Raw genomic sequence first — 59,873 nt, 5'->3', positions numbered from 1 at the left:
CCATGTTTGAAGATACAATTGCTGCCAACGGCATTTTGCCTTTGGCTAGCACACCTTGCAAACTGCCAAATGCAATGCTTCATTGTCACCTTCTGAAAACACTTGCTGAACCACTTCCCTGCTGGGGGCAGCAGGGGCAAAGAGCAGAGCCCAGGCCCAGGCGGGGTGACCAGCCGCAATTCTAGTTGAGAGGGGACCTTGGCATGCTTTGGGTTCAAATCCTTGTTTTACAGGTGAGGACACTATGGCCTGGAGATTTGAAGGGCTGGGTTCTGGCTGCTCTCCAGCCCCTTGGCAGCTCTCCGGGTTTTACATGCACGGTGCCATCTGCCCAGACTTGACCGTTCTCTCTTTGCCCCTCTCCACCTACCGTCTTCCCTTCAGCTTTCTCCGAACCCTGGATGGCTGACGGGGGGTGCCCTATGGCCTGGATTCCCTTACCCTGTGGCTTCTGGTTTGTTTCAGCCACGGGGAGTACTGGTGGGAAACTGGAGGGAGGAGGAGAGAGGCAAGGGTTGTTCCTCTGATGCTTTCCCTTCCAGGCCTTTGTTCCTCTTCTGAAGTGTCTCTGCCTGTTGGGGGCACAATAATGAAACACCATAGACCAGAAATTTGTTGCTCATAGTCCTGGAGGCTGGAAAGTCCAAGATCAAGGCACCAGAAGATCCAGTGTCTAGTGAGGGCCTACGTTCTGATTCATGGATGGTGCCTCCTCACTGTGTCCTAGGAACTCCCTTGGGCCTCATTTACAAAGGGCACTAATGCCATTCCTGAGGGCTCCACCCTTACATCATCTCACCCTGCAAAGGCCCACTTCCTAGTACCATTGCACTGGGGATTAGGTTTTGCTATGATTTGAAAGTGTCCTCTCCAAAATCCAGGTGTTGAAACTCTTTCTTTCAGAGACAGGGTCTCAGTCTGTTCAGACTGAAGTGCAGTGGCATGAACATGGATCACTATAGCTTCAACCTCCTGGGCTCAAGTGATCCTCCCGACCCAGTCTCTGGAGTAGCTGAGACAACAGGCATGCCACCATGCCTGGCTAATTTTTAAATTTTTATTTTGTAGAGATGGGGTCTTGCTATGTTAATAGGACTAAGCCTTATAAAAGAGGTGTCGGGGGGAGGTGGGGAGGGATAGCCTGGGGAGAAATGCCAAATATGGGTGAAGGGGAGAAGCAAAGCAAAGCACACTGCCATGTACGTACCTACACAACTGTCTTGCATGCTCTGCTCATGTACCCCAAAACCTAAAATCCAATAAAAAAAAAAAAGAAAAAAAAGAGGTGTCAGGCAGCGCAGCATTCAGCTGGCTCAGCCTTCCTTCTGCCACTTTAGGACACGGCGTTCCTCCCCTTTGGACAAGGCAGCCCTTAGGAGACAATTGAAACCGTGGCACCTTGAGCTTGGATTTTTCTAGCCTCCAGAACTGTGAGAGAAGTTTCTATTCTTTACAAATCACTCAGACTCGGGTATTTTGTGATAGCAGCACAAATCCACTAAGACAGCTTTCAACATTTGTTTTTAATTTAATTTATTTATTTATTTTGAGATGGAGTCTGGCTCTGTTGCCCAGGCTAGAGTGCAGTGGCTCAATCTCTGCTCACTGCGACCTCCACCTCCTGGGTTCAAGCGATTCTCCTGCCTCAGCCTCCCCAACTAGCTGGGATTACAGGCACCACCACCAGGCCCAGCTCATTTTTGTATTTTTAGTAGAGATGCGGTTTCACCATGTTGGCCTGGCTGGTCTCGAACTCCTGACCTCAGGTGATCCACCTGCCTCAGTCTCCAAAAATGCTGGGATTACAGGTGTAAGCCACTGTCCCCAGACTAGGTTTCAAGATTTGAATTTTGCCGAGGTGGGGGTAACGAACATTCAGCCCACATTAGATCACCGCTCCTATGCGGTGGCTGTCTCCTGCAGGCCTCACTGGATTCTGGCGGTGACTCCTTCTCCTTGCCCTTTCAGATCTGTGACAACTAACAGCTTTCTGATGGTGCCAGAGCCGGGGTACATCACCACACCTTGGTGGTTCCCTGAACTGTGCCCACGCCTCCATACAGAAATCCCCTCCAACCACATGTCTGAGTGGGCCTTCTCTGGGTGTACTAACACTCTGTGCTAAGTACCTTCCATCCTGGTGGTGGCCTGTGCTGCTATTTTCTTTGAAGCAGTGATCCCTGTTGGAAACGAACTTGTGTGCTTCCTTTCTCCGTGCCTGTCTCTCCGCTGGCCTGTGTGCTCCATGAGGTCAGGGACCCTGTCTGTCAGGCTCAGTACTCCATCTCCTTCACCAAATGCTGACCTCATAGGAGGAGCTCAATTTGTAGGGAGTAGAAAACCGAGAAAATAAATGGCAAAATCAGAACTTGAACCTGGGTCTTCTGACTCCAATTCAGTGCTCTTTCACCTTTTTACATTCTAGAAGAAAATGAATAGAAGGGCTGGGCGTGGTGGCTCACGCTTGTAATCCTAGCACTTTGGGAGGCCAGGGCTGGTGGATCACCTGAGGTCAGGAGTTCAAGACCAGCCTGGCCAACATGGTGAAACCCTGTCTCTACTAAAAATACAAAAATGAGCTGAGTAGGGTGGTAGATGCCTGTAATCTCAGCTACTTGGGAGGCTGAGGCAGGAGAATTGCTTGAACCCAGGAGGCGGAGGTTGCAGTGAGCCAAGATGGCACCATTGCACTCCAGCCTGGGTAACAAGAGCGAAACTGTCTCAAAAGAAAGAAAGAAAATGAAGAGTCTAGTCTTCTGCCCTGTCCTGAAGAAGGCTATATGCTGGTACAATGTAATGATTATACAATAACAAGAATACTGATACCATAACTACCGTTTACCAGATGCTTATCTAATTCCAGGTGCTGAATGAAGCCCCCTGCCTCTGTTACCTTCTAGGGACCCTCATGACCACATGGGTGACAGAGACTGTTGTGACCCTACTGACAGATGAGAGACAGAGCCTGAGGATAAGGGACTTGTTTTCTGGTTCTAGCCAGGCAGGCTGCAGGGCCGAGGGCATGGAAAGCCACAGGAGGGAAAGGAGCCCCAGGAAGGATCGCCTGGCCTGTACATTCCATATCCCAGAGCAAAGCCTTGTACACACAATCTGCTTCTCAGTTGCTATGATCTGGGCGAGTGAGCGTGAAGGGTCTGCCCTCAACACAGCAGGGAATCACTGGGATGGAGCAGGGGAGCCCTGAGGGTTGGTGTAACTATTTCTGGGCCACACTCATAAAGTGTCAGGAGCCCAGGCTCTGGATGCCGTTGAGCAGGAGAATTTCTCCCTCCCTCCCAAGTTGGGCTTGTGCTCCAGACTCTGGACATGTCTCCCTAAGAAAGGTGTGAAGTCTGGTCCACGAACCTGCTCTCTTGGCACCACTCTGAGCTAGTCCAGAGACGGGGTCTGCTCAGGGGGCATGGGTGCTAGTCAGGGGGGATGGGTGCTGGTCAGAGAAATGGGTGCTAGTCAGAAGGGATGGGGTCTGATCAGAGGAATAGGTGCTGGTCAGGGGGATGTGGTCTGGTCAGGGGGATGGGTACTGAACAGAAGCAATGGGTATAGGTCAAGGGGGATGGGAGCTGGTCAGGAGGATGTGTGCAGGTCAAGGGGAATGGATGCTGGTCAGGAGGATGGGTGCTGATCAGGAGAGATAGGTGCTGACCGGAGGGTGGGTGCTAGTCAGGAGGGATTGGAGGTCAGGAGGGATGGGTGCTAATCAGGGGGATGAGTCCTGGTCAGGAGGGATGGGTGCTGGTCAAGAGGGATGGGTACTGATTGGGAGTAATAGGTGCTGATTGGGGAATGGATGCTGGTCAGAAGGGATGGGTGCTGATCAGGGGATGGGTCCTGGTCAGGAGGGATGGGTGCTGATCAGGGGATGGGTCCTGGTCAGGAGGGATGGGTACTGATTGGGGGAATGGGTACTGATCAGGGGGATGGGTGCTGATCAGGGGGATGGGTCCTGGTCAGGAGGGATGGGTAATGATTGGGGTGAATGGGTGCCGATTGGGAGGAATAGGTGGTGATCAGGGGGACAGGTCCTGGCCAGGAGGGGTGGGTGCTGATCAGGGGGTTGGGTGCTGGTCAGGGGATGGCTGCTGTCCAGGGGAATGGGTGCTGATTGGGTTGATGAGTGCTGGTTGCTGTATGGGTGCTGGAATGGACTGAAAGCAGCAGTGAGGGTGAGCTGCGTGCCAGCCCCAGTTTTGCTTGCCTGGCTCACTTGCCTGAGGTCATGAGACCTGACCTATACCATGGAAGAACAGGACCTGGGCCAGGGCTGATTGTGGAGCTCTGACCTTTAGTCACCCTTACTTCAGAATAGATGGCCTGGGCTTCTAGACAGCACAGTTATAGGAACTGCCATTTATTTGTAATCTCACACTGACAGCCTGTTGGGAGGGAACCCACTCAGACTCACCCTCTCTCGGCCATGTGACTCTGGAAGCCCAGGGAATCCTGGGAGTGGGGCTGGGGGATGAGGGTGTTCTCTGTTCTTAGGCCAAATGGAGAAAGGCAGGAAGCCAGAGCACATCAGGCCAGCTTTCCTTGTGGGCAGCACCTCTGGCCAGCCCCTGCAGACTCTCCCCAAGGGCATTGTGAATGCCTTTCCTGGGCTGCAGAGAGACCCAATGGTCCCCACATGCACATCCCAAAGGGGTTGTAGGCACTTATGACATTGAGAGCTCCGGCCAGTTTAAGACCCTGGAGCATTTGGCTCCCAAGTCTGAGCTAGATTATTCTGACTCCAGGCCACAAAGCACCAAGAAATCAGGAATCAGGAAGCAGTGAAGTGTCCAGGCCCGGGTTCTAAATCCCAGCTGTAGAGACAAAAGTGACTCCATCTTGGATGCATCTGCAGTGTTGATTTCTGATTAGCCCTGTCACGTGAATGCCTCCCGGTTCCTACTTTATTTCCTGTCCCTAGTGTAAGAACACGTCAACCTTGATGTTATCGCACAAACTGTGGGCTGTGACTCGTACAGCATTCTTGCCTGCTCTGGAGGGCTGCCTGTCATTTTCTTGCGGGAGCACATGTACCCTTTCCCTATGGCACATAAGCCTGAGGCCTGGGGAGTAACAGTGGGAGATCCACCTGTATTACGGCCACCCAAGACCATGCTTCTGTCTGAGTTCCCCCAATAAATCACCCACTACCAACAAACTGGATTTGTCTCCCGCCTCCTTTGGTTTCTTGGCTCCCTTGGCATTTCGGGATGGCTTTGCACATCCGGCTCTGTGATGGTCAATACTGAGTGTCAACTTGACTGGACTGGAGGATGCAAAGTATTGATCTGGGTGTGTCTGTGGGGGTGTAGCCAAGAAAATTAACACTTGGGTCAGTGGACTGTGAAAGGCAGTCCCACCCTTAATCTGGGTGGGCACCATCTAATCAGCTGCCATCAAGGCTAGAATATAAAGCAGGCAGAAAATAATGTGAAAAGACTAGACTGTCCTAGCTGCCCCGCCTACACTTTTCTCCCATGCTGGCTGCTTCCTGCACTCAAATGTCAGACTCCAGCTTCTTCAGTTTTGGGACTCGGACCAGCCCTCCTTGCTCTTGCTCCTCAGCTTGCAGACAGCCTATTGTGGAACCTTGTGATCATGTGAGTTAAAATTTAATAAACTCATATATATATATATATATATATATAGGAGTTTATATAGAGAGTAGGGGAGCCCTGCTCCTACATATATATATGTATATAATAATATATTAAGTATTAATATGTGGGGAAATATTAATATATCCAGCATGGGAGAAAAATGTAGTCTGGGAGGCTAAGACAGTGTAGTGCTTTCACATGATATATATATTCTAATAGTTTTGTGCCTCTGGACAACCCTAACTAATACAGGCTCTTTCATGGAACACCAGCTCTGCAAATATTGGCTGTGAGAGACCTTTAGCCAGTCACTTGGCCTGCCTGGCCCTTGGTTTTCTCATCTGTAAAATGGGGATAATAATAACACCAATATTTCCCGTTGGTCATGAGGATTACAGAGGGCAATGCAAGTGAGACCCCCTGGAGGTTTTGAGACCCATGTGGTCCAGTCTTGGGGTAGTATATAAAAGAACCACAGCCCATTGGAATTCCAGTGAGTGCTCATGTCTCCTGAGGAACACGATACATATGCCACAGCCACTCAGGCCACATGACCATCCTCTGTAACACTGTGCAACTCCCACGAAATGCTCATCCTTCTCTACGGAAAATCTCCATTTCCTCCATGCATGTCTGCTCCATGCTTGCCACCTTGCCAGGCCTCTGCTCTGCAGCCAGGGGCCCAATCCAGAGGGCAGCACCCACAGCATATTCAACAGGTGAGTCAGCACAGCAGTCCTGTCGCCGCCTGCCACGAGATGAACTGCCTTTGACTTTGGTTCCCTTGGGACAGTTCTTTCCCTTTCTGTCTCTCAGAAGTTGTCTGGCCAACATACTTTTAGGGAGGGTGTGTAAGCAAACAGCAGGCAATGCCAGAGCCCTGTCTAGTGGACCCGGGACAGCTGGGAACGTTCCCACCTTCATACCTGTGCTTCTGTTACACAGGGAAAACCCCCAGCACAAGTGCAAGCTCTGAGGCGGCATTTGTGGGACTGCCTAATGTAAAGGCTCTGCTGTCATTTTCTATCTAGGCTAAGAGTGGGCTTGGGAATGCATCGAATCAAAGATAAAAGAACTTGGAAGGAGGTGGTCACTGTGGAATGGATTAGCCTGAGTGGTCACCACAAACAGGACAGCCTGGGTCTTGGAGTTCTCCAGGTGACAGATTAGGGTACACCTGCAAACCTGGACTGGACTAAGCCAGAGCAAGGATCAGGACAAGCAGCCCAGTGGCAATGTTCTAAAACCAAAAGCACCCAGGCAACAAGGCCCTGGACATGGGGCAACCTCATTCTCCAAAGCTAAGAGCCGAAAGAAGAGTAGGGCATGGGGGGCCTGGGAGCTGCCTGGGAGGCCATTAAGGGGCACGATGACATATTGGAAATGCCATGAGAAGGAGGCGACCATATGAATAGCCAGAGCTCTTCTCAGGGAAAGCCATGTGTGGGGTAGGGGGCAGTGCTTTGGTGAACCTTTTGGAGTGAGGGAGGAAAGATGGCAAGGAGTGTGAATTGTGACAATTGCTTGCTGGATCCTAGGGCAGGTGGCTGAAGAACTCTGGGGCTTCTGTTTTGCTGAGTTGGGCGGGGGTGGGGGGCGGTGGTGGGGGGTGCTCAGGACAGTTGAGGAGAGGCTGGACCTTGTACCAGCCCCTTCTTCTGCAAGCTCTGACTCAGGGACAGCCTCTCCTCTTACACACACATCCAACATCTGGGCAGGGATACTAGTTTCAAGGCTGCCTGTCAAGGTGCTCTGCAGTATCACCAGGACCTGGCTAAGGGAACTAGTGTCTCTGGGGCTTTGTTACCAGCTTCATTCTGTCCTGGTGGGAGGTGCTTGCTACAGATTGAACTGCATCCCTAAATTATATGTTGAAGTCCTGGCGCGGTGGCTCATACCTGTAATCCCAGCACTTTGGGAGGCTGAGGCTGGCAGACAGCTTGAGGTCAGGAGTTGGAGACCAGCCTGGGAAACATGGCAAAACTCTGTCTCAACAACAACAACAAAAATTAGCTGGGTGTGGTGGTGTATGCCTGTAGTCCCAGCTACTTGGGAGGCTAAGGTGGGAGGATCACTTGAGCCCGGGAGGCCAAGGCTGCGGTGAGCCAGATCGTGCCGTTGCATTTCAGCCTAGGCGACAGAGTGAGACACTGTTTCAAAAAAATAATGAAAAATAAAAAATAAATATCACTTCTTAGGTGTTAAAAGCCCTGAGGTTGAGCCATTTCTGATATGGAGGCTTTTACTTTCTCTATTATTTATTTATGATATTGTTTCTATTCACTTTCTTTCCTTCTCTGAGGTTTAAGGGCCAAATCCACCTGCTCTTTCCATTCTCCAAAAACTCACGGAAATGAAATGGCGACAAAGAACTAGTCAGTAATGCTGCTGGAGATTCTCATCTCTCCCCTTTTACTTAGACACTGTGAAATTTGGGAGGGATAAAAATCAAGTCCTGCCCCAACGTCAAAAACAAACCAACGGCCCGAGGACAGGACAGCAGAGGCGGGACTGAAGGAGACTGAGTGCTCAGGTCATTTCTAGCTGAATGGGCGCAGCTGAAGATGTACAGTTCCCAAGGTGGCTGATAAGCCCAGCAGAATGCTTACTATGCCCGGTCAGGCGGGTCGTTCTGGATTGACGTTTTGAGAAGGCCACAGAAATACTAGACAGCAGCTGGAGGGCAGTGACCGGGATGGAAACTGTGTGTGTACGAGTGATGGTGCACGAATAACAAAATGAATTTAGTCTTTGAGCCAGTGCTTTGGTCTGAAGGTTTATGCCCCCCTCCCCTGCTCCCACGACAAATTCGTGTCAGCAAAGCAATGGTATTAGGAAGTGGGGTGCTTTGGGAGGTGATGAGACAGAGCCCTCATGAAGGAGACCACAGAGACCTAACTAACCACTTCCACCACGGGAGGATACAGTGAGAAGGTCCCATCAATGAACCAGGAAACAGGCCCTCACCAGACAAGGAATTACTGGTGCCTTCATCTTGGACTTCCCAGCCCCTAGAACTGACAAATATAAATGTGTTATTTATAAGCCACCCAGGGTATGGTATTTTTCTTAGCAATCTGAATGGACTAAGATGCCAGCAGTTTCATTTCTAGGTCTCTGGCTGAGTTTGCATCTTACCGTGGCTATAACACATTACAATAACAAACTGGGCAGCCCAAGTAGCACAAAGTCATAAGCTCACAGTTCTGGATGACAGAAGTCCAATGGGTTGGCAAGGTCACGTTCCTCCCGGAGGCCACAGGGGAGACTTCATTTCCTGCCTTGTCTAGCTTCTAGAGGCCTCCAACGGCGTTGCTCTGACCTCTGCTTCTGTCATTGCCTCTCCTTCTTCCCCTCTGCTTCTGCATCACCTGGCCTGCTCTGCGACTCTCTTGCCTGTCTCTTACAAGGACCCTTATGATTATAATGGGCTTATCCCATAATCCAGGATGACCTCCCCCCACCTATTGCAAGAGCCTTAATTTAATCACATTTGCAAGTCTCTTTTGTCATTCAAGGTAACAAATTCATGAGTTCTGAGCATTAGCATGTGGGCATCTTTCGGAGGCCATTGTTCTGTCCATGTTCTCCAGCCATTCTATGGAGTATTTCACAGCCATAAAAAGATGGAGGTAGATGACATGGAAGGATGTTCTTTTTTTTTTTTTTTTTTTTGAGACAGGGTCTTACTCTGTTGCCCAGGCTGGAGTGCAGTGGCATGATCTTGGCTCACTGCAACCTCTGCCTCCTGGGTTCAAGTGATTCTCCCACCTCAGCCTCCTGAGCAGCTGGGATTACAGAATCATGCGACCACGTCTGGCTAATTTTTATATTTTTCTGAAGAGATGGGGTTTTACCGTATTGGCCAGGCTGATCTCACACTCCTGACCTCAAATGATCCACCTGCCTCAGCCTCCCAAAGTGCTGGGATTACAGGTATGAGCCACTGTGTCCAGCCCATGATGTATTTTTGAATAAGAGATAATTTTCAGAAATTTATAATATATTTGTTCAAGAAATACTTTCAGTGCCTACTACGTGCCAGGAACTGCAAACCCAGCAGTAAGTTAAACATGAAGAATTCCTTTTCCCTTTCTAAAAACTGAATGCAGAAATATGTGTATTCATGGAAAAAAAAAAGGCTTCCCTGGAAAGTAAATGCTAAGTTGTTAACAGTGATTCTCAGGAGAGGAAGGGCATGAGGATTTGCCAGGCTTATTTGGATGTTTTCATATGGTTTTATCTTTTCAATGAGAATTTGTTATTTTTGCTAAAAATAAAAATGAACTAAGGTACAGTTATCAAGACAAATTATCATGTGAACTCTAACTCCTTGATGATAAAGCTGTACCATCTGCAAAAGAGAAAGGAGGAAGGAAAGAAGAAGAGAGGGAGAAAAGGAAGGAGAGATAATGGAAACAAACAAAAGGGGGAAGGAAAGGAGGAGAAAACGAACGAGCTGGTGAAGGGAACTTGGAGAAGGGAAGGCTTGTGCGGCACTTTGCCAAGGCTCTCATGGTGCAAAGTGTCCCTCCCTCCCCTGCAGGAACTGGCAGCTCTTCCAGATATATTTCTTTCTATCCTCTCTTTGAGCACCTGGCCCTGCGCCTGTGCACAGTAGGTGATCGGTGACGTATTGTCGACAAGTGAAGCAACAAATGGAAGCACTGGTAAAGGTAGAGAAGCCACTTCATCAAGCCAGGACGCATCTTTGACCCCATAAGCCATCAGGCACACTCACCAGCCTTAATTTTTTTTTTTTCTTTGGAGACAGGGTCTCATTCTGTTATCCAGACTGGACAGCAGTGGCGCGATCATGGCTCACTGCAGCCTCATCCTTCTGAGCTCAAGTGATCCTCCCACCCCAGCCTTCTGAGTAGCTGCAACCACAGCACCAGCCTCAATGCCTCAATACTATACCAATAATCACTTCCCATCCCACCCTTTTTTTCATCTGAGACAGAGTATCATTCTGTTGCCCAGGCTGGAGTTCAGTGGTGTGGTCTTGTGTCACTGCAACCTCCGCCTCTAGGGTTCAAGCAATTCTCCTGTCTCAGCCTCTCAAGTAGCTAGGATTACAGGTGCTGGCCATCACACCTGGCTAAATTTTATATTTTCGTAGAGACGGGGTTTCACCATGTTGGCCAGGCTGGTATCAAACTCCTGACTTAAGTGATCCGCCCACCTCAGCCTCCCAAAGTGCTGGAATTACAGGCATGAGCCACCGTGCCTGGCCCTCCCCTCATTTATAACAATTTCAGCTCAAACTCTAGTCCTTCCCAAGCCCCTGGAATGTCCTAGTCTCTTCGAGGCACAAAATCTGCAGTTTGGGGAAGTGAGTGGACATTCCAGCTCACTTATTCAGCCGCAGTGGTCCCCAAGATGAATCTGTGGTTCGATGCTACCTCACCCTGAACTGTAATCTCTGAGCTGGCCTTTCTGCCCTCTGCAGGTGTCTCTGAGACTGAGGCTTTGTGGCAGGACATGTGTGAGGAAGAGGTGGGATGAGACCTTGGGCACAGGGACCCTCTATCCTGGGCCCTGTGATTTTGGTTCATTTTACCCTAGGTTCTTAACTGTTCTAGGAAAAAAAGTATCTGGACTTGAGTATCTGAAATATTTGCATGTTTGACTGAGAAAACAAGGAACCTCTGATTTTCTTGGGAAATAATGAGAGTTGTAACTTCCTTTTAGTGCTCTTAAGCATAAGTTCAAACAGGAAAACATAATTTTGATTTGTCCTCATTGTCTCTTTGAATGCCTACTTCACCCTTCCTAGAGCTACAGTGGTATGAAATTAACACTGCTCCCTTCCAGACTTTGGGAGGCCGAGGAGGGCAGATCATTTGAGGCTGGGAGTTCGAGACCAGCCTGGCTAACAGGGTGAAACCCTGTCTTTACCCAAAATACAAAAATTAGCTGCGTGTAGTGGTGCATGCCTTTAAGTCCCAGCTACTCGGAAGGCTGAGGCACCAGAAAAGCTTGAACCCGGAAGGTGGAGGATACAGTAGCTGAGATTGTGCCACTGCCCTCCAGTATCGGCAACATAGCGACACTCTGTCTCAAACAAACAACAAAAAAACTCTCCAAAAGTACAGCTTGATTCAACCTGCTGGGCCTTCCATGACATGTCCCCACCCCTTCACTGCTCTAGCCTCTTCTCCTCCTATCCCCTCAGGCAAGTTCTTGCCCCAGGACCTTTGCACATGCTATTCCCTCTGCCTGGAACACTCTCCCCTCAGGTGTCTGCATGTTTCCCTCCCTCCTTCAAGTCCTTGTGCCCCAGCGTCACCTTCTCGGGGAAGCCCCCGACCACCCTCTGTAGAACTGCAGCCCCTACCCTGTCTCAGCCTTACTAAGCCCATCCCTGCTTTAGTTTCCTCCATAGCACTTGTTACCTCCTAATAGATCTTTTTTTTTTTGAACTATGAAAATGTTTAATTGGTATAGATCCCAAAATATTTCACAGAACTGAAATCACCAGACTAATGCATAAATTCAATACATATTTAGAAAGCAGCACAGCACAAACCCACGAGAAGAACGTGAAGTCATCATTCCATGGGTTCATTTGTAACCACACTTGGAAGCTCTTTTACACAACAACGTAACTGCAAATTCAGCAATACTTAATCTTACTTTTTTATGTATAGACCATAATTATTCATCAGAAGCAAATACTAGAAGAAATCTGAGGCCACAACACCAATACCAAATGAGAAACGTGGGAATTTCTTCAGTATTAAGAAGAAAAAGCCAATTCTGGTTGTGCCAATTCTTGCCTGTGTGCCAATGCCAGGTACTGAGCAGGGAGTGGGGTGGGAGGGTGGCAGGGGGGTGGGTCCTGGGCCTCAGACTGCAAGGTCACATGCTCAAGGGCCAGCGAGCCTGTGGGGCCAAATTATCAAAGGACTCAGTTATTTTTTACCCTTTGAAAAAACATTCCAGTATTCTCCCTTAAACTTTACCATATACTGACAAAGCCTAAATTCACAATATTTAGTATTTTAATCACCTGTGCCTATAACCACAAATGACAGTCTGTCCTCCCTACCCACCTTTCCCCTGGCACCTGGCCGACAGCCGCACCCCACTGCGGGAAACACCAATTCTCCATGTGACTGGAGTGAGCAGAGGAGGCAACCAGCTCGGGAGTCGGATCCCTGGCCAGACTGAAAGCAAACATTCAGGCTACAATTTTGGGGTTAAAAAAAGTTACAAGAGGGGGAAAACAAAAACAAACCCCAAATACCTTGCAACTCATTTTACCTGAACAAAGGTAACAATTCTGATTGGCCTGATTTCAGTTACAGATTCATCCCTGCAGATAGAGTTTTGAGTCGAACTTGAAGTACATCAAGGAGAGGAAAACCGTTGTGGTGAACGTCCTCAAGTTTTCACAGACGACTTTGTGGTCGGCATGGTCACCATTCAACAGCAATGCAAGGACGGACGGCCCAGGCTGGAGACGGCCCTCTAGAAACCATGCCCCGCCAGGCTGCTCTCCGGCGCACCTCCTGTCTGCTGCTGGAACACATCGATGGTGTCCTCGTCCTCCATCTCCAGCTGTGCTGGAGTGTCGGTCTCATTGATTGGCTGCCCGTCAAACCTGAATCTAATCTGTCTCATTGACAAGCCCTGCCTCCCGCAGTAGGCCTTCATCAGCTTGCTCAGCGGCGGGTGCCTCTAGATCTTGAACTGCACCACGGAGCCGTCCCGCCCGGCCACCTTCAGCTTGATGTGGTCGTTCTCTGTCTTCACGCCCTCCTTGGGCTTCTCCTCGGACATGGCTGCTCGGGCGGCGCGGGGGAAGCAGCGCGGAGCGGGCGAGTCACGCTCACGGCCCCGCCGCTCTCCCCCTAATAGATCTTTAGTTTAACTGTCTATTCCCTTTCGAAAGGAAACTCCAGGAGGGCAAGGATTTTTGTCCATTCTTTACCATTGTTAAACCAGTCCTAGAACCATCATTGAATCTGAATCTTTACAGAAGAGTTTTGCATCATGTGTCCAACATCTTATAAACATGGCCAGGTGTGGTGGCTCACGCCTGTAATCTCAGCACTAAGGGAGGCTGAAGTGGGTGGATCACCTGAGGTCAGGAGTTCGAGACCAGCCTGGCCAACATGGTGAAACCCCACCTCTACTAAATACAAAAAATTAGCCGGGCATGGTGGTGCATGCCTGTAATCCCAGCTACTCGGGAGGCTGAAGCAGGAGAATCACTTCAACCTGGGAGGTGGAGGTTGCAGTGAGCCAAGATCATGCCACTGAACTCCAGCCTGGGCAACAGAGTGAGACTTTGTCTCAAAACAAAACAAAATAAAAACAAAACAAAAAAAAACAAAACCAAATCTTATAAATATGCTCATGATTCCAGCTATTTTACATGTAGGAATTTATCCCGTGGAAGTAATCACAGATGTGTGCAAAGATATGGTTGGAGATGTCACAAGAGCAAAACACTGGAAATGATGGGAGCTGGCATTTAATTACCACTTCCTGTGTGGAGACCCTGTTGCTTACATTTTATGTGTATGAACTTATTTAAACTTCACAGCAATGCTAGAACCTGCGGATTGTCTGTATTTTACAAGTGGGGAAACAGGCAGAGGGTTTGAAGAGTATGTAGTGAAGCCAGGATTCAAAGTTGTGTGTCCTGTGTCTGACTCAAGACTCCGCACTCGATTTTTTTCTTTTTTTTGAGACAGAGTCTTGCTCTGTTGCCCAGGCTGGAGTGCAGGGGCCACGATCTCAGCTCACTGCAACTTCTGCCTCCCGGGTTCAAGCAATTTTCCTGCCTCAGCCTCCTGAGTAGCTGGAATCACAGGCAGCTGCTACCACACCCAGCTAATTTTTGTATTTTTAGTACAGACAAAGTTTCCTCATGTTGGCCAGGCTGGTCTCAAACTCCTGAACTCATGTGATCCACCTGCCTCAGCTTTATCAGATTCTCAAAGACCTCCAGGAGCCAGGGGTATAGAATAATTTTCCTACATAAACAAAGTCATGAATTGTCAACACTGCTTTTAGCCTAGTCTTAAACAAATTTTGTTTTAGCTTCCTTCCTTCCACATAAGCTTTCTTTTCTTGCTCCTAAACCGTGTTAAGACTCTAGAATGGCACTATAGATGAATCTTTAGGCCAGGTGCAGTGGCTCCTGCCTATAATCCCAGCTTTTTGGGAGGCTGAGGTGAGAGGATTGCTTGAGGCCAGGAGTTCAAGACCAACCTGGTCAACCCAGTGAGACCCCATCTTAACAAAAATAAAAACAAAATTCAAGAATCTTTAATGACTTGGAAAGAGCTTTTTTATATACAGTTAACTGCAAAAGGCAGGTTACTAAATAGAGTCTGCGTTCTGACCACATTTTCATTAAAAATGTATATGTACCTATACCCATGGTAAAATGACTCGAATTCACATGTATGTTAATATTGCCACTACTAGGTGGTGAAATCATGGGCATTTTAAAACTTCTTTTCTGGTCTTGTTTGTATTCGTTAGATGTTACATGTTTACAGGAATGTCACTTTTATAGTTAGACATACTTTTTGGTTTTAGAAAAAGGCAGACTTTGGGCAGGTAATTTGGTAATCCCTATCAGAATGTTAAGAGATGGGGGTCTTGCTGTGTTGCCCAGGCTGTTCTCAAACTCTAGCAGCTTCCCAAAGTGCTGGTATTATAGGCAGGAGCCACTGAACCTGGCCCCCTATCAGAATTTTAAACTTTTTCTTTTTTTGAGATGGAGTCTCACTCTGTCACCCAGGCTGGAGTGCAGTGGCATGATCTCAGCTCACTGCAACCTCTGCCACCTGGGGTTCAAGCAATTCTCCTGCCTCAGCCTCCCGAGTAGCTGGGATTACAGGTGGGCCACCATGCCTGGCTAATTTTTGTATTTTTAGTAGAGACAGTGTTTCACCATTTTTGCCATGCTGGTCTTGAACTCCTGACCTCACGATCCACTCGCCTTGGCCTCCCAAAGTGCTGGGATTACAGGTGTGAGTCACCGGGCCCGGCCCAGAATTTTAGTCACCTACTCTATGCTCCATCAATTCCACTTCCAGAAGTCTGTACTACAGAAATCCTTGCACACGCGGCTGCGTGTAAGCCCTGGGACATTCACTGGAACGTTGTGAAAATTTATAAACAGCCCAAATTATTCAGAGAAGTTGAGTGGCTAAATAGAGTAGGATATTTCCCTACTCTGAAAAACTTTGCAGTTGTTAAACAAGAATAAGGTAGATAGATCTCTGAGATATTATTAGGTAAAAAAGGGAGGGCACAGAACAGATATAAGATCCACCCTACATGAAGGACTACATATGAGCATGCAGGCATTGAAAGGGGCTGGAGGGAGGCCATCTGTTTGTTGATGCAGTTACCTCCCGGGGAGGCACCCGGAGCTGGCTGTGGGTGTGGGAGGTGATGGTGGAGGGGACTTGAATCTTTTAGAGGTCTGTCCATGCATTACCATGTATTATTTATGTCATCAATTAGTATTTTACAGATGAGGAAAGTGAGGCACTGAGCTAAGCACCATATCCCTTGTTACGTGGTTCTAAAATGGCAAAGCTGAGGTTTGAACCCAGAGGCTCCCAGCACAGAGCCTAGACCCCTAATCACTAAATGATTCTAACTGAAATGACTGAGGAGCTACAAATTGACCAAACAGACTTCTTTTTGAGAGAGTCTCCCTCTGTCGCCGAGGCTGGAGTGCAGTGGTGCAATCTTGGCTCACTCCAGCCTCTGCCTCCCAGGTTCAGGTAATTCTCGTGCCTCAGCCTCCTAAGTAGTTGGGATTACAGGTGTGTACCCCATGCCCGCCTGCTTTTTGTATTTTTAATAGAGATAGGGTTATGCCATATTGGCCAGGCTGGTCTTGAACTCTTGACCTCAGGTGACACACCCTCCTCGGCCTCCCAAAGTGCTGGGATTACAGGCGTGAGCCACCATGCCTGGTCAAAAAAAAGAGGCGTCTTACTTACTTTTTGAAGATTCAAATTAGCTTGAGGAGCAGCCACTCCAGTGCCGGGAAGCCAGACCCCCGGCCTCCCCACCCCACCAAGCTTTTATTGCTGTGATCTGGGGCACGTGTCTTGACCCATGTTTCCCTAAACCTAGGATAAACCTGGCTGTTGTTAACAGAGCTTGCTGCTTTTTGTTGAAGCTCTCAAAATATCGACTCCATAAGCTTGTTTTCCTTATTTAATTCCCACCAGGGTCTCGCTGTGTGAAGAAGACCCCCCTAGCTAGCACTGATGGAACTGAAACTGCGGCAGTGCCTCTGGTTGCAAAAAATAGGGGCTCAACGCCTATTTGAGTTCTATTTTTATTAAAACCCCAGTAGCTTGTTTCTATCGGAGCAATTAAAGTGTCGAGGCCTGATGCTCTGCAGGCACTGTGGAGGAGGCGCTTTCCTGGGAGCAACTGTTCTCAGGCAGAGAACTTTCTTTTCAAAAGGACCCCTAGGGGCAGAAGTCAGGTTTATTCTCAGTCCCAGGTGAGTTTCCTTAGCGGATTTGGTAACATCCTCTGCAGCTGGGCTTGAGTTAATGCGGTTGACGATCACCTACTTTTCCCCATTCCCTTGTTTTTTTTCTTTGCCTGATTTTAACTCAGCCAATCTAAAGTGTTCTAACCTACTCCAGCAAATGTTAATTCTGTTCACACCTTGCCAAGTGTGAAATTTCACCCAGCACAGCTGTGCAGACACATTTCTGTTTCTACCCTGGTACCTTGAAATCAGCTAAACCTACGTGAGCTGGGCCGTGTCCTCATTCCATGCCAGGGTGGGCACAACCCACTGGCTGGGGTGTGTCCCCATGACACGACTTTGTGCATCTTAACACAGCGGCACACTCTGGAACGTAACAGCTTGCAATTCGGAGGCCACGGATGGAGCACGTGTTAGGCTCCATAATCTGTGCTGTGGAGGACTCAGTATGTCTGGGGTGGGCACTAGAATCTGTAGTTCTAACAAATTCACAGGTGGTGCTGATGCAGCTGGTCTAGGGACTAGACTTTGAGAACCACTGTTATGGTTTTCTGTTTTTCATTTTTTTGAGACGGAGTCTTTGTCGCCCAGGCTGGAATGCAGTGGCACAATCTGGGCTCATTGCAACCTCCACCTCCCGGGTTCAAGTTAGTCTCCTGCCTCAGCCTCCCAAGTAGCTGGGACTACAGGCCATGCTACCATGCATGACTAATTTCTGTATTTTTAGTAGAGATGCAGTTTCACCATGTTGGCCAAGCTGGTCTCGAACACCTGACCTCAAGTTATCCATCCCTCTTGGCCTCCCCAAGTGCTGGGATTACAGACATGAGTCACTGTGCCCAGCCCATTATGGGTTTTTGCTTAAATGTTACTTTCGCCAGAGGCTCTCCAGTCACACCCAACCTGACTTGGAAGGTAGCCCTGCTAAAGGCTCTCAAGACAATCTGTATGGCCTGTTCTGGGCAGTGAGAGGATGTCCTGGGGCAGGAAAAGGTGGGAGGTGTGTGACTTGGTTGGCCTGCTTGTGATCTAATAATGTCCTCCCACTACCCATAGAGCCAGCTCTATCATATTCACCCCTCAAAGGATCTGCTCTCTGCCTCCTCCCTACTCCCTCATCTCCTGTCACTCTCATCCACACCTCCGCCACTCAGGCCTGCTTTTCTTCCTTAAAGCAGGCCAACCAAGTCACACACCTCCCACCTTTTCCTGCCCCAGGACCTCCTCTCACTGCCCGGAATTAGGACCTCCTCTGAGCTCTTCACCCACCCAGCTCCGCATCTTTCCTCAGAAAGCCTCTTCCTGAACTCACTATTTAAAGAAGGTCCCGAAAGCTGGGCAAAGTGGCTCACACCTGTAGTCCCAATGCTCTGGGAGGCTGATGTGGGATGATTGCTTGAAGCCAGGAGTTCTAGACCAGCCTGGTCAACAGAGTGAGACCCTGTCTCCATAAAAATTAAAAATTAGGACCGGGTGTGGTGACTCATGCTTGTAATCCCAGCACTTTGGGAGGCTGAGGCAGGTGGATCACCTGAGGTCAGGAGTTTGAGATCAGCCTGGCCAACATGGCGAAACCCCATCTCTACTAAAAATATGAAAATTAACTGGGCTTGGTGGCAAACGGCTGTAATCCCAGCTACTCGGGAGACTGAGGCAGGAGAATCTCTGGAACTCAGGAGGTGAATGTTGCAGTGAGCAGAGATCATGCCACTGCACTGCAGCCTGGGCGACAGAGTGAGACTCTGCCTCAAAAAAAAAAAAAAAGTTAAACATAAGAAAAATTAGCCAGATGTGGTAGCGCACACCTGTAGTCCTAGCTACTTGGGAGGCTGAGGCATGGAGATCGTTTAGCCCAGGAGTTCAAAGCTGCAGTGAGCTTGCCACTGCACTCAAGCCTGAGTGACAGAGCGAGACTCTGTCTTTATTTACACATGCCCTTTAATTCACCTCACAGATCTTATTGCAATCTCATTTATAGTCTGCCTTGCCCTTTACAGTGTAAACTCCACAGGGCAGGGAGGAATGACCATTCAGCTCCCAACTTAAGACCCTCGCTGGAGGGGCAAATGAATGAGTGGGATAAATTTCTGCTGTCAGTGAAATTCACAGCAGCAGAGGCCAGAAACCAGCCAAGCCTTCCATGAAGGGGACTGGCTGAGCTGTGTGGCCTCTGCTTTCTCTGAATCTCCCTTCCTCTGGACCAACCATTAACCACCCATCACTTGTTTTGAGCAAGGCAGTTGGGGGTGAGGCAGAGAGGAGGAGGCAGGGGAATTTTTGCAACAGCCAGAGCTGCAGATTAGACACATGTAATCAATGCAGAGAGCCACACAGTGTTCTGCCAACTGAGATACCCAGATTAAACAGACCAAGGGCCCCTGAGGCAAAATGCCATGCAAAATAACTTTTCAAAAATAGCAGCTTGTAATCTCGGGAATGAGCACGAGTTGTTGATGACATGAGCGATGTTTTGAAACAAAAAGAGAAGTCCCGTTTTTACTGAAGATAATGGTTATATGACTTAGGCATAGGTTGGGCCAGTTTTCGCAAAGGAGACACTTAGAAGTGATGGCGAATCCTATAGAAACTGTGTTGGGAGGACCAGGACTGAAGTGAGAGACGCCTGACAGTGTGGTGGGAAGAGGACTGCCCAGGCCTGCCCTGTTGATCATTGCACAGTGTAGCACTGGGAAGAACTGGATCTCAGGATCAGCCCAACCTGGGTTCCAGCCCTGGGCCCAGCACTGGTTGCTGTGTGACCTTGGGCACTCACTTAACCTCACTGAGTCTATTTCTTTCTCTGTAAAATGGGGATAACAACAATTTATCTCTTAGGGTTTTTGTGGAAATTAAATGAGATAATACACATAAAATGGTTATCACAATGGCTGGCGCGGAATAAACTCTCAACAAATAATAGCTGTTATTAGTCACATTTCCTCTTTGGGACTATTTTCTCCTGTACTAAATAGAAGATCATCTAGGCATGGTGGCTCACGTCTGTAACCCCAGCACTTTGGAGGCCAAGGCAAGAGAATTGCTTGAGCCCAGGAGTTCAAGACCAGCCTGAGCAACATATTGGGACCCTGTGTCCACAAAAAATTAAAGAAAAAATAATTTAGCCAGGTGTGGTGTTGCCTGCCTGTAATCCCAGTGATTCAGGAGGCTGAGGCAGGAGGATTACTCGAGGCAAGTAGTTCAAGGCCAGCCTGGGAAATACAGCAAGACCCTGTCTCTAAATAAATAAAAGAAGCCAGGTGTGGTGGCAGGCACCTATGGTCCCAGCTAGTCAGGAGGCGAGGTGGGAGGATTGCTTGAGCCTAGGAGTTCAAGGCTGCAATGGGCTATGATCCCACAATTGCACCCTAGCCTGCGTGACACAGCAAGACCTTGTCTCTAAGGAAAAATAAAGACACTACAAAGAAAATTAAAAGACAAGCTATAAGATGGGAGAATAACAGACAAAGGATCAGTATAAAGAACACCTATATTGGCCAGGCGCGGTGGCTCATGCATGTAATCCCGGCACTTTGGAAGGCTGAGGTGGGTGGATCACCTGAGGTCAGGAGTTCATAACTAGCCTGGCCAACATGGCGAAACCCCGTTTCTACTAAAAGTACAAAAAGCCAGGTGTGGTGGACACCTATAATTGACTCAGGAGGCTGAGGCAGGAGAAACGCTTGAACCTTTAAGGTGGAGGTTGCAGTGAACTGAGATGGTGCCACTGCACTACAGCCTGGGCAACAGGCTCTGTTAAAACAGGCTCTGTCTCAAAAAATAAACAAAAAAAAAAATACATTCACTAGATGTAAAAACTAAGGCAGTAATAAATATAAAATCCAGGATAGTGATTACTCTGGGGGTAGAGAGTGGCAGAGAAACTATGCAGGAGGCAATGATCATGTTCTCAACTTAAATTAGTGGAAGTTGGTGGGTGTTTATTGTACTACATCACTTCATAACATACAGACATGTTATATACATTCTTTGGCATGTAACAAATATAAAATAATAAACAGTATACGTATATATATATATATTTTTTTTTTTTTAAGACCAAGTCTCACTCTGTTACTCAAGCTGGAGTGCAATGGCGCAGTCTCAGCTCACTGCAACCTCTGCCATCAGGGTTCAAGCGATTCTCATGCCTCAGCCTCCCAAGTAGCTGGGACTGCAGGCGCATGCCACCCCACCCAGCTAATTTTTGTAGTTTTAGTAGAGATGGGGTTTCACCATGTTAGCCAGCTAGTCTCGAACTCCTGACCTCAGGTGATCCACCTGCCTTGGCCTTCCAAAGTGCTGGGATTATAGGCATGAGCCACTGCACCTGGCCAAAAAGTATATATATATATATATTTAACAGCCTGGAATAGTTCATCCTTCTGGGCCTCTTCAACTCTAGACTCTGATTTCTGGGCCACTATGTAGCAGGTCCCAGTTTAGGGAGATTTGGTAACAACATCTCCACAGCCTCCACCATGTGGCTACCGTTGTATTAGTTTCTTTGGTTTCACAGCGAATGACTGTCAGGGGCTTGAAGACATAACCTCTTTCCTGTGAGGTTTGCTCTGAGATGTGAGTCCCTGAGGGACCTTGCCACAGCATGTGGATGATATGAGGGGGTGGGTATGCATGAGCTATGGTTAAGCAAAGCAATAGTTTCATCTCCATTTAACTCAGCTGAACACTTTGTTCTTTCCATAGATACATATACAGTAACCTGTGACACATTTTCTACTTTTTTTATTCGAAGTGGCAGAAGAGCCTTTTAAAATCACAAAGCCTCTTTAATATTTTAAAACTTTAATTAATTGATTTACTTTTTGAGATGGAGTCTCACTCTGTCGCCCGGGCTGAAATGCAATAGAGTGATCTCGGCTCACTGCAACCTCTGCCTCCCAGGTTCAAGCAATTCTCCTGCCTCAGCCTCCCAAGTAGCTGGGATTACAGGCTCACACCACCACGCCTGGCTAATTTTTGTATTTTTAGTAGAGATGGGGTTTCACCATGTTGGTCAGGCTGCTCTCAAACTTCTGACCTCATGATCCACCCTTCTCGGCCTCCCAAAGTGCTGGGATTACAGGCGTGAGCCACTGCGCCTGGCCCCTAATTTTTTTTTTTTTTAATTATCCAGGTATGGTTGCACATGCCTGTAATCCCAGTGACTCTTGAAGGTTGAGGCAGGAGGATCCCTCGAGGTCAGTAGTTCAGGACCAGCCTGGGTAAGAGAGCAAAACCCTGTCTCTAAATAAATAAAATAAGCCAGGCGTGGTGGCATGCATCTGTAGTCCCAGCTAGTCAGGAGGCTGAGGTGGGAGGATTGCTTGGTCTATGGAAATAAGAGTCTTTGAAAATGGAGTGAGGGTTTCAGTTTTTATTGATTTCTTTTAAAAGATGCTTTAATCATTGGAGAACTGGATTTTCACTCCTGGCCATACACAAACATGATATGTTTTTTATATGTCTCTCCCTTCCCCAAAAGTCTTTGAAATGATCTAGGAATTCAGCTAGTAGGATCCTCTGAAATGTGGATCAAGGTCTGAGCTGGCTCAAACCCCGAGAAAAGGCTTCTTGGACTGCTGAACTATTTAAAAAGAATCATTCAGGAGGCTGAGGCAGGAGAATTACCTGTAGCCAGGAGGCGGAGGTTGTGGTGAGCCGAGATCGCGCCATTGCACTCCAGCCTGGGTAACAAGAGTGAAACTCCGTCTCAAAAAAAAGAGTCATGACGGGCATGGTGGCTCATGCCTGTAGTCCTAGCTACTCAGGAGGCTGAGGCGGGAGACTTGCTTGAACCTAAGAGGCAGAGGTTGCAGTGAGCAGATATTGCACCAGTGCACTCCAACCTGGGAAACTGTCTTCATCTCAAAATAAATAAATAAATAAAAATAAAAAGAAGCACATTATTTCATGTTTACCCAGCATCTCAGAAAAAGAAATCAGAGTGAGTGAAAGGCTAAATTAGAAAACGACAGTGTCCTTTGAAACAGTTTTTAAAATGTTCTGCTCCTGAACCAAGGAGATAGCTGAGTGCCAAGTCCTCCCGGTCCTATTAAGATAAGGCCCCTTTCTGGAACAACCATTGTCATCTCTCTCCTCAAGTGCTGGCTTTTAATACCGATTTCTGCCTCCAGGCTAACGTGCTTCAAAACAAATCCCAAGCACCCAAGCACACTTTCCCTTCTTTTTTTTTTTTTTTTTTTGAGGCTGACTCTCCTTCGCTCTGCGGCCCAGGCTAGGGTGCAATGGTGTGTGATCTCTGTTCACTGCAACCTCTGCCTTTCAAGTTCAAGCAATTCTCATGACTCAGCCTCCCAAGTAGCTGGAACTACAGGTGCACTCCACCACGCATGGCTAATTTTTGTACTTTTTGTGGACTCAGGGTATCACCTGACCAAATACATTCTTTTCATTGAAATTTCCACTTTTCCCCAGTACTTTTAACTGACAGAAAAGAGCCTCTGATTTTACTTAAAACTTTATTATTCTTCCTCTCTGATGGCAATAACTTGATTTTCTCCCCCTTCCTCTTCCGGCACTCTAGCTAATTTTCTCTGTGTCTAAATGAATTTAAAACAAGCACGGCTTTCTATACCAACATGATTAAGTGTCAGCATAGCTCTGAAAATAGTGCCTGAGAACTGCCAGTGTTTCAGAATTCGTAAGGGAGCACATGGAATCAGCTCATCCTGCAAACATCTCCCACCTGTGGCTCAGGAAAAAGAAAACATCAGGCCAGGCGCAGTGGCTCCTGCCCGTAATCCCGGCACTTTAGGAGGCTGTAGCGGGAGGATCACTAGAGCCCAGGAGTTCGAGACCAGCCTGGCCAACATGGTAAGACTTTGTCTCTACAAAAAAATAAAAAAAATTAGCTGGGCATGGTGGCTTATGCCTGTGGTCCCAGCTACTCAGGTGGCTAAGGTGGAAGGACCATTTGAGTCTGGGAAGTTGACGCTACAGTGAGCAGAGCAGTGATAGATGGTGCCACTGAACTCCAGCCTGAGTGAAGGGAGTAAGACCTTTTCTCAAAAAAAGAAAAGAAAAGAAAGGAAGGGAGGGAGGGAGAGAGGAAGGAAGGGAGGGAGGGAAGGGAGAGAGGGAGGGAGGGAAGGGAGAGACGGAGGGAGGGAAGGAGGGGAAAGAACCCAGAGTTCAAACTTTTACAACCCTTTCTGCTCCTGTATCACCCTTGAGAGATAAGTTTATTTCCAGGTTTAAAAAAAGTTTGATTCTCACATGACTTGTATGTCTCCTTTTGTACAACAAAAATTGTTCCTTGAGGACATTTTCTTTTCTTTGGACACAGGAAAGCAAACGGGTAGCTCAGGAGTACAGATTCAAGTGCAGCAAATGAGGCACGTAAGAGAAGGTGTAACTTATTGAAGGGAAAGTAGCCAGGCGTGGTGGCTCACACCTATAATCCCGGCACCTTGGGAGGCTGAAGTGGGCGAATCACTTGCAGTCAGGAGTTCAAGACCAGCCTGGTCAACATGGTGAAACCCCGTCTCTACTAAAATGCAAGAATTATCTGGGTGTGGTGGTGGACACCTGTAATCCCAGCTCTACTCGGGAGGCTGAGGCAGGAGAATCGCTTGAACCCAGAAGGCAGTAAGCTGAGATTGTGCCATTGCACTTCAGCCTGGGTGCCAGAGTGAAACTCTGTCTCAAAAAATAAAAAATAAATAAATAAATAAATAAAAGAAAAGCAAATATTCTCTCTCTTCTTGATGCACTTACCGGTTTTGTCCTGTTGCAAGCTCCGAATGGCCCCAGTGTGCCTGCCCCAATGCAGAGAAACCTTTCTAATAAGCTGAATTACTGAATTAACGTAGCAAACAGTCTGATGCAGTTTTGCTTTAAAAAATGATTGCCCTCTAAGGGCAATGTGGGACTTTGGATTGGATTCTGAAACAGGAAAAGGACATTTATGGAAAATCTGGTGAAATCTGCATAACGCCCGTGGTTTAGTTAAAAGTGTTGTAGCAACGTTAACTACTTAGTGGTGATATAGGTATCATGATAATGTAAGACGTGGAAAGCTGAGTGAAGGGTATATGAGAACTCTCTGTCTTACTTTACAACTGCTGTATAAATCTAAAATTATGCCTAAAATAAAAAGTTTGGCTGGGTGCAGTGGCTCATACCTGTAATTCCAGCACTTTGGGAGGCCAAGGCAGTCAGATCACTTGAGCTCAGGAGTTTGAGACCAGCCTGGGCAACAGAGAGAACCTGTTTCTACAAAAAAATTAAAAAAATTAGCCGGCATGGTGGTGCGTGCCTGTAATTCCAGCCACTGGAGGCTGAGGTGGGAGAATCGCTTGATCTTGGGAGTTTGAGGTTGCAGTGGGCCGAGATCACACCACTGCACTCCAGCCTGGGTGACACAGCGAGACCCTGTGGGGAAAAAAAAAGAAAGTTTAATGAAATAATGCCTACTTTGTTGATTTGACTTGACATTGAAAAAGCAGATACAGAAAGGAGACTTCTGCTTCTGTGGGTGTCCTCATTTGCAGCTTTCCCTAGACTACAAGGCTGGCTATAGGACAGTGGAACCTGGGAGGAGAATGCTGCAATGCTAGAGTAAGGCTGCCTGGCAGGCAAGTTGCATCTGGCTGCCGTGTCTCCTTTGATTAGGCAGAAAAGCAGAAGCCTCGAAAAACAAAATGAGCTCCAACCAAGGCAGGCTGGGCCTGTCACCTGTATTAGTCATTTGCTCTCAGGAAAAGAATGACTCTACGTTTTTCCAGACTGGTCCTTGATTCACTGTACATTTTGTTACTATTAGGGATGAGAGATTTACTGCTGCTCATTCGAAAGGATATTATCAAGAGTTAGCAAAACACACACACACACACACACACACACATACACACACAGAGTTTGCAACAGAATTACAACTTTCAGATACTTTTCCTTAGGTTTAGAGCGTTCACTTAATTGTCTTTTAAACAAATGTTTCTATGTGTACTCAATCTTAAAAATTTATTGGCTGGGGCAGTGGCTCATGCCTGTAATCCAAGCACTCTGGGACAACAAGGTAGGAGGACTAATTGAGCCCAGGAGGTTGAGATCAGCCTGGGCCACATAGTGAGACCTCATATCTACCAAAAATACAAAAGGTAACCAGGCATGGTGGCACATAAAACCCGTGGTTTAGTTAAAAGTAAGACGTTAGGGAAAGTTGAGAGCCTGTACTCCCAGCTACTTGGGGGACTGAGGTGGGAGGATTAAGGCTGCAGTGAGCTGTGATTGGGCCACTGCATTCCAGCTTGGGTGGCAAAGTGAAACCCTGTCTCAAAAATCAAAGAAAAGAAAATGACATAAAAATTTGCCTTCACTAGATAATGAATGTTGAAATTGTATTCCTTAGACTAATTCTTACAGTTAAGCATCTATCTTACGTTTTATAGATGTTTCTCCTGAACACAAAAATATCTGCTTTGAAATATATATAGAGCTTCTGCAGTTATTTTCTCTTACCAAGGTCAGTTTAAAATATTACATGTTCGGCCGGGCGCGGTGGCTCAAGCCTGTAATCCCAGCACTTTGGGAGGCCGAGGCGGGTGGATCACGAGGTCAAGAGATCGAGAACATTCTGGTCAACATAGTGAAACCCCGTCTCTACTAAAAATACAAAAAATTAGCTGGGCATGGTGGCGCGTGCCCGTAACCCCAGCTACTCAGGAGGCTGAGGCAGGAGAATTGCCTGAACCCAGGAGGCGGAGGTTGTGGTGAGCCGAGATTGCGCCATTGCACTCCAGCCTGGGTAACAAGAGTGAAACTCCGTCTCAAAAAAAAAAAAAAAAAAAAAAATTACATTTTCACGTAGACACAATTGTTTCAAGTATAAAGATAAAAAGCTCTCTTGGGGGTTCTCGAAGGATGAGGGGACAAAACAGACAGACGCAGAGTGGGACTGACTGCTGTTTGAACTTGAGTCACTCAGTGCTTCTGCGTGCCAGTTTCACTAGTTCAGACACAATATTCCAGAAACCTCGGGTTCAGTGGTGCAGAGAGATTAGTGCACTCTGTAAGATGCTCTGTCACCAAGGCTGGAGTGCAGTGGCAGGATCTCAGCTTACTGGGTCCTCAGCAACCTCTACCCCCTGGGTTCAAGTGTCTCCTGCCTCAGCCTCCTGAGTAGCTGGGATTACAGGCGTCTGCCACCATGCCTGGTTAATTTTTGTATTATCAGTAGAGACGGGGTTTCACTGTGTTGGCCAGGCTGGTCTCAAACTCCTGGCCTCAAGTGATCCACTCACCTTGGCCTCCCAAAATACTGGCATTACAGGTGTGCATCACTGTGTCCTGCTCAAAGTGTGCTGGGATAATTGGGTAGCCTTTTTCTCTGAGATGGGAGGGTCTTGAGCAGAGAATTGAGATAATCTGATTTACTTTTGAATAAGAACACTCTGGTTGCTATGGTGAGAAGAGTCTGAAGGTGGGGGTGGAGGGTTAATGCAGGGAGGCAGTTAGGGGGTGACCCCAAAACTCCAGGAGAGAAATGGTAGGGGTCTGCCCTGACAGCACCGAGGTGATAGGGAGGTGGCCAGATGCTGCAAATGATTTGAAGGTAGACCCAAAAGTTATGGAGAGTGAGAGAAGGAAGGTCAGGGAGGACATAGCATTTTTATCTTGGGCAATAGGGAAGGATGGAGATGGGAAAAGACCAGAGGAGGCGCAGATCGAGGGGAGGAAGAAACATCATGCAGGGGGTTGGATACAAGTCTGGAGTTAGAGGGAGTGATCTGAGCTGGAGATAGGAACTTGGGAGCCGTCAGCATGGAGATGGAGAGTCATGGACAGCCCACAGTCACCTGGATCCAGAGGTCATGAACAGCAGGAGGAACCGAGACAGAGCCTTGCCCCACTCCTCCTGACTGCCCACATTATCCCTGGGAAAAAGCTGTGTACACTGAGCCTTCTGTGTATAATTAAGGCCACAGTTATTTGGGAACAGAGAGCTGTAGGGGAAAGGGCACATATTTACTCCCTGGATTTTGAGAGCAATTTGGTATTTGGGTCTATTTGTTGTCTTTTTTTGAAAAAATAACCCTTGAAGGGACCAAATCAAAATCCAAATGACTGACTGGTGGGCTGCTGGGGAGACGGGTAGTCTGACAGGCTTGAAGACAGATCTGTAATTGAAAATGGGTTCAAAAGCCACGTGTAATATCATCTGTTCAAAATCTAAAACAGGCGCTACATTCTGCATATGAATACCTACATATTCCTGATACGTGGTCCCTGAGGAATTTCTTTTTTTTTTTTTTTTTTTTTAGGAAGTAGGAAAAAACGGCAGCAGACTTAGGGTTGACTTTAAATAAAAAGCTATGTGTGAAAAGAAGGATGCCAAAAGTTAAATAATATGCTTCTCTCGCTCCGTGAATGGTTTCTGGGGCCCTGGCTATATATAAATGCCGCGGTAGTAATGGAAATCTCATCTTCCTAGGACACAGCACACTCCTACAGAGAATGTACCTCCTATTTATGTGTACCACACAAGCAAAAGAGCAGCTGCTAAAACATGGATTTGTGCATTACTGTCAAATATGATCAAAGGCAAAATTCTGATAGCTTTGCTGATGATCTGTAATACCAGAGTGACAGAAAGAGTACTTACACAGAACATGTTCATGTACAAAGCCAGTCATTTATTTAGCACTAAAATCACGTTATAAAAATATCAATTCCAACTTAAAACAGGCATTTTAAAAGCATTTCTGTGGTTCGAAGTTGGCACTGACAATCTAAATTTGCATCTGCACGATCTGGATACCCAAATCCCTTTATAATTCCCAGTGACAAAGGCAATTTTTGCTAGTTGTGGGGTGTCAGAGGGGAAGCACTGATGCCTGGGAACAGTCTCACTGGCCCAGGGAACGCTGCTTCTCAACCTGAGGCTGCATCCTTGATGTCCAGGAAGAGATCTGTGCTTGCTTAACCAGGATCCTAGCAAAGGGTCAGGGATCTTCTATGCAATAATGTTGCAACATTTACTGAAGAGGTAAAAAAAGCACAGTGGAGGCTCCTTGCCCATTTACATTTGCTATGTTAGGTTTTGAAAACAGGGCCTTCGGGATGTAACGCAGGCTGTGAACACTCCTTAATAACTACTTTGCAATTCCAAAGGACTCCCTGACAGCTTTTCTAGACAGGGAGTGGAGTAAGTGTGCAGGTGTTCTTAGGTTCTCAGAGGCAAAAACAAGCCCAGTTTAACCATTTCCCTTCTGGGTTGACTGCTGAGCTATGCAGATTCCAGTTCATTAAGCTCTAAGTAGAGAGCATGAGGCCAACGTCTTTGCTTCAGTAAAAGCCATGCCGTCCATCTGCCTTTCCCTTTTCTTCCTTTATCTTGCCGACTGTTTTTGGAAACTGGGGTAACTCCCTGCAGGCAGGCAGCAATAGATATCTACAAGTCAGGCCAGCATGGTGGGGTGCTATTCTCTGTACAACCATGAGGCAGATGAGGCAAATAAGATAAGAGAACATTTTGTAAACGGGCAAAGATGACCCAATTTGTACCTGTGCTTTGTGGCTAGTGAAACTGTACATCTGAAGCTGTCCAAACTCCTAGACACAAGGAATCCCAGTTGCAACTCTACTGTGATATGTTATATGACAGTGATCCTTAATTAGGAAGGACTTTGATTTCTCCTTGGCTGTGGGTTTTTGGGTTAAAGGGCCTGGGCTGTGGGTCAACAGAGTGGGACGGTCCTGGAAGACTTATAGAGGCAGGGATATCCACATCCTCCTGCACGTCCAGTTCCCTATAATTCCCTATGGCCACAGGAAATAAGCCATGAAATGGGACAGGATTCTGCTTCTGTACATGGTCAACCAGCTCCTATCAAGAACACAGGGAGGGCTACGTCTACAAGGGGCCATTCTGTGCTCTGGCCTTCAGTCTTCCATATCAGTGAATTTTCTCTTCTTATAATTCTGAACGAGGGTGGAAACTGTGATCTGAGAAGCCTGCCCCTTCTCCCAGCACTGAAAGTCATTCAGTCCTTTCTGCCCTGTTTGAAATAAGCCCCTCTCCATCTCGTCTAGCCTGGCTACCAACGCTGAAGTGTCTTCATTGTAAGCATTCTGGGAGGAGTCCATGATGCGGCGAAAACGTCCGATAAAAGTCTGGAAAACAAGGGAGTAAGAGAAGTCAGGGTTGATCTCACACCCCACAAAGTCATATCCATTTTTATCTCAGAACATTTAAATGGCAAGAAAAGAAAGAATTATGTATAGGACTCAGAAGGAGGTCTCAATTCCCTCTAGCACTCAAGGAAGTTATTGCATATTGCCAAGCCTCGATTTCCTCATCTGTGAAGTGGATTGTTATGAAAATCCAGTGAGTTGTTAAGACAATCAATAAATACATGTAATGCACCTAGCAGATGGCTAGCACACAGTAAGCTCCTTGAGAAGCATCACCTACTGTTGTCATTAGTAGCAAATGCTTCTGTCCCAGGAGGCAGAAAGGATGGTTTCTTCTAACAGTAATAGCATACAAAATAATTATGAAAAATTAAAATAAGGTTATACCATAAAAGATGAGAACAGAATGTATAACATTGTTTTGTCCTGGAAAAGTAGTAACAATATAAGTTATTGTTTATTACACAGCGCAACATGGTTTTACCACAACTCTGAAATCTTGGCACTGTTATCATCTCCATCAATCCTTACAGGTGAAGAATTGATGCCTAGAGAGGTCAAGTAGCTTGACCAAGTCACATTGTCAGTTCACGGCAGGGCCAAGCCCTAACCTCAGGACAAACAAAGGAAACAAGTAACTCAATAACTCCCGTATTTCCAACAGGAACCCTCAGGCCAGGCCTGGGACTGTGTATCTAAGTGCCTGTCACCTGTAATGCACCATCACCCTTTTTTCTCTTTTTAATAGAGATGGGGTCTCACTATATTGCCCAGGTTGATCTTGAACTCCTGGGCTCAGTGATCCTCCCGCCTTGGCCTCCCAGAGTGCTGGGAATACAGGTGTGAGCCACTGCCCTTGGCCATCATCACCCTTTTCTTATTTCTTAGAGTTCTTGCTGGCCTCAACTTGTAGCAAGCAAATATGAAGAGTAGCAGACAGGTCATATTAAAAAAGAGAGAGAGAGAGATAGACAGAGAGTGAGTGTGAGTGTGTGTGTGTGTGTGTGTGTGTGTGTATGTGTATAGAATAAAATATATAACGTGCAGGCAGTGTAACTGCAGGCTCACTTGAAATCATAACAAACTAAACTTATAAGCCATACACTGTCCTGGTAAAAGCAGTCTCTGAGGCTGGCTCCTAAGACAGGTGCAGCACCATAGGTTTTCCCACCCATTACTTGCCTGCAGCAGAGACTGGGAAATGTCTGCATTCTCAGGACTGTCGAAATGCAGGAGCTGGGAGCCAAACCCGTAGAAGTGGGGCCCTATTTTGTGGAGGTCCACCACATTGGCATCCGCACTGAACACGGTCCTCCAGCCCTCCTGGTAGATCTTGGGGAGTTCCACAGAAAGGATCCGTCGCTTGTTGTCAAAAAGTCCTTTTGCCAGCCACAAGGGGAGTTCAAGCTTGGAACCCTGCAGCATGCATGAAGGTAGATTTTCAAAACAGGTAAGTAACACAGTAAACGTGTGTGACAAAAAGGAAATACGCATCGCCTGAGAATACTGCCTTTTCTCTTTGGTGGAGTGGCTGTCAAGCACAGAACACCCGGTGTGACTTGAAGAAATGAAGACTGTGGGCTGAAGTTTTATGTGATGATGGAATGGACAGAGAAAATGGATTTATTTATTTAGAGACGGAGTTTTGCTCTGTCACTCAAGCTGGAGTACAATGGCGCGATCTTGGCTCACTGCCACCTCTGCCTCCAGGTTCAAGCAATTCTCCTGCCTCAGCCTCCTGAGTACCTGGATTACAGGGTTGTGCCACCACACCCGGCTAAGTTTGTATTTTTTTTCTTTTTAGTAGAGATGGGGTTTCTCCATGTTAGTCAGGCTGGTCTCAAACTCCCAACCTCAGGTGTTCTGCCCACCTTGGCCTCCCAAAGTGCTGGGATTACAGATGTGAGCCACCATGCCCGGCTGAAAAAAATGGATTTATATAACAAAAACATGGTGGAGAACTAAAACGTAGGATAAGAGAGAGTTCTCTAACACAAATAAAAACTGTCCATCTACAGACACTTCAGAGCCATGGTAAACATTTCTTTTTTATTTGAATATTCAATATTTATTCCAAATATCTATTTGCGGAGTGCCTGCCATGCGCTAAGCACCATACTGGGTGCCAGGGCTCAGAAAAAATAATAGGATCAACGTGAGCTTGGGTGGCAGCCCCTTCCCATCCCACTTCATAGCCTCAGAGACGGCAGAACCTATGTCTCTCTATTTTTTAAAGACTTAATAAAATTACAGAACAAGATGAGGTGGTCACGACCGACCAGAAATTAAGAGTAATAAATCTCCAAAAAATCAAAGGCAAACAACTGGACTGAATGAAGCAGTAAAAGCCAAAAACTCTCGCAAGGGAGAACTGTTGCGAAAAGATGGCAGCAGCTTTGTGGGCGTGGAAGCAGAGCCTTTGCGAGACTGTACAGGATGAGACAGACCAATACTGAGTTCAAGGCTGCCAACACCACCAGGACATGAGGGCCTAAGAGCTGAGAAAGAAGGGACGGAAGTAAGCCCAGTATCTGACACCAACTATCAGGGGAATTAGGCGCCGACTTTAAAATAAATTTAAAAATCAAATGGAAATTCCTGAACTGAAAAATATGATAATTCAACCTAAGAAGTCAATAGATTAAATAAATAAAACATGTTTACTGGATTGGATATGGATGAAGAGAGGGCTGTGAATGGGAGAAAAGGTCAGTAGAAAATATTCAGACTAAAGCATCTAGAGAAAAAACAGAAGAGCCTAAGAGATGTATGAAATAAGGTGTAACAAGAAGAAAAAGTTCATCATGCATGTAACTTGATGGGCAGGAGGAATAGACTGAGGCAAAATAAATGTCTGAAGAGATAATAGTTATACATTATCCAAAATTAAAAAAAAACCAAACCACAGATTCAAGGAACATTATAAATAACAATATTAATAGAATAGTAATAAAATCATGACTAGGCATATATTACCCAAATTGTGGAAAACTGAAGACAGAGAAAATCTTAAAAACAGCTGTTGATGGGAGTGAGGAATACACTGCCTTTAAAGAAGGAGCGATAAGAGTTAAAGCCAATGTCTTGGCCGGGAATAGTGGCTCATACCTTTAATCCCAGCACTTTAGGAGGCAGAGGTGGGCAGATCATCTGAGGTCAGGAGTTCGAGACCAGCCTGACTAATATGGTGAAACCCGCCTCTACTAAAAATACAAAAATTAGCTGGGCATAGTGGCTGGCACCTGTAATCCCACCTACTTGGGAGGCTGAGGCAGGAGAATCACTTGAACCCGGGAGGTGGAGGTTGCAGTGAGCCAAGATTGTGCCACTGCACTCCAGCCTGGGCAAGAGAGTGAGACTCCATCTCAAAAAAAAAAAAAAAAAAAAAAAAAGCCATGGAAGCTATAAAACAATGGAAATATAATTTTTTAAAAAAATGTTTTAAAAGAAAATAACTGTGAATATAAAATCTTATACCCAGTGAAAAGAGCCTTTAAAAGTAAAGGTGAAATAAGGGCATTTCCATAGAGAAAGTATGCTGAAAAGAGTAACACAGTAGACCCGGGACTGCTATCTTAGCAAGGTCTGCTTGCAAGGTTGGCCCTTGGTTGGCATGTGGGAACTTGGATTTCAGGGGGATCCCCAGCAGTCCCAGAACTGATGAGAGTGTGCCTGAGCTGTTTGTGCAAACAATGTGGTTCATGTTAACACCTGCTTTCCTTCTGGGAGTCTGAATTTTGGTCTGTGCTAGGCAGAGAGTGCTGCATGACCAGTTTCCAGTAAAACGCTGGGGACTGAGTCTTTAACAAGCTTCCCCCGTAGACAGTATGTGACACATTTTGTCAGAATTCAAATTACTGGAGAATTTAAAGTACATCCTGTGTGACTCCCCTAGGAGAGGACTCTTGGAAGCTTGTGCCTGGTCTCCTCCAGACTTCACTCCATGCAACCTTTCCCTCTGCTGATTTTGCTTTATATCCTTTTGATGTAATCTAACCATGAGTGTGACTATATGCTGAGTCCTTGAAGTCCCCTTAGTGAATCATCAAATCTGGGTTGGTCTTGGGGATCTGTGACACAGACAGAAACTGAGAATTGTCACCAGAAGATCCAGAGTAAGGGAATTCTGAAAAGGGAATGAAAACAATTCCAGAAGAAACTGTGGAAATGCAGAAAGAAAAGAAGAATAATGAAAAGAATATATAAGTGGACATATAATAATAATGTTTTTTAGGGTTTTCAATGAGTCAGTCATCACAATAGAATACATCGCAATAACACAGAAGAAGAGAGAAAACGGGGTTTAAGTGTTCTAAGTTCCTAGTCATTTCTGTGAAGTGGTGAATGCAGTAACTTATATAACATTATTTTTAGTCAAAAATGACTGTGTAATATATTTAAGGGAGGCACTAAAACAACAGAAGACTATATAACTAAATAAACCAACAAAAAGGTAAATGAATAATAAAATCAACTCAATTAATGCAAAAGAAGTCAAGAAAAGATAGAAAAAGAAAGCTAAAACAGATGAGACATAAGAAAACAGTAGGAAGGTAAAAATGAACACAAATATATCAATAATTAAATGTAAATGGATTAAATATACCAATCAAAATCAACATACCAAATAAAAAACAAAACCCAAGTATATGCTGCTTAAGAGACATACCTTAAATATGAAGACACAGAAAGATTAAAAATAGGATGAAAAATATCATGTTAACACTAATCAAAAGACAAGAGCATTACTAGAGATAAAGAGGGACATGTGACAATAATAAAAGGGTCATTATATCTACCAGAAAATTATTAATATTTTTCTAAATTAACAGAAGTAAAAGGATAACAAATCCATAATCATAGTGAGAGACTTTAACATGCTTTTTAATTTTTTTTTTTTCCAGTGAAGAGGTCTTGTTCTGTCACCCAGGCTGGAGTGCAATGGTCTTTAGACTCAAGTAATCCTCCTGCCTCAGGCTCCAGAGTAGGTGGGACTATAGGCATGTGCCACCACATTCAGCTAATTTAAAATTTTTTCCTAAGGACAGGGTCTTGCTATGTTGCCTAGGCTGGTTTCAAACTCCTGGCCTCAAGTGACCCTCCCTCCTCCATCTCTCAATGTGCTAGGGTTACAAGCAGTAGCCACCATGCCTGTTCCACATGTTTTTCAGGATTAAAAAAAAACAACAGTAGCCCCCCCTCCCCCCAAAAAAAACCAATAAGGATAGAGAAAATCTTGACAAAACAATTAGCAAATGAGCTAATTTACACACACAGATCATTTACTGCATATCACGACCTCACAATAGACACCTTTTCAGGTCTACACAGAATGGTTAAATTATCTTATGCTTTGCCATAGAGGAAGTCTCAGCAACTTTCAAAAGACTGAAATGATGCAGACTATCTTTTCTGGCCACAGTGGAATTAAGCGAAAAATAACAAAGAAAAATTGGTATATAACTGCCGGGCGTGGTGGCTCACGCCTGTAATCCCAGCACTTTGGGAGGCCAAGGCGGGCAGTTCATGAGGTCAAGAGATCAAGACCATCCTGGCCAACATGGTGAAACCCTGTCCCAGTACAAAAAATTAGCCGGGTGTGGTGGTGCGTGCCTGTAGTCCCAGCTACTCAGGAGGCTGAGGCAGGAGAATCACTTGAAACTGGAAAACGGAAGTTGCAGTGAGCTGGGATCACGCCACTGCACTCCAGCCTGGTGATAGAGCGAGACTCTCTATCTCAAAAAAAAAAAAAAAAAAAAAAATTTGGTAAATAACCAAATCTCAAAATGTTTGAAATTAAGCACTAGTCTTCTAAATACCTATGGGTCAAAAAAGAAATCACAACAGAAATGAAAAAGTATTTTAACATTTTTATTTATTTATTTTTTTGAGACAGGGTCTTGCTTTGTCACCTAGGCTGCAGTGCAGTGTTGCAATCATGGCTCACTACAGCATCGAGCCCCCCAAGGCTTAAATGATCCTCCTGCCTCAGACTCCTGAGTAGTTGGGACCACAGGTGTGTGCTACCATGCCTGGCTTTTTTTTATTTTTTGTAGAGATGGGAACTCACTATGTTGCCCTGGCTGGTCTCGAACTCCTGGGCTCAAGTGATCCTCCCACCTCCAGCTCCCAGTGTTGGGTTTATAGGCATGACACATCATGCTTGGCCTAAAAAGTATTTTTAATTCATTGATAATGTAACACATTAAAACTTACGAAATGCAATTAAAATTGTGCTTAAAAGAAATGTATAACTATGAATATATATATAAAAGAAGACTGAAAGATTAATGACCTGCATCTCAAAATGTATGTGTGTGTGTGTATGTGTGTGTGTGTATGTGTGTGTGTATGTGTGTGTGTATGTGTGTGTGTATGTGTGTGTGTGTATGTGTGTGTGTATGTGTGTGTGTATGTGTGTGTGTATGTGTGTGTGTATGTGTGTGTATGTGTGTGTGTATGTGTGTGTATGTGTGTGTGTATGTGTGTGTATGTGTGTGTATATGTGTGTGTGTATGTGTGTGTGTATGTGTGTGTGTATGTGTATGTGTGTGTATGTGTGTGTGTATGTGTGTGTGTGTGTATGTGTGTGTGTGTATGTGTGTGTGTGTGTGTGTGTTGCGGGGGAAAATAATAGAAAACTAAGCCCAAATAAAGTAGATGTTAAGAACTATTTAAGAACTTAATGACCTAAAAACAAAGGTACAAAAGCAAAAACTAATACAGTCTTAAGTTAGTTCTTTTAAAAGAATAAAAAAATTGACACACTCCTGGCAAGAGTAATCAAGAAAGAGAAAACACAATTTATTGGTATTAAAAATAAAAATGACACCACTGTAATCTTACCGACATTAAAAAAGATAGTAAAGGAAATCTGAACATTGTACTGATACCATTGAAAGTTTAGACCAAAAAATAATTAGCTGGGCATGGTGGCATATGCCTGTAATCTCAGCCATGCAGGTGGCTGAGATGGGAGGATCACTTGAGCCTGGGAGGTCAAGACTACAGTTAGCCATATCACACCACTGCACTCCAGCCTGGGCAACAGAGCAAGACCCTGTCTCAAAAAAAAAAAAAAATAAAATAAAGTAAAATAAATAAAATAGATAAAATGGTCAAATTTTAAATTAAAAACCAGTATACCAAAACATAAAAAGAAATAGTCTGCATAAACCTATAAATGAAATTAAATGTCATAAAAACTTTCCTACACAAATCTCCCATGCAGAAGGATTCTAAAGAATTAATGTACCTCACGCCTGTAATTCCAGCACTTTGGGAGGCTGAGGTGGGTGGATCACGAAGTTAGGAGATCGAGATCAGCCTGGCCAAAATGGTGAAATTCTATCTCTACTAAAAATACAAAAATTAGCTGGGCATGGTGGTGCGCGCCTGTAATCCCCGCTATTCAGGAAGCTGAGGCAGGAGAATCGCTTGAACCAGGGAATCTGAGGTTGCAGTGAACTAAGATCGTGCCACTGCACTCCAGCCTGGCAATAGAGTGAGACTTTGTCTCAAAAACAAAACAAAACAAAAGGTAATGTAGACACTCTGCACTCAAAGAAGCGGAACGTGACTCGCTACTCCTTCAGTGTGACAGTGATGACGACTTCTGTCCAAAGGGTACAGTATGAAAAGGTGGAGAAACCTAATGAACACTACCTCTGCCAAGTTTCAAATGAACAGCGAAAAGTCCTGTTGGTGGTAGGTACCCCTTAATATGTGATGAAAATGGCACTTCACCTCTGTGGTCTTCCTAAAGCCTATAACCAAGTCTAATCCTGAGAAAGAAAGAATAAAAACAAAAACAAAGAAGGCTGGGCACAGTGGCTCACAACTGTAATCCCAGCACTTTGGGAGGCTGAGGTGGGTGATCACTTGAGGTCAGGAGTTCCAGACCAGCCTGGCCAACCTGGTGAAACCCCATCTCTATTAAAAATACAAAAATTAGCTGGATGTGGTGGTAGGAACCTGTAATCTCAGCCACTTGGAAGGCTGAAGCAGGAGAATCGCTTGAACCCAGAAGGTGGAGGAGGCTGCAGTGAGTTGATTTTATGCCACTGCACTCCAGCCTGGATGACAGAACAACTCTGTCAAAAAAACAAAAGCCAAAAACAAAACTACCCCAAAACCAAAGATTTCCAATTGAGGAACATTTTACAAAATGTCTGACCACCACTCCACAAAACTGTTGAGGTCATTAGAACAAGAAGGTCTGCTTGACCGCCACAACCAAGAAAAGGCTAAGAAAACACGTCTACTAAATTCGGCGTGGTATCTTAGGTGGAATCCTGGAACAGAAAAAGTACGTTAACTAAGAAACTAAGGAAATATGAATAAAGTCTGGGCAGCATAGCTCGATGTTTACCAGCGTGTATGGGAACGAACTCTTCATCTGCTACGATTCGAAGTCAACAGATAATGTCTACATTTAAAAAACAACAACCCAGCAACATAAGTTTAAGAATCTTATTTAGAAATATGGAGATGAATCTTGAAGACACCATTAAAAGAGGTGCATGAGCCTTGTGGACTTGGAGGGGGAATGGGAAAAGCAAGGCATGTCCTGCTATTTTTTCTTATAAATCTTTTGGTACCATTTGACTTTTAAAACTTTGGTTATGTACTACTTTGATAAAAATTAATTTGAAACAAACAGACCAAACAAAAAACATCGTTCTAAACAAAACTTAGGTGAAACAGGAAATCCAAATTAATCATTACAAGCCATGTTCCTGGGACAATGTTATATTTGAATCCATACGGCCTTGGGTTCTGAATCCCAGCTCACCACTAACTGAAGCCCCTGACCAAGGGACGCAATCTTTCTAGTCCGCAACAGTTCCTGACTATCGGGCTGCTGAAAGATGAAAGGGATAACAGACGAAAAAGCTTACTCCCCACACCCATCCATGCTGGCACTAAGTAAGCCCTCAGTAAGTGGGCGCTGATGCTGTCACCATTATGCAGGAATGAATCTAGCAACCTGGGGTTCCCACTTATCGCATGCTCTTACTGAACCCAAACCGGTTTTAAGGCAAACATGATCAGAACTCGAATTCCGAAGTACTCGTCTGCAGTCAATGTTTAAGCATTCGACACACGTTGCAGGGGGTGGGGGAAAGACACTGACGAATTTGGACAGTTTCAAAAACGAAATCAATGCTGAAGGCTGCCTGACGACCTAAGATAAATGTAGTTTCACCACAGATGGTGTGGAGACCACCCTGAGCGCGACCAGAGCCCAGCGGAGTTTCCAGAAGTCGTTAGCGCCTTCGGCTCTGGCTCCCTGAAAACTCCAAATCCCAGAGGGCAGCGCGCCCCGACGCGGCGTCCCAGGGCCGCAGGGTCCGCCGGGAGCTGCAGTCTTTCAGTGCGAGACCCACACCCAAATGCTCACCTGCGGGACCGCGTTGTCAGTCTCTGCGCCTCCGCTCCGCTCCAGGAAGAATGCGCCGAGGCGAGGCATGGCGGTCTCCATGCGCACTGGGAGTTTCTCGTGGGACATCAGGATGTCGTCCAAAGAAAGAAAGTTCTCCTCAGACCCCAGAGCACCCGACTCCACTCGGAAATAAGCCTCGGACATGACGACCACTTGAGCTTCTCCGCTTCCACTTGCGTGATTCGGAGGAGCCTCGGAGAGTTATGGGTGTACAAGACGGAGAGGCGGAGATTGGGCAGGATGGTTAGGGTCAGGGGAGTGGATTGAAACTTGTTTCCCGCGCCCGGGGACTCGCCAGACAGGAGCAGTCGATTTCTGGCGGTACCGCCCAGGCAGAAGCAATCGACCAAGTTTGCAAATTTAGAGCCGGGGGACAAGGCTGAGGAGCGGTAGGTGGGGGCGCCGAGGGTTCTCTTCGCTCTGCCTGTAGCCCAGTGTAGGAACGTTCGGAAGAAGCTGGAACACCCGTTGAAACTCCTGGACGCATTTGTACTGGAATGTGTTCATGTGATCCTTAAATATTTATGTGAAATTAAAAACACTTTGCAACACTTTTGGGGGTTTAAAATAAAGGCATCCTGTGCTCTGCACTCCAGGCCTAAGTCCAATCCTTTACTACAGTTTTTTTTTTCCACTATGCAACTCCGTTAATCTCTTGGTATTTGAAAGAAACGTTAAACAAAAACTTCCAGCACTAGCCCCAGCGAGTTATTATGGTCTAGATGATGAACTAGTGTGTTGTATTTTGTTAGTATTTTGGTGGGGGTCCGACTGGGTGGGTAGAGGGGTGGAGCACTAGACTGCCCATGGCTTGCAAGGGTTGTGAGTGTACTTCAGTGTGTCCTAGCTCATCATCAAGTGACAATCTCCTTTAGTGGCTCTGAATTTAAATCCCTAAAAATGGAAATCCAATTGGTCCAGTTTATCGATTGCTCCAGGCAGGCCACCGTATAGATGGGGTGCCTGTATCGGGTGCGATCACTGTCCAGTGACCAGGGGAAGGACCATGGTCGCATGGTACCAGATTTGGTGGCTCCCCTCAGCCAGGCTTTGGGATAACATAAATTGTTGAGAGATTCACTACAGAACTTAGTTCATCTAGAAGAGCATTTCTGGGGCTACTGGAGCCGGGAGTAAAGGGTGTGTGGGAAGGGAGGTGTGTATTAACCATGGATTTTAGTTTCTGTATTTTATGATGCTTTGACATCTTGGGTCCTTGGGGACCTGGGGAGGAATTGCCCCTCCAGAGTTAGCTGACTCCTAGAGATAGCAAACAACTTGCTTGTGAACACCCCTTTCATATACAAACCAACCAATCCAAACCTATATTCCCACACCACCTTTATCCATCTCACACACCAATATTTTCCCTGCCCCAAGTCACTGTAATAAATCACCCCATGGCCAAGTACCAGACAACTAGAAATCACCCCTATATCCCAGAGCTTGCCAACATTATTCAAATTATTCAATCCCAAGCTTGCTAGACTTCCCTGCCTCACCCATTTCTTCCCACGGCCATAAAGGCTCTAGGCTTTTTACTCACTCCCTCCGCCTCCTCTCTGACCCTAATACTTTCTCGTGTGGCCCTGTGCGGCAAGACACAGCCCCTTCTCTTGAGAACCGTAATAAAACTTTCAAAGCATTGGCCACTAATTCATTGACTGTCATCACTCAGTCACCTCTATACATTAAATTCTGAGGACAATGAAAACAAGGTGCAGTGGGGTGGGACAGCACGGCCAAACTGGAAAGCCTTGGTACCATTCTAAGGAGCTAAGACCATTCCATAGGAAATGGGAGGTTTGGGGGCAAATAACATAAATCTGAGCTTCGGGAAGATAATTCAAGTGGTAGATAAAGAAGAGAGAGATTAGATGCTGGGAACCAACTTGGAATCGGTTCTCTGGGCAGTTTTTGGCAACTATTTGGATACAGGAAGTGAAGTATAGAAGGTAGTCAAAGATTCAAGTTTTGAACCTGGTTGACCAGGTGGACGGACATGTCATGAATAGATACACAGTAATAGGGGCACTTTAGGGAAAGGATGAGTTCAGTTTGGGACCCATAGTATCCAGGAGCTACTAGACAGGAAGGTCTGAAGCCCAATGGAGAAAGCAGCCTAGAAGCTTTAGAGAGGAGACACATTGAGAGGCAGTTATATGAAGTGTTTTTCCTTTTTCATATTTTAAATGTTCAGTTTGTGATACAATCCCATGTAAAAACACAATCCGCAGTGATAATTTAGAATTTCTCTGATGACATGGTACTGGGTATAGTTTGGGATAGAAATATAATTTGTCTGATTGAAGGCAATGTTATTTACTGCCAAGGACAGTAAGCTATTTTCTATGCTGATACAATTAAGATGGATAGATAATGATTTATTGATGCCAAAGAAAGGCATTATTTTTGTACAAAGACCAGAATACTGGCTCCAAACTCAAATACCACTATTATTTTATACGAAGGTAACAGGCCAATGTTGAACATAAAATTAGATTGCCTTGTTTGTCTTATTTAATGTCTTGGCTCATCATGAAACTATTATTCATTGTGTATCTATTGTTGCTGTATTTAATCTGTCCTCTCCTTGACTAATAAGTGAATAAACCAGAAAAAGGTGAAATTAGCGAATGTTTGAGCTTAGATGCTGAACTGCATCAATTCATTTGACGAAAGTGGCAAGTAGTTTTCAAGCATAGATGTGTTAATAGCTTAAATCCGAAGAGCCAGGAGTACTTCTCTTCTCTGAGAAAGCTGTGTTCCTTAGCACATAGACAACCAAACAATGTACCAGTATTATACTGACACAATTGCAGTATATTGATAATATTCAGAATATATTTGGTGTATTTACAATATATGAACTTTCAGTATTCTGAAAAGTATCTGCTGGATCCTTGAAAATAGAGTAACTTTTTCACTGTAATCCTTCCAAGATTTTGGAATCATACGACTGCAGTGTTTTAGAACTTAGAACAAGTGTTTTAGTGAACAGGGGGCCGCTTTAGCGTTTAAGAGTTGCCCTCGAAAGTCACAGCCTCCGAAGAACACACAGGCTTTAGATGAGCAAAACTTGAAGCAGCTTTAAATCTATTCTTTTGAAAACCACTGCTTTCTAAATTTCTTTCATTGAGTGGGAAGATTGTGGTGCAAGTGACAGAAATGCAAATCTGGGGGTGGGGAGAAAAAGAAAGAAAAAAGAAATATGAAAAACTGTACACATGGTTCATTGAAAGAAAAAGAAAGAAAGAAAAAATAAATGTAATGGGCACCATCCTTCCGGTTGCCTGCTCAAGCCAAAATTTGGGGGTTTTCCTTCATCTTCTACCCCAACCCTTACACTTTGTAACGGCTCATTAGCTAACTGGCGCATCAGCAAATGTTGATTTAACATTCATATTTCTAGAATCTGACCATTTCTCATTCTGGGTTAAGTCACCATCAACTCTTGCTTGGATTTTTGCATTAGCTCTCTAGTCCCCTTGCTTTTGCCCATGACCTCCCTGTTGTTCCTTAAGTACCCCAGACACACATGGTCCTCAGTGCACTGTCTATTCCACTACCTGAACTGTGTTTCTCTTGGATTTCCACATGGCTTGTCTCTTTTAGGTCTTTACTCAAAAGTCATTGTCTTGATGAGGTCTTCCCTGGCCACCCTATCTAAAATTTTAACTATTTAACAACAATTTTAAGAACTCACACACTTGATATCCTCTGCTATGGTTTGACTGTATTCACCAAAATTCATGTGTTGAAAACTAAATCCCCAATACAACAATGTTGGGATGTGAGTGTTTTGGGAGGTGTTTAGGTGATGAGGGTTCTACCATCACGAATGGATGAATGCCATTATAAAGAGGGCTTTGGGGAGTGGGTGCTCTCTCTACACATGCCATGTGAGGACACAGAATTTGTCCCCCTGTTGGCCCCTTTGACTTCCACCATGTGAGGACAGCAAGAAGGTCCTCATCAGACGCTGGTGCCTTGATCTTGGACTTCCCAGCCTCCAGAATTATGAAAGAATAAATTTCAGTTCTTTAGAAATTACCCAGTCTCAGCTATTCTGTAATAGCTGGTAACAGAATAAATAATAAATGGACTAAGACACTTCCCTTTTCTTCAGCATTGATCAGTCTCCAACTATATATTTTACTAATTTATCTTGTTTATTTTATTGCTTTTCTTTTGAGAAGGAGTTTTGCTCTTGTTGCCCAGGCTGGAGTACAATGGCACAATCTTGGCTCACGGCAACCTCCACCTCCCAGGTTCAAGCAATTCTCCTGCCTCAGCCTCCCAAGTAGCTGGGATTACAGGTGCACACCACCACGCCAGGCTAATTTCTATATTTTTAGTAGAGATGGGATTTCACCATGTTGGCCAGAATGGTCTCAAACTCTTGACCTCAAGTGATCCACCCACCTTGGCCTCCCAAAGCACTGGCGTTACAGGTGCCAGCCACTTGCCCGGCCATTTATCTTGTTTATTGTCTGTCACTCCTCCTAAAACATTAGCACCATGAGTGTGGGGATATAGTTTAGTCTCTTTTTCACTGCTATATCCCCGCTGCCTAGTGTGTATTAGGAACTGAGTAAATATTTATTGAGTGATTTGGTGTCTCTTTATTTATAGCAGTGATATTAAATTTCCTTTAAAACATCAAGTAAAAGTTTTTTTTTTTTTTTTTTTTTTGAGATGGAGTTTCGCTCTTGTCACCCAGGCTGGAGTGCGATGGCGCGGTCTCGGCTCACTGCAAACTCCGCCTCCTGGGTTCAAGCAATTCTCCTGCCTCAGCCTCTCCAGTAGCTGGGATTACAGGCACGCGCCACCATGCCCAGATAATTTTGTATTTTTAGTAGAGACGGGGTTTCACCTCGTTGACCAGGATGGTCTCGATCTCTTGACCTCGTGATCCACCCGCCTCGGCCTCCCAAAGTGCTGGGATTACAGGCGTGAGCCACCGCGCCCGGCTAAGTAAAATCTTTAAGTAAGTAATAGTACAGATGATATGCAGATATTACAGTGGTTACAAAATATAGCAGTAAAACACTGAAAAGACTAGGTTAAAGTGGTTACAAAATAGTTTGCCTGGCTGAGCGCAGTGGCTCACGCCTGTAATCCCAGCACTTTGGGAGGCTAAGGCGGGCAGATCACGAGGTCAGGAGTTCAAGACCAGCCTGGTTAGCATGGTGAAACACCATCTCTACTAAAAATACAAAAAACTAGCTGGGCATGGTGGTGCGTGCCTGTAGCTCCAGCTACTTGGAGGCTGAGGCAGTAGAATTGCTTGAACCCGACAGGTGGAGGTTGCAGTGAGCCAAGATTGTGCCACTGCACTCCAGCCTGGGGGACAGAGCAAGACTCCATCTCAAAAAAAAAAAGTTTGCCAAGGTACATGCTAGTCACAGATAATTCTGTAGATCCATGAGCTTAAGTAATCAATATTATGATGAAAGGTCCTTGATTGGACTCCAGTAATGCAGATTTTGTTGAGTTTTGGTAGAACTATACCGAATTTTACCTTTAGATCAACCATCAAAAAGGAATGCTTAAGCAAATAAAATTTTAAATGGCTTAGTTCCCTGCCTATGAAGCATTTCCAGCAGCCGTTTCTACTCAATTGCTGTGTTACTTCAGGAAGCCAGCAGGCCTGGGTAGGGCCCAATTTTCACCTCTTTAATTGGCTTTGTGACCTTGGGTGAGTTACCTCTCAGAAGCTTCTGCATCTGTAAGATGTACATAATGATAGTAGCTCACAGAGCTGTGGTGCGGGTGGGACGGATGAGCTAAGACACAGTTGGTCCTTGAACAATGAGATTAGGGCACTGACCCCTGAACAGTCAAAAATCTACATATAATATTTTAAATTAAAATTTTTTTATTTTAAGCATTTTTATAGAGGTGGGATCTTGCTATGTTGCCCAGGCTGGTCTTGAACTCCTGACCTCAAGCAATCCTCCTACCTTAGCCTCCCAAAGTGCTGGGATTATAGGTGTGAGCCACCGCACCTGGCTTACATGTAACTTTTGACATCCCAAACTTAGCTACTACTGGCCTGCTGTTGATCAGAAGCCTTACTGATAACAGTTGATTAGCAGATATTTTGCATGTTATATGAATTATATACTGTATTCTTACAATAAAGTAAGCCAAATAAAAGAAAGTGTTAAGAAAACCATAGGGAAGAGAAAATACATTTACTATTCATTGAGTGGAAGTGAGTCATGATAAAGATCTTCATCCTCATCGTCTTCATGTTGTGCAGGCTGAGGAGGAGGAGGAAGAGGAAGGGGTGGTCTTGCTGCCTCAGGGGTAGCCAAGGTGGAAGAAGTGGAGGACCTGCAAGAGGAGGCAGGAGAGTCAGACACACATGGTGTAACTTTTATTGAAACAAAGTTCACGTATAAGTGGGGACTCACGCAGTTCAAACCAACCGGTGTTATTCAAGGGTCAACTGTATACAAAGTACTGAGCTCAGGGCCCAGCCCAATAAGAACTCAATAAATGTCCTTCTTATCATCATTATTCATATGTCTGTTTAGTGCTGCATCCTCAGCACCTCAGAGAACACCTGGCACATAGCAAGCACTCCATGAACATTTGTTAAATAGCTGTCATTATTGATGATCATCCTTGCTCTAGGCTTGGCTACACTTGTCTCCTCTTCAGGTCCGGTTCCCAAATATACTTGATCAAGTATTGTTCTCCAAGTTTTTTTCTGCAAAAAATTAGGTAGACTGTATCTCCTATGAGATCAAATTATTACAGGTTTTTTTGTGTGTTTTGAAATTACAGTACTATGTCTGAAATCTTACTATATAAGATTAATAGATCTAAATCATTAGAGTTCATTTTTACATAATTTAAATGTTCTTTTGGTTGAGCTATTTCTTGAGCACTGCTCCAAAACGCCTTCCATGAGATCAAAATAAATTGATGGGCATGCTGCGACCTTGTGTGTGGGTGGTACCAGTTTTAGATTCTTCCCACAGCCTTCAGCAGCGCTAACAGAAATTGTTAACCCATCTTATATATTGGGAGATATTGCATGTGTGTGTGTGTGTGTGTGTGTGCATGTGTGTGTCCCTCTTAACTTTCAAAGAAGTAGTGATTGCATCACTATAAGAGAGGTACCTGTTAATTCAGCTCCATCAGGCGGGGCTGGTTTCTCCGGGGCCTCTCTCCTTGCACACAGATGGTTGTTGTCTCACCGCGTGCTCACTCGGCTGTTCCTCTGCGCATGTGCATCCTGGGGTTCTTTCTCTTCTTATAAGACACCAGTCACACTGGATTGGAGCTCCACCCTTATGGTCTCATTTAACCTTAATTACCCTTTTAAAGGATTCTGCCTCCAAATTTAGTCACGTTAAAGGTTAGGGCTTCAAACTGTAAGTGTTGAGGGGACGCAAAACACAGTCCATAACAATCCGGTCTGTATTTTCATGTTCTCAAACTTTTTTAAAGTTTATTTTTGAATTTTTAATTGGCAAATAATAATGATATATATACACACACACACGTGTGTGTATATATATATATTGTAGAATGTGATGACTTGATACATGTGATATTTTCTCATTGTTGTCCTGAGATACAGTTTCCCAAGAGCAAAGGTTGGCTAAAGATATCTGACTGAACACAAGCACACGTGCTACCTCCCTACTTCCTGCCTCAAATCTCCTTACACAATATATTATTCTGTCTCTCTGCATTTCATGTGTACACATGAAACCCACAAAAACACATGAACACAGTAAAGAGGGCCACCAGAAGACCAGAAGTATACAGGAATTCCTGGAGGATAAAAAGCAGACAGGATCTGATTGACAGCAAACCTGGAGCGAAGACGAACACAGCTTAACCAAAGGTAGGCAAAGGACTACCAAGGAAGTGAAAGCAGTTTAGGGAATCTTCCCAGCTCAGTCAACAGACACCTGGAGCAGGAGCAGGTGCTGGCACAAGAAATGGAAGAGCTGTATTCACAAGAGCCAGGTCAGGACCTGCTTCCACAGTACAAACTAAAATGGGAAGGATACCGCGATGATCAGCATGGCCCCTGTACTACAATGACATGAATTTGTGAGGCATTTCGCGTTGTTCATAGTAGCATCCCGCAAATCACAAAGATCACAAAGATAAAAAGGTACATTTTTACAAGGGAGAGATCTGGGGTCATCACTATATGAAAATGATGAAACCTAACCCGTTAATAACAGAGTGACCTGACATGAGGTACCTATAGCTATCGTGGAGTACGTACATCGAATCCCCTATTAAGTATTTGTGCCTAAATATTAAGTATTTGTGCCTGAATCCAGTTAGGCAACAAAATCTAATTTTACATGGAATATGAAGGTAAGAGAGAGAGATTTGAGAAGAAGTTCAATGTCACCAAGAGGAAACAAGCAGACACAATCAGAATGTGGAATATTTTACAAGGGCAATGCTAGCAAAATATTGTTTTATGTATTACATACTGTATTCTTACATACTGTAAGACCCTTGTTAATGACCTCGGAAAGCCTTAGTTAGGATGGTGCTTTGCACCCTCTTAGTTACACAAAGAGCTAAGAATCTAAAGGGCATGCCTCCTAGGGCCTCTCAGCTAGACAGCAATGCTTCTAGGATTCTGAGGGTGTAGTGGTACAGCAGCTTCACAGGGAGCCAAAGAAGGGCAGATCTCAAAGAGCGTGGCCTGATGTCACAATGAGATGAGACTTTGGTGGAGTCTTTGAAAGGCGTGCATGTTTTGCCTGTGAGAGAAAGGCAAATTATTTGTAGGCAGAGGGAAGACCACGGCAGTTTTAAAAACAGACTGCATTTGGTGGCTCATGCCTAATAATCTTAGCACATTGTGAGGCTGAGGTGGGAGGATCGCTTGAGCCCAGGAGTTTGAGACCAGCCTGGGCAACATGGTGAGACCCTGCCTCTACAAAAAAATTAAAAAATTAGCCAGGCCTGGTGGCGTGTGCCTGTAGTCCCAACTACTTGGGAGGCTGAGGTGGGAGGATCACCTGACCCCTGAAGGTTGAGGCTACAGTGAGCTATGATTATGCCACTGCATTCCAGCCTGAGTGACAGAAACAAACAAACAAACAAAAACAAGAATGAAAACATAGCTGCAAATAATCTGAATCTAGGTGGGCTTTGTCACAGAGCATAATGGGAGCAACAGCAGAGCCTGATGGAGGTGACGCTGTGTGACTCCTGGTGCTGAGTCATAAAAGGTAATGAAGCTTCTCTCCTGTTCCCCAAAACACTCCTCCTCAGAGCCAGGAGTCAGGATGTAAGGAACCTGACCACTCTGAGGCCATGCAGACAGGCTACATGGACATGCTCTGGTGGGCAGTCCCAGCTGATCACAGCCTTCCCGCCACCCCAACCAAGGTCTTGGATGTGAGTGTGCAGAAGCCATCTTGGAGCCTCCAGACCAGTCTATATGACAAGTGAATACCACCAAGTGACCTTGTCAATGTTATGTGAAACAGAAGAATTGCTTGACTAGGCCCTGCCTGAATTCATGATCCACAAAATTGTAAAGTATAATAAAATAATTGTTTTAGGCCAATTAAGTTTTGGATTTTTTTTTCTTAAATCTCTATATAGATGTCTAGAACAGAATTTTGCTCTCCAAAAAGTCAATGTCATGGATGGGAGGTGGGGAAGATGAGGGATCTGTTTGAGGCACTATAACAATCAAATGCAAGGATTTGTCCTTGATTGGCTCTGGTTCAAAAAGTAGATTATGGGTACTTTGGGGACAACTGTGGAGATTTGCACACAGACCATTACATAATATTTTTAGGAAATTATTGTTAATTGTGTATTAGTCTGTTTTCATGCCGCTATAAAGAACTTCCCTGAGATGGGGCAATTTATAAAGGACAGAGGTTTAATTGACTCACAGTTTTGCACAACTGGGAAGGCCTCAGGAAACTTACAATCATGGCGGAAGGGGAAACATCCACCTTCTTCCCAAGGTGGCGGGAGGGAGAAGAGAAAAGGAAAAAACTGCCATTTCTTAAACCATCACATCTTGTGAGAACTCACTCACTATCATGAGAACATGGTGGAAACTGCCCCCAGGATCCAGTTACCTCCCTCCCTCAACACATGGGGATTACAATTCCAGATGAGATTTGGCGGGGAGGGACACAGAACCAAACCATATAAATTGTGTCAGATTTGATCATGGTTTTCCAAACCATATAAATTGTGTCAGATTTGATCATGGTTTTCCAAACCATATAAATTGTGTCAGATTTGATCATGGTTTTCCAAACCATATAAATTGTGTCAGATTTGATCATGGTTTTCCAAACCATATAAATTGTGTCAGATTTGATCATGGTTTTCCAAACCATATAAATTGTGTCAGATTTGATCATGGTTTTATGATTATGTAGAAAAACATCTATTTGTAGGACCTACTGGTGTATAGGTCAAGTGTTATTATGATTGCAACTTACTCTACAATGGATCAGAAAAACAATTACACACACACACACACACACACACACACACACAAAGCAAATATAGCAAAAAGCTAACAACAGTTTGAATCTAGGTACTAAGTATATGCATGTTCATTATGCCAGCCTTTCAACTTTTGTGTGTGTGAAGATTTTCATAATAAAAAACTGAGATAAATAAAAAAAAAGTAAAAAACAGAGATAAAAAGATCAGACAAAATTAACTCATAAAAACATTTCCAACTTCAGTAGTCAGGAAGACAATGTAAATTAAAACCCAAATGCAGTACCACCCACCAGAATGGCTAAAACGAAAAGGACAGAAAAGCGTTGGCAAGGCTGTGAAGCAAGTGGAACCCCCTGACAGAAGTGTGTAATGCTCCATCCACTGTGGAAGACTGTTGGCTCTGGCTACTAAAGCCAACATATGTGACCGTATCGTGTCATTATTATAGAGGTACTAGTTAATCTAAGTTTTCTTTTTCTGTGTTTTCAATTCCACAAAATTACCCTTTCCTATCATTCCTATATTTTCAGATTTTTCTGGTAATTTGATAATTTATTCCCTGGTCTGATAGCTGGTTTCTGTCAGGCCAAAGTGAGTGTGGTGGTGAGCAGATTCATTAATTTGAGGAGAAAATGGAGGAAACAGGTTTCATTTACTCATCAAGATGTTTAGGTGCCTATGAGATGCATTGGGGTGGCAGACCTGGACATAAAGATGGTTGTGATGTGTTCTGGATTGTCAGGGAGGTCAGTCAGCACCCAGGGGAGGACATGGTAACATGAGGCGATAAATTGGCAGGTGTGGTGACTCATGCTTTTAATCCCAGGACTTTGGGAGGCTGAGGCACAAGGACCACTCAAGCCCAGGAGTTTGAGACCAAACTAGGCAACATAGCAAGACCCCATCTGTAAAAATAATTTTAAAAAATTATCCAAGTGTGGTGGTGCATGCCTATCATAGCAGCCACTCAGAGGTTGAGGTGGGAGACCTACTTGAACCCAGGAGGCTGAGGCTGCAATGAGTCGTGAACGTGCCACACCACTACACTTCAGCCTGGGCAACAGAGCAAGACTTAAAACAATAAAAATAGCAATGATAGAGCCATGTCCAAAATGTATGGGGGTTCAGAAGGCACGGTGAATTCTGAATTGGATATAAGAGGAGTTTACAATGTTTTAGAGGAAGGGCCATCAGAATAGGGCCTTGGAGTATGAGTAGGACTTTCCAAGCCCAAGGATCAACATCAAGCAAAGATGTGGGATTGTGCAAGTTCAGGACAAAGCATCTCTCCTTTCAAACCAGTCACTCTTTTTGCTTTGCATTTCCTGGTTAATGGCACCACCATCTACCCAATGACCTGTATCTTCATGAGACGGATGCGCTGCCTACTCTGCTAAAGTGGCAACTAACCTGTGTCTTTATTTGACCAGTAACATAAAAATCCAGTTTGAACTGGTTTAAACAATAAGGCTTTATAACAGGAGAGTCGAGGACTTCACGGCTGGTTGATAACAATAGCCCGAGGATACACTGGGGATCTATCCTTGCTTTGGTCTGCATACGGTCAGTTCCACTCTATAGCTCATTCTCCTGGGGCCTGGGGTCACAAGATGGTTGCCAGTTAAATCAGGCTATCCACCTCCTTATTCTTATCAAGTGGGAAAGGGCACTTCAGCCCCAGTATTCCAAGCAAGAGTTCCGGCATTCACTGATTGGTAGGTTTAGATCACATTGTCACTCCCGAACCGAAAACTACAGAGAGAGCCATGGAATGTGCTAATTAGTGTCAGTCAGTCCAGGCCCACCTCTAAAGCTAAGACAGAGTTCAATTTCTCCAAAGCACATGGGTTCCACAACAGGAGAGGTTGGAAGTTTGTCTTGAGCAACAATCTGGAAGCCCTCAGGAAGAAGAAAGATGGATAGAAAACAAATAAATGTTCATTGCAGTTACTACCTGCAATTCAGGAGCCTGGGAAGAATTTGGCATTTCTTACTCTCTTATCTCCCCACATCCAACCAGTCAACACATTCTGTTGATTCTACCTTCTTGTTATTATATTACCTTCCCAACTGTCTTTATTCAAGCCCTCATCATTTCTCACCCATATACTTAAAATGCTTCATAATTGGTGTTCCTGCCTCTACTGTCTCCTCGCCCTGGAGTTCCTTTAGATAACTCTCACAGTGATCTTCCTTTAGATAACTCTCACAGTGATCTTCCTTTGGATAACTCTCACAGTGATCCCATTACTCCCCTGCTTATGCCCCAACTGGCTTCCCACTGGTAACAGAATAAATTCTAAATTCCTGGAGAAGTTACTTCCTGGGGGTCATGTCTTTCATGTTATGTGTATTAGTCTGTTAGAGTCACACAACAAAGCACCATGGACTAAGTGGCTTAATAGCAGAAGTTAGTTTTCTCATAGTTCTGGAGGCTGGAAGTCCAATATCAAGGTGGTCGTAGGTTTGGTTTCTGGTAAGGCCTCTCACCTTGGCTTGCCGACAGCCACCTTCTTGCTCTGTCTTCACATGGCCTTTCCTCTGTGCATGCACATCCTTGGTGTCTCTTTCTCTTCTTATAAGACACTAGTCACATTGGATTAGGGCTCAACCCTTATGAGGTCATTTAATCTTAATCACTTTTTTAAGGACAATGTCTCCAAATATAGTCATTGGGAATTAGGGCTTCAAACTATGACTTTGGGGAGAACATAATACAACCCATAACAACTGTTTTCTATCTTAGTCCCCGAATACTTATTTTTTTAATTTAAATTAAATTAAATTATATATATATATTTTTGGAGTCAAAGTCTTGCTTCATTGCCCAGCTGGAGTGCAGTGGCGCAATCTCAGTTCACTGCAACCTCTACCTCCCGGGTTCAAGTGATTCTCCTGCCTCACCCTTTCAAGTAGCTGGGACTACAGGCACACACCACCACACCCAGCTAATTTTTCTGTATTTTTAGTAGAGACAGGGTTTTACCATGTTGGCCAAGCTGGTCTCGAACTCCTGACCTCAAATAATCCACCCACCTCGGCCTCCCAAAGTGCTGGGATTATAGGCATGAGCCACTGCACCTGGCCCTTTAAAAATTTTTAATTGACAAATAATAATGGTATATACTAATGGGGTACAGTGTAATGATTTGATACATGTGACACATCCTCATTTCTGCCCTGAGATATAGTTTCTCAAGAGCAAAGATTGGTTGGAGATATCTGACTGAACACAAGCACACACATTACCTCCCTACTTCCTGCCTCGAATCTCCTTACACAATACATTCTGTCTCTCTGTATTTCACATATACACATGAAACCCACAAAAACACGTGAATACAATAAAGAGGGCCACCAGAAGACCAGAAGTACACAGGAATTCCTGGAGGATAGAAAACAGATGAGATCTGATTGACAGCAAATCAAATCTGGAGCAAAGACAAACACAGCTTAGTCAAATGTAGGCAGAATGAATACCAAGGAAGTGAAGGCAGTTCAGGGAAATTCTAACGCTAAGTCAACAGGCATCTGGAGCAGGAGCAGGTGCCGGCACCTGGAAGAGCTGTATTTGAAGCTGTCCTCACAGGGTTAACAAGAATTCTGGACAGAAATACAGTTATAATTAAGCACTAGTTGGGCTGCAATTTGACCCACTTCCTTGTAACCAAAATTCATGTAGCACTAGATATTGACCATTTGTATCCACATTGTTTCTATAGATGGGATTTCTGATGCTAGAATCATAAGTTTTGTTCAAGAATGGCGGAAGCAGATCCTTAATGTAGTGGAGTAGCTGATGCCAAGCAGTGTAAAGAACCCACAGAGGAACCAAACCAATGTACAGATTCAGCTTCTTTACTCCCTGTCTCATGATGTCACCCTGGACTTGCTGACAAACCAACCATCTCCACACTTTGGCCCCGTCCGAAACCCTTAACATCCCTAGCCCCAAAATCCTCAGGGAGACAGATTTGAGGTTTTCTCCTGTCTTCTTACTTGGTGGCCCTTAGATTAAAACTCTTTCTCTGCTGCAACCCAATGTCTTAGCATATTGACTTGCCACATGCATCAGGCAAAGAACCTATTACAGTTACAAATCATCAAAGCCAGGGCAGGACATGCTTCCATAGCACAGACTAAAACTGGAAGAATGCCAAGATGATTAGCATGGTCCCTGCACAAGGATGATGTGAAGTTTTGAAGCATTTCATAATTTTCATAGTGTCACCCCACAAATTCCATAAAATCACAAGGAAGAAAATGTACATTTTTACAATAGAGAGATCTGGGGGTCGTCCCCATATGCAAGTGATGAAACCTAACATATTAATAGTAGGACAACCTGACATGATATATCTATAGAGATCATGCAATATAATGTATTCGAAATCACCTACAAAGTATTCTTGCCAAAATATTCAACCTTAATCAAATCAAGTCTCTAGACCCAATTTTGTAGGAAATATGGAGGTGAGGGAAGGGGATTTGAAAAAAGTTAAATGACACCAAAAGGAAACAAGCAGACAAAATCAGAATGGAGAACATGCTACATGAGTAATACCAGGAAAATACTCTCAGGAAATCCAGTGCATAACTGTAAGACCCTTGTTAATGGGCTCAGAAAGACTTAAAATGGTGCTTTTTGTGTGTCTTCTCAGTTACACACAAAATTCCTGAAGAATCCAAAGGGCATACTTCCTAGCCCATATCAGCTAGACAATAACACTTCTAAGGCTCCTACAGCAGCCTCACGGGGAGCCCACGATAAAGAAGGGAGGATCTCAAACAGTCTGAGCATGGTGTCTTGATGGGATGAGAGTCTGGAATAGACTTGGAAAAGGGTGTGTGTTTTGCAGGTGGGGGAAAGACAAATTATTCGTGACTGAAGAACAGCTCATTGCAGCTTTGTAAATGTAGCTGCAAATTCTTTGCATCTGGGTGGGCTTTATGACTGCTTCAAACAACAGAGCCTGATGGAAGTGACGCTGCGTGACTCCTAATGCTGGGCCATAAAAGGAGATGTGGCTCTTGTTCTGGTCCCCCAAACACTTGTCCTCAGAGCCAGGAGTCAGGATGTAAGGAAACTGACCACTCTGAGGCCATGCAGAGAGGCTACATGGACATTCTCTGGTGGGCAGTCCCAGCTGATCACAGCCTTCCTGCCATGTTGGACATGAGCATGCAGAAGCCATCTTGGAACCTCCAGACCAGCTCATATGGATACCAACAAATGACCTTGTCAGTGTTATGTGAAACAGAAGAATTGCCCAACTGGGCCTTGCCTAATTATAATCTACAAAATTATAAAATATAATAATTGTTTTAAGCCACTAAGGTTTTGAAGTTTAAAAAAATTTTTATATAGAGAACCAGAATAGAATTTGGCCCTCCAAAAATGTGATGGGTGGGAGGTGGGGAAGATGAGGGATCTCTTTAAAACACTATAACAATCAAATGCAAGGATTTTGCCTTGATTGGCTTCTGGTTCAGAAAAGTAGATTACGGGTACTTTGGGGACAAACGGAGGGACTTGCACACAGACCATTACATAGTATTCTTAGTAAATTATTGTCAATTGTGTTACATATGATCATAGTTTTATGGTTATGTAGAAAACATCTATTTCTAGGAGATACTGGTGTACTTATGAGTCAGTGTCATTATGATTGCAACTTACTTTACAATGGATCAGCAAAACAATTATATATATATACACACACGAAACAAATATAGCAAAAGGCTAACAATTGTTTAAATCTAGATACTAAGTATATGCACGTTCATTATGCCAGCCCTTCAGCTTTTCTGCATGAAGATTTTCATAATAAAAAGCAGAGAAAAAAATCATAGAAAATTTAACTCATAAAAATGCCTCCTATTTCATTAGTCATAAAGAAAATTTAAATTAAAACCCAAATGCAATACCACCCACCAGAATGGCTAAAATGAAAAGGACAGAAAAGCGTTGGCAAGGCTGTGAATCAAGTGGAACCCCCTCACAAAAGTATAAAATCATCCAACCACGGTGGAAAACTGTTGGCCCTGAAAAGCCAACATATAGCTACCCGATGACCCAACAATTCTCATTCCACAAGAAGCCCATACATATGTTCATCAAAAGATATGAGTAAGTACTACTAACAATAGCCTCAAGTGAAAACTACCCAAATGTACATCAACAGGAAAGGGAATAGATAAATATGTGTTCATAAAATGGAATGCTGTACATCAGCAAGCACGATGAACCACAACCACACAGAACAAGGCGGATTAATCTCACAAACATGCTACATGGAAGATTTATGATTGCATGGATAATATTTTGATAAAGTAGAGATAATATTGCAATACAATGATGTTTAGTAAATCTAGAGTAATAGAAGTTAGGGCAGTGATCACCCTTGAAGGTGCAGTGACTGGAAGCAGATGCAGGGCCTCTAGTTGTTTTGTTTCCTGATCTTGGTGCTGGTTATAAGGATGTGTTAATTCTGAGCAACTTTCTGATACATGCTACATTTTAATAAAAAGTTAAGAAAAAATAAAAGAATAAGATCTTCTCGGGCCGGGTGCAGTGGCTCATGCCTGTAATCCCAGCACTTTGGGATGGTGAGGTGGGCAGATCACAAGGTCAAGAAATCGAGACCATCTTGGCCAACATGGTGAAACCTCATCTCTACTAAAAATACAAACATTAGCTGGGTGTGGTGGCGTGCATCTGTAATCCCAGCTACTTGGGAAGCAGAGGCAGGAGAATCCCTTGAACCTGGAAGGTGGAGATTGTGGTGAGCTGAGATCGTGCCACTGCATTTAAGCCTGGTGACGGAGTGAGACTCCATCCCCCCCAAAAGAAAGAGCTTCTCACATACATGCTGACTCAGCAGTTATGTCATTACCTTCTGCATCCCCACCACCAGGATAAAGCCTTGAGTAGAACTTTCTGAAATGGGACTTCTGAAACTGGGACCAAGGAAGAAGGGAGGTCTTTCAGGTAAGTTACAATAACCCTGAGAGTTCCTCTCACTCAGAAGGCAAACATACTATTCTTTCCTCATTTAGTAATCTGTCATTAGGAGACCCAAGATTTAATTTTGAATTACAAAGTAGATAAATGATAGACAAGTAGATGGATGGATAGACTGATACAGACAGATATTCAATTACAGCTTCCAATTATAAGTATTAATAGATAGCTAAGAATCATCAACAGTTTGAGAAACACAACACACATACACAAAAGCACCAAACTAGACAAACAGAAAAATGAGCACCCAAAAAACAGAATTCATAAAGCAATCAGAAATAATTATAATTAATATTATCAGAGAGATGAAACTGCTAATAAATAAACCACTCTGTTTTCAGAAATTAAAAATATTATTACCACCATAAAATAAATATTCCACAACTTAATAGGTAGGGTGCATAGCAGAATAGACTCAGCTGAAAATTAGCTAGAAGTTGAGTGAATTTCCTGGAGTGTCTTACAAAAGTACAGAAAGATAGATCCTATGACAGAAAAGTTGAGACATGTTAAATGGATCCAGGAATACCAATGTCCAATTAATAGGCTAGAAGGAACCAGAGAGAACAAAGAGAAAGAAGTAATAAAAGAAACAATACGAGAAAATTACTCTGGACTGAGGAAATAAACTCTTAGATTAAAAGGGCTCACTCAGATCTATGCCGAATAAATGAAAATAATATCTACACCCAGACACATTATGCTTGCAATTTGTAAATCCAAGGATGAAAAGAAAACCCTAAACATTTCCAACCTTAAGCATTTCCAGAGAGGATAAATGGGTTACTCACAAAAGAACTCCTAAGAATTGAATCAATATCAATTTTTTTTTTTTAGACACAGTCTCACTCTGTGTCACCTAGGCTGAAGTGCAGTGGCATCATCTCGGCTTGCTGCAGCCTCTACGTCCCAGGCTTAAGCAATCCGTCTGCCTCAGCTTCCTAAGTAGCTGGGACCACAGGTGTGTGCCACTATGCCTAGCTAATTTTTTGTATTTTTCTTTCTTTTCTTTTTTCTTCTTTTTTTGAGATGGAGTCTTGCTCTGTCGCCAGGCTGGAGTACAGTGGCACAATCTCAACTCACTGCAACCTCTGCCTCCTGGGTTCAAGTGATTCTCCTACCTCAGCCTCCTGAGTAGCTGGGATTATAGGTGCATGCCACCAAGCCAGGCTACTTTTTGTAATTTTAGTAGAAATGGGGTTTCACCATGGTGGCCAGGATGATCTCAATTTCTTGACCTCGTGATCTGCCCACCTTGGCCTCCCAAAGTGCTGGGATTACAAGTGTGAGCCACCATAACTGGCCATTTTTTTGTATTTTTCATAGAGACAAGATCTTACTATGTTGTCTAGGCCAGTCTCTGATTAGTAAATTCAAGATTCACCTGCCTGGGGCTCCCAAGGTGTTGGGATTACAGGAGTGAGCTACCACACCTGGCCCTGTCATCAGCTTTCTTAGCAGAAACTCAGAATGTTAGAATATAGTGCAATATATTCAAAGTTTTGGGGGAAAATTATTTTGAACTTAGAAATCTATAACTGGAAAAACAGCAATCAAGTGTGAGGTCAAAATACAGAAATGCTTCAATAGTCTGGTACTCATACATTTTGTGCTCCATAGATTCTCTAGGAATAATTACCCAAGAAAATACTTTATCAAAAAGCATAATTAAAGTGAATCCAAGAATGGATGATTCAGGATGCAAATAATGAGGCCAAAACCACACGTTTATGCTTCTATCCCCAGGACCTGAAACTGTACTTGACACAAGCACAAGTCCACACGGGTGGAGAGAGAAATAAAGACCTGGCTGTGCAGGACCGTGAAGCCTTGCAAGAAGCTGGGACTGAGATCTGTAGGTAAAGGGTGAAACTACATTTTAAGTCTATGCATTTCCCCCTAAGTATTTTTTTCCTTTTTTTTTTTTTTTTTTTTTGAGGCTTGCAGATGGCTGCCCTTTCATTATGTCCTCACATGCTCACATGGCCTTTCTTCTGTGCATGCATAACTTTGGTGTTGTTTTCTCTTCTGCTTTTTTTTTTTTTTTTTTTTTTGAGACTGAGTCTCACTTTGTCACCCAGGCTACAGTGCAGTGGTGTGATCTCAGCTCACTGCAACCTCTGCCTCCCAGGTTTAAGTGATTCTCCTGCCTCAGCCTCCCGAGTAGCTGGGATTACAGGCATGTACCGCCATGCCTGGTTAATTTTTGTAGTTTTAGTAGAGACGGGGTTTCATCATGTCGGCCAGACTGGTCTCAAACTCCTGGTCTCAAGTGATCCACCTGCCTTGGCCTCCCAAAGTGCTGGGATTACAGGCATGAGCCACCGCACCCAGCCACCCCCCACAATCTTGATGAAATCTTTTGAGACTGGGAACCATGTCTTTTTTCATCTTTGATTCTCCAGTTTGTGGCAGGGTGATTAGCCCATAGCAGTTATTCAACAGGTGTTGAATGAGGCATCTAGAGTAGTTAAATTCAGAGATAGTATGTGGAGTGATGGTTGCTAGGGGACGGGACGTGGAAGAGAGAATGGGGACTTATTGTTTAAAGAGTACGAGTTTCAGCCTGGGAAGATTAAAACGTCCTGGAAATGGATGTTGGTGATGGTTGTACAACAATGTGAATATACTTAATGCCACTGAACTCTACTCTTAAAACGG

The 59,873-nt window shown here is 44.6% G+C and overlaps 1 protein-coding gene and 3 pseudogenes across 2 annotated transcripts; 2 read left to right on the top strand and 2 right to left on the bottom strand.

Annotated features, from left to right (window-relative positions):
- Positions 1 to 12,023: 12,023 nt before the first annotated feature.
- On the bottom strand, positions 12,024 to 13,471 carry LOC103789451 (small ubiquitin-related modifier 3 pseudogene; annotated as a pseudogene). Its single transcript, XR_008478118.2, has 2 exons — positions 12,882 to 13,471; positions 12,024 to 12,500 (listed from the first exon to the last, which is right to left on the bottom strand). The product of XR_008478118.2 is annotated as a small ubiquitin-related modifier 3 pseudogene (transcript).
- A 15,268-nt stretch (positions 13,472 to 28,739) lies between these two features.
- Positions 28,740 to 39,943, bottom strand: GINS3 (GINS complex subunit 3). The gene is made up of 3 exons (XM_002761021.6): positions 39,665 to 39,943; positions 31,444 to 31,677; positions 28,740 to 30,240 (listed from the first exon to the last, which is right to left on the bottom strand). The coding sequence occupies exons 1-3, from the start codon at positions 39,848 to 39,850 to the stop codon at positions 30,010 to 30,012; spliced, it is 651 nt and encodes a 216-aa protein (XP_002761067.1). The 5' UTR covers positions 39,851 to 39,943; the 3' UTR covers positions 28,740 to 30,009.
- A 7,764-nt stretch (positions 39,944 to 47,707) lies between these two features.
- LOC118149787 (U6 spliceosomal RNA) lies at positions 47,708 to 47,808 on the top strand (annotated as a pseudogene).
- Positions 47,809 to 54,311: 6,503 nt separating this feature from the next.
- LOC118149784 (U6 spliceosomal RNA) lies at positions 54,312 to 54,408 on the top strand (annotated as a pseudogene).
- Positions 54,409 to 59,873: the final 5,465 nt, after the last annotated feature.

The sequence above is a fragment of the Callithrix jacchus genome, chromosome 20, assembly GCF_049354715.1.
Source record: "Callithrix jacchus isolate 240 chromosome 20, calJac240_pri, whole genome shotgun sequence".
Classification (NCBI taxonomy): domain Eukaryota; kingdom Metazoa; phylum Chordata; class Mammalia; order Primates; family Cebidae; genus Callithrix; species Callithrix jacchus.
The sequence above is the reverse complement of the archived record's forward strand: the minus strand, read 5'-3'. Positions and strand labels throughout refer to the sequence as shown.

Coding starts and splice junctions, on each gene's coding strand:
- GINS3 (XM_002761021.6), bottom strand. CDS start 39,850: ATGTCCGAGGCTTATTTCCGAGTGGAGTCGGGTGCTCTGGGGTCTGAG. Junction 31,678..39,664: donor CTGACAACGCGGTCCCGCAG/GTGAGCATTTGG, acceptor TGCATGCTGCAG/GGTTCCAAGCTTGAACTCCC. Junction 30,241..31,443: donor TTTCCCAGTCTCTGCTGCAG/GCAAGTAATGGG, acceptor CTTGTTTTCCAG/ACTTTTATCGGACGTTTTCG.